The sequence below is a fragment of the Malus domestica genome, chromosome 08, assembly GCF_042453785.1.
Source record: "Malus domestica chromosome 08, GDT2T_hap1".
In the NCBI taxonomy this organism is placed as follows: domain Eukaryota; kingdom Viridiplantae; phylum Streptophyta; class Magnoliopsida; order Rosales; family Rosaceae; genus Malus; species Malus domestica.
Genome location: NC_091668.1, coordinates 20,061,282 through 20,122,229, shown reverse-complemented (window position 1 = coordinate 20,122,229; position 60,948 = coordinate 20,061,282). Strand labels below are relative to the sequence as shown.

The 60,948-nt window shown below is 37.7% G+C and overlaps 5 protein-coding genes across 7 annotated transcripts; 1 reads left to right on the top strand and 4 right to left on the bottom strand.

Moving 5' to 3' along the window:
* The first annotated feature begins 11,173 nt into the window (after nt 1–11,173).
* LOC103441591 (uncharacterized) lies at nt 11,174–13,067 on the top strand. Its single transcript, XM_029107130.2, has 2 exons — nt 11,174–12,110; nt 12,403–13,067. The coding sequence occupies exons 1-2, from the start codon at nt 11,405–11,407 to the stop codon at nt 13,041–13,043; spliced, it is 1,347 nt and encodes a 448-aa protein (XP_028962963.2). The 5' UTR covers nt 11,174–11,404; the 3' UTR covers nt 13,044–13,067.
* A 1,287-nt stretch (nt 13,068–14,354) lies between these two features.
* LOC103441592 (pentatricopeptide repeat-containing protein At4g08210) lies at nt 14,355–20,288 on the bottom strand. 3 transcript variants are annotated; one of them, XM_070827192.1, is made up of 6 exons: nt 17,870–20,288; nt 17,586–17,642; nt 16,543–17,130; nt 16,310–16,435; nt 16,109–16,210; nt 14,355–14,534 (listed from the first exon to the last, which is right to left on the bottom strand). In XM_070827192.1, exon 1 carries the CDS (start codon nt 20,150–20,152, stop codon nt 18,071–18,073), a length of 2,082 nt encoding a protein of 693 aa, XP_070683293.1. In that variant the 5' UTR covers nt 20,153–20,288; the 3' UTR covers nt 14,355–14,534; nt 16,109–16,210; nt 16,310–16,435; nt 16,543–17,130; nt 17,586–17,642; nt 17,870–18,070. The 3 variants fall into 3 exon arrangements, with proteins under 3 accessions (XP_070683293.1, XP_008378496.3, XP_028962962.2); XM_008380274.4 differs by lacking the exon at nt 14,355–14,534 and having other exon boundaries at nt 15,914–16,210; nt 17,033–17,130; XM_029107129.2 differs by lacking the exons at nt 14,355–14,534; nt 16,310–16,435 and having other exon boundaries at nt 15,914–16,252; nt 17,033–17,130.
* A 5,235-nt stretch (nt 20,289–25,523) lies between these two features.
* On the bottom strand, nt 25,524–29,810 carry LOC103428857 (O-fucosyltransferase 10-like). Its single transcript, XM_008366984.4, has 10 exons — nt 29,151–29,810; nt 28,481–28,559; nt 28,273–28,340; nt 27,966–28,054; nt 27,462–27,659; nt 27,151–27,355; nt 26,886–27,053; nt 26,631–26,798; nt 26,334–26,524; nt 25,524–26,204 (listed from the first exon to the last, which is right to left on the bottom strand). The coding sequence occupies exons 1-10, from the start codon at nt 29,529–29,531 to the stop codon at nt 26,024–26,026; spliced, it is 1,728 nt and encodes a 575-aa protein (XP_008365206.3). The 5' UTR covers nt 29,532–29,810; the 3' UTR covers nt 25,524–26,023.
* Nucleotides 29,811–51,455: 21,645 nt separating this feature from the next.
* On the bottom strand, nt 51,456–53,873 carry LOC103441589 (ubiquitin-fold modifier 1). The gene is made up of 4 exons (XM_008380269.4): nt 53,677–53,873; nt 53,474–53,571; nt 52,537–52,569; nt 51,456–51,724 (listed from the first exon to the last, which is right to left on the bottom strand). Exons 1-4 carry the CDS (start codon nt 53,742–53,744, stop codon nt 51,627–51,629), a joined length of 297 nt encoding a protein of 98 aa, XP_008378491.1. The 5' UTR covers nt 53,745–53,873; the 3' UTR covers nt 51,456–51,626.
* Nucleotides 53,874–54,524: 651 nt separating this feature from the next.
* On the bottom strand, nt 54,525–56,247 carry LOC103441588 (pathogenesis-related thaumatin-like protein 3.5). The gene is made up of 3 exons (XM_008380268.4): nt 56,046–56,247; nt 55,149–55,812; nt 54,525–54,858 (listed from the first exon to the last, which is right to left on the bottom strand). Exons 1-3 carry the CDS (start codon nt 56,104–56,106, stop codon nt 54,720–54,722), a joined length of 864 nt encoding a protein of 287 aa, XP_008378490.1. The 5' UTR covers nt 56,107–56,247; the 3' UTR covers nt 54,525–54,719.
* Nucleotides 56,248–60,948: the final 4,701 nt, after the last annotated feature.

Here is a 60,948-nt window from a genome sequence, read left to right as displayed (position 1 = left end):
ATTTGTAAGAAAGACAACTGAGGCAATGAAACAAGATAGCCCACATAGCTCTTTCTAGAAATCGCACCAGTTTGTAATCTGGTCTGCATACGAGTGGAATGTGTGCCTGTGACACCTGAATTATGATCTAGAGAAGATGATAGAGGTGGAAGGATTACCTGTAGTTGTGCAGGATCTAGGACAGGAAGCAAATGAGTAGTGTCTTGGACAGAGGAAAGAGTATGTGATGGCCCAGATCCCTGTACTGCTAGCTCAGTGGATACACTCTCTCCAAATTGTCTCTCAGATGTACTTTGGTGTACTGCACTAGAATCAGACCCAACCAAATTCTCAAGATGTGTTGGAGAAGATACTTCAGTGTCAATCTGAACCCATGAGCTCTGTGAACCTGCATGTGTTGCACCTTGATGACTTCTAGACAGAGGGATAGGGATAATCACAGGAATGGATGTTGAACCTTGATGATCATGTCTCTTTGGAACTACAGGCTGATTATTATTGATCAAATGAGCAGGAAACAAGAATTCATCAAAATGCACATGCCTGGAGACAATGATTTTCTTGGTTGGCATATGATAACAGACATAACCTTTATATCCTTGTGTAAAACCCAAAAAAACACATAACTCTGACCTTTGTTGCAATTTATGCATATTATATGGTCTCAGCCATGGAAAAATAGCTGAACCAAACACCTTACGAGACAGTAAATCAGGTGCTCGCTTATATAAACACAAGTAAGGAGAACTGAAAGATAAGCTTTTGCAAGGCATTCTGTTGATTAAGAACACTGCATGTGCACACGCAAAATACCACAACTCAGAAGGTAAACCAGCATCAGTAAGAAGAGTAATTGCAGTCTCTACAATATGTCTATGTTTCCTTTCAGCAACTCCGTTCTGTTGCGGAGTATAAGGACACGAAATTAACTGCTCAATACCTTTATCTGCAAGAAATGAAGTAAATCTCTTGCTTGTATATTCACCCCCTCCATCTGTTTGTAAAGCCTTGATTGATACACCAAACTGATTAACAACAAAATTGTAGAACTTGACAAATATCAGAAACACATCAGATTTATTACTCATAGGAAATATCCATACAAATCTTGTGTATTCATCAACAAAGGTTACATAGTACCGATATCCTTCTAGAGATCTTATAGGAGACGGCCCCCATATATCAGTGTGTACTTTTTCAAAAGGAAAAGTACATTTATCTGTTCTCATTGGAAATGGAGTCCTAGACATCTTGCCTCTAATACATGAAATACAAGTACTATGTATAGTATCTGTTGGAACGAAAATCTTTGACTGCTTCAACATTATATCTACTATAGTATGAGATAGATGCCCGAGCCTTTTATGCCAAATGCTACTCTTCACTGCTTTCCCCAAATAAGCTTCTGGATTCTTGATAGTAAACTGAGACCCTTTTGAACTTGTAAAGACAGGGATCTGAAATAACTCCTCAGGCCTACTCTTTCCTTGATACACTATCTCATTTGTTTTCTTGTCCTGCACAAAAAAATTCAGATTCATCACGTATAAACCAGCTTTTATTGTTAGCACACAATTGTCTCACAGAAAGTAAACTTCGAGCAATAGCAGGTACATGTAGAACATTATTAAGAGTTAGAGAGTGTGTTGGTGTCTGAAGGATAGTGGAACCAATATGTTTAATCGGTAAACCTGTACCATTCCCAATAGTGATCATCTCGGACCCTTCAAATGGTGTTACTTGAGATAAGACATTGATATCAGAAGTTATATGATGAGATGCCCCTGAATCAACCACCCAAGCATCTTGAGGAACAAAAGTTGAAGTTTGTTGAGCATTCATTGCAGACAATGATGAGGATGGAGGCTGACCTTGATAGGCATAATTGCCCATTTGATAACAATCCAGTGCATAATGACCTCTCTTGCCACAAATCTGACATGCAATTGCAAAACCAGTAGCTGGACCATTTGTATTTCTGTGAAAACAATTAACTGCAGTGTGTCCTCGTTTATTACATATCTGACATTCAACTACTACATTAGCTCTAGTATCAACATTTCCAGACCAAGTATTATTTCCAGCACCAAACTGTCTCGAACCACCTGAGTAAGACTGAGCTGTGTTCCCAGAGTTAAAGTATCCCCTTCCTCTAAAGCCATTATTATTTCTGTAACTGTTACTTCCTCTGTAATTATGCCCACCTCTATACTGATTGCCTTGACCATTGAAAGAATGTGATCTTGATACAGTCTGACCACCAGAATTAGCATTAAAACCATACCCATAAGACTCTGGAAGATGATAACCTGGTTGATGATCTGCATTTGAGAAAGAGGTTGAACCATTTGGCACAGCAGTAATAGTACCAGCAGTTATAGTAGGAATATGATCATGGCTTTGAGGATTGGAACCTGATGCAGACGAACTTGAACTAGAATTCGAACCAGAACTGGATCCTTGAACATATAAGGCAGACATACTCTGAGTAATAATATTCAATTCTCCCTCATTTTCTCTCTCAGCACCAAGCAACAGTGCTCGAAATTCTTTCAACGTGAGTGTGGATTCCCTTGCCAAAATCACAGTGCGAATCACCCCATACTCCTTTGGCAATCCAGCAAGACCAACAATCATAATATCATTATCCGAGACTACTTCACCTGCAGCACTGAGTTGATCCCTAATATGTTTGAGTCTCAACAGATATTTATCAATTGTATCGGACCCTTTTTGAATTGTATGTAATTCAGTTTTGAGATGATTAACCCTGGATTTAGAAACAGAAGCAAAACGATCTACAAGATTAATCCAGGCTTCATATGCTATTTTACATCCAATCACATACTCGATGGCTTCATCAGATAAAGTAGCAAGTAGCAGACTCAATAATGCCATATCAGATAAAGTCGGTTGGGTTGCGGATGTCTCTTGCTGGAGTTAGAGTGCTGGGTTTTTGTGCATTGCTGATGGATTACAGTTGTATCAGGTGATATTGTTCGTGTTCTTTCATCTGGGTTGTTCTATCATTTCTGGAATTATGGTTGGGTATCTGCGATATGCTTGGGTTGAGATTTTGTTTTGTTTCCCTTGATTTGAGAATTATGTGGTGTTTTCTTTTGATTTTATTGTCGAAGATTGATATGGGTGTCCTAAAATAGTGGATTGAAGTGCTGGATTTGTAGGATTCAGAAAGTGTCATTCTTTCTGTGTTTGGTAGTGGGTTGCCAGGAAGTGTCATTCTTTCTGTGATTACGATTTGTTTCCAAGAAAGTGTCAATCTTTCTGTGTTCGAGAAGTGTTTGCCAGGAAGTGTCATTCTTTCTGTGTTCAAGATTTGTTTACAAGAAATTGTCAATCTTTCTGTGTTTAAGAGTTAGTTGCCATAAAGTGTTATTCTTTCTGTGTTCGAGGTTTGTGTGCATAGAGTGTCATTCTCTATAGTTTGAGATTTGTGGCAGTTTTCATCTTTCAATCATGACTGCTCATGTATTCAAAGTTGAAGGTGTTTTGGGTATGATTACCATCAGGCTCAGGGAAGATAATTTTGCTAAATGGGCATTTCAGTTTCAGTATGTCCTACGTGGGTATAAATTGTTTGGTCACTTTGATGGTTCAATTCCATGTCCACCAAAGTTTGTTATAAGTCCTGATACTGGAGTCACTAATGAGATTACAGTGGCATATCTTGACTGGGAAGCAACTGATATTGCATTATTGAGTCTGCTACTTGCTACTTTATCTGATGAAGCCATCGAGTATGTGATTGGATGTAAAACAGCATATGAAGCCTGGATTAATCTTGTAGATCGTTTTGCTTCTGTTTCTAAATCCAGGGTTAATCATCTCAAAACTGAATTACATACAATTCAAAAAGGGTCCGATACAATTGATAAATATCTGTTGAGACTCAAACATATTAGGGATCAACTCAGTGCTGCAGGTGAAGTAGTCTCGGATAATGATATTATGATTGTTGGTCTTGCTGGATTGCCAAAGGAGTATGGGGTGATTCGCACTGTGATTTTGGCAAGGGAATCCACACTCACGTTGAAAGAATTTCGAGCACTGTTGCTTGGTGCTGAGAGAGAAAATGAGGGAGAATTGAATATTATTACTCAGAGTATGTCTGCCTTATATGTTCAAGGATCCAGTTCTGGTTCGAATTCTAGTTCAAGTTCGTCTGCATCAGGTTCCAATCCTCAAAGCCATGATCATATTCCTGCTATAACTGCTGGTACTATTACTGCTGTGCCAAATGGTTCAACCTCTTTCTCAAATGCAGATCATCAACCAGGTTATCATCTTCCAGAGTCTTATGGGTATGGTTTTAATGCTAATTCTGGTGGTCAGACTGTATCAAGATCACATTCTTTCAATGGTCAAGGCAATCAGTATAGAGGTGGGCATAATTACAGAGGAAGTAACAGTTACAGAAATAATAATGGCTTTAGAGGAAGGGGATACTTTAACTCTGGGAACACAGCTCAGTCTTACTCAGGTGGTTCGAGACAGTTTGGTGCTGGAAATAATACTTGGTCTGGAAATGTTGATACTAGAGCTAATGTAGTGGTTGAATGTCAGATATGTAATAAACGAGGACACACTGCAGTTGATTGTTTTCACAGAAATACAAATGGTCCAGCTACTGGTTTTGCAATTGCATGTCAGATTTGTGGCAAGAGAGGTCATTCTGCACTGGATTGTTATCAAAGGGGCAATTATGCCTATCAAGGTCAGCCTCCATCCTCATCATTGTCTGCAATGAATGCTCAACAGACTTCAACTTTTGTTCCTCAAGATGCTTGGGTGGTTGATTCAGGGGCATCTCATCATATAACTTCTGATATCAATGTCTTATCTCAAGTAACACCATTTGAAGGGTCCGAGAGGATCACTATTGGGAATGGTACAGGTTTACCGATTAAACATATTGGTTCCACTATCCTTCAGACACCAACACACTCTCTAACTCTTAATAATGTTCTACATGTACCTGCTATTGCTCGAAGTTTACTTTCTGTGAAACAATTGTGTGCTGACAATAAAAGCTGGTTTATATGTGATGAATCTGAATTTTTTGTGCAGGACAAGAAGACAAAGGAGATAGTGTATCAAGGAAAGAGTAGGCCTGAGGAGTTATTTCAGATCCCTATCTTTACAAGTTCAAAAGGGTCTCAGTTTACTATCAAGAATCCAGAAGCTTATTTGGGGAAAGCAGTGAAGAGTAGCATTTGGCATAAAAGGCTCGGGCATCCATCTCATACTATAGTAGATATAATGTTGAAGCAGTCAAAGATTTTCGTTCCAACAGATACTATACATAGTACTTGTATTTCATGTATTAGAGGCAAGATGTCTAGGACTCCATTTCCAATGAGAACAGATAAATGTACTTTTCCTTTTGAAAAAGTACACACTGATATATGGGGGCCGTCTCCTATAAGATCTCTAGAAGGATATCGGTACTATGTAACCTTTGTTGATGAATACACAAGATTTGTATGGATCTTTCCTATGAGTAATAAATCTGATGTGTTTCTGATATTTGTCAAGTTCTACAATTTTGTTGTTAATCAGTTTGGTGTATCAATCAAGGCTTTACAAACAGATGGAGGGGGTGAATATACAAGCAAGAGATTTACTTCATTTCTTGCAGATAAAGGTATTGAGCAGTTAATTTCGTGTCCATATACGCCGCAACAGAACGGAGTTGCTGAAAGGAAACATAGACATATTGTAGAGACTGCAATTACTCTTCTTACTGATGCTGGTTTACCTTCTGAGTTGTGGTATTTTGCGTGTGCAAATGCAGTGTTCTTAATCAACATAATGCCTTGCAAAAACTTATCTTTCAGTTCTCCTTACTTGTGTTTATATAAGCGAGCACCTGATTTACTGTCTCTTAAGGTGTTTGGTTCAGCTATTTTTCCATGGCTGAGACCATATAATATGCATAAATTGCAACAAAGGTCAGAGTTATCTTTTTTTTTTGGGTTTTACACAAGGATATAAAGGCTATGTCTGTTATCATATGCCAACCAAGAAGATCATTGTCTCCAGGCATGTGCATTTTGATGAATTCTTGTTTCCTGCTCATTTGATCAATAATAATCAGCCTGTAGTTCCAAAGAGACATGATCATCAAGGTTCAACATCCATTCCTGTGATTATCCCTATCCCTCTGTCTAGAAGTCAACAAGGTGAAACACATGCAGGTTCACAGAGCTCATGGGTTCAGATTGACACTGAAGTATCTTCTCCAACATATCCTGAGAATTTGGTTGGGTCTGATTCTAGTGCAGTACACCAAAGTACATCTGAGAGACAATTTGGAGAGAGTGCATCCACTGAGCTAGCAGTACAGGGATCTGGGCCATCACATACTCTTTCCTCTGTCCAAGACACTACTCATTTGCTTCCTGTCCTAGATCCTGCACAATTATAGGTAATCCTTCCACCTCTATCATCTTCTCTAGATCATAATTCAGGTGTCACAGGCACCCATTCCACTCGTATGCAGACCAGATTACAAACTGGTGTGATTTCTAGAAAGAGCTATGTGGGCTATCTTGTTTCATTGCCTCAGTTGTCTTCCTTACAAATTGATGTGCCCTATACTGATGGTCCATCGATGGGACTCAGTGATCAAATTTCTGGGGGTTTTTCCTTCTTGGCTGATATAACAGATAGTGACGAACCTAAAACATTTAAGAGTGCATCCACCAAACTAGAATGACAGTGTGCAATGCAAGAGGAGTTTGATGCGTTGAAAACTCAGGGTACTTGGTTGTTGGTTTCCCCACCATCAAATCGATCTGTGATTGGTAGTAAATGGGTGTATAAGGTGAAGAAGAATCCCGATGGTACTGTCTCAAGATACAAAGCTCGGTTGGTTGCCCAAGGTTACACTCAAGAGCACGGTTTAGATTATTCCGAGACGTTTAGTCCTGTAGTAAGACATACTACAGTAAGGATAATCTTGGCTTTGGCTGCTACTTTTGGTTGGCAATTAAGGCAACTTGACATTAAGAATGCCTTTCTTCATGGAGAGTTGGAAGAAGAAGTATATATGAAACAGCCACAAGGCTTTGTGGATCCTACTTGTCCAAATCATGTGTGCAGATTAGTCAAATCGCTCTACGGCCTCAAACAGGCTCCTAGAGCTTGGAATTCCAAATTCACAAGCTATCTTCCAGCTATTGGTTTCAAATCCTCTCTTTCCGACACTAGTCTATTTGTTAAAGTGGATGGTGGTGATCTTGTGATTCTATTGCTTTACGTTGATGATATAATTCTTACTGGTTCAAATCCAGTAAAAATCCAAGCTGTGATTGATGATCTTGCTGGTGTGTTTGATCTAAAAGACATGGGAAAGTTATCATATTTTTTGGGGTTGCATATACAATATAAAGATGATGGATCTTTGTTTATAACTCAGACCAAGTATGCTAAAGATCTATTGAGGAAAGCAGGTATGGACAATTGTAAACCTACTTCAACACCATCAAAGCCTTATACTCAGATTCTTGCAGGCGAAGGGAGGTTGTTATCTGACCCTAGTCAGTATAGAAGCTTAGTTGGGGCTCTACAATATCTCACTTTTACTCGTCCTGATATTGCTCATTCAGTGAACTTGGTTTGTCAATTCATGACACAACCAACTGATTTGCATATGTTGTTGGTCAAAAGAATTTTGAGGTATATACAAGGGACTGTCGATTATGGTCTTCATTATACGCAAACCAATCATTTTGATATCACTGCCTTTTCAGACTCGGATTGGGCGGCAGATATTACAACCAGACGATCGATTACAGGTTTTGTTGTATATCTTGGTGACAATCCGATCTCATGGCAGTCTAAGAAGCAGTCTACTGTGTCTCGAAGTTCTACAGAAGCCGAGTATAAAGCATTGGCTCATTGTGCAGCTGACATCTTCTGGATTCGATCAGTATTCAAGGATTTGCATCAGTATATTTCCGATCCACCTTCCTTATACTGTGACAACTTATCCACTTTGGCATTAAGTTCAAATCCTGTTTTCCACTCCAAAATCAAACATTTGGATACTGATTATCATTTCGTCCGGGAAAAAGTTCAGAAAGGTGATCTTACAGTTCATTACATTCCTACTGATGACCAAGTAGCCGATGTTTTCACTAAAGGCCTACATAGTCCGATCTTTCTCAAGCATTGTCGACGACTTGGATTAGGAATTTTGACTGCACCAAACTCAGCTTCAGCAGCTCAGCTTCGTTTGAGGGGGAAGTAATAACTGTAATAACCATATGATGACCATGTGGCAGAGTATCATTGGTTAGGAGGTTGGATAAGATTGAGTTAGTTAGCATGAAGATGAAGAGAATAGAACAATGGCAGCACTCTAACTCTAACGTTAATTGATTCACACAAATTTAACATGATTTTCCGAAATGCCCGAACTCTAATCATTATTCCCTTTAGTGTGGCATGATTGTACATTTGCACGTGACCCTCGTCTTACAATATTGCATGGGCTCTTCAATAAGCGTAGATCTAGTTTTTTTACGAATATGCGACGATTAGGCCTCCAAATGTATAGTTGGGCTTGTAATGAAATTTTTGGAACCTCAACTCAATGCGACTCCACATTTAACTATAAGTTCTAACTTTTCGGTGCATTGGAGATGGCCTAATTGAGGCAGGTTTCTCGTAAGTTGGACTTTCATGTTATGGGTTAGACTCACATTTTTAGCGATGTAGTCAATAACTATGACATTAATATTATCATGCTGAATTTCCTTAACAATATACTTTCTCCATTCTAATTTTCATCTTCGATAAACCTCAAACATCTAAATTAGACAATATATCAACAAGTACATAAAGCTAACATCCCGTCTTTAGCTTGATGCATGTGCTCAAATGCATTTCATTTGAATTTCTTTGTGATCATATTCCCACCAATTAAAACTCTTTCATATTTAAACACAGTTGCAGAAAAGGATGTCCAAAAACCATAACCAAATTTAAATTCTTAATCCTTCACTTTTCAGTAGTACTAATTTTCGAATTGTTAAAATCTTTGATTCGCATAGTCCATAGTTTTGTACTTAGCAACGGTTACAAGCAAAAGCTAGGTTTCCTCCATCCTTTGCTGTTTTTGTGTACAGTTTAATTTACTTTTTTAAATGTTGGCGTTAAAGCATAGAATATTAAAAGCAACAATAAAATATTTAATTAACATGAACAACTTGGTGGTGGGATGACTCATTAGATGTATTGGTCAAATAATTAGTTTGTTTCGACAAAATAAAATAGAATAATTAGTTTGTCATAATAATTTGATGTCGTATTTCTTATTTATAGAAGACGAATATAAAATCTCTTATTTACAAATAAAGAAATATCACTAAATTGTGATATTAAGTGTCCAAATTAATTTCTATGGGCTTTTGATGAGCGGGAGAAATTATTGGAATTCCATGAATGAGTCTCCGGAGCCAGGATGCATGCCAATTTCCTACAACCAGGTGGAGTAGCACAAGATTTGCCTCTTGGCTTATGTCAAGATATTGATTCCTCCACACAACAATTTGCTTCTCATGTCGACGAATTAGAAGAGACGTCAACTGACAACCGCATCTGGAAACAGCAGTTAGTGGATATTGGTACTATTAAGGTGAGAATAATTAACTTTTTCAAATTTTTTGTTATTAAAGTAGACAACTTTAATCGAATGGCATATGGGATTTGCATGATTTTGAGAGCAAAAGGAATCAAATTAAAAATGAAGCAGCTTTTCCCCATAAAATTTGAACCATTATTGTCTAATTAGTGTGTTAAAGATTTTACCTTATTGTGCGCTGTGCTTAGCCCAAAAAGTCTTGCCTTGGGCTTCGGATGGTTCCAAGTACCAAGCCTAGTTTCTAGTTTTTGTGCTCACCTCTGCCTTCCCATAAATTCATGTTGGGTTCCTATAAACTAGCCCTGTTGGAGAAATTTTTTATTGTGATCGGAATACGGAAGAAGATATACCATGTGTTTTTATATAAGTGGTGAGAAATTTTATTTTTTAAGTTATTAACTTTTTAACACACATATCCCATCATTTATATAGTGACACGTGATGTACCATCCCATGTACCGGTCATATTGAAAAATTTCTCCCCTTATTGGGTGCTTTGCTTCCAAATATATTATAATTGTACTACTACTGCAGACGTAGTCGTAACTACATTAGTTAGAGTAGATATCATTTTTCCTACGCGCATGAGTTTAAATCTCTTTCCTCATAGGTAGTATCAATACAATATCATTCGTTAAAGAACGTGTACTAATACTTATCCTGATCCATATGAGTATACACGATGATAAGAAATTTATCTATCTTTTTCATCACGTAGAGATTTGTGATAAATACACTTTTGTCATGGATGAGCGAGGACACAATTCATGTAAAACTCATTAGTTTAATAGTTTTACATAATTATGATAATTCTGTAGTTTTACATTGCTCATTTGTTGTTTAACTGCTATTGTTGTAAATAACTTGTAACTCAAACGATTAAAAGTATTATATGCAGTTGAGATCTTGTGTTCGCTTGCATAAAAAAGGGAATTTTAACTAAAAACTCTTGGTACTGTTCATTTTAACGAAAAACCACATTTTTACACTAAAAGGTCAATCATGATACTATTCACTTAACCCTTTATTTTGTCCTTATCATTAAAACTCAAAGTTTTCAAATAATTTTCATTAGTTTTCCTTAAAAAATAAGGGTTAATTTGTTGTGAGGCAATGTTTTGGTATATAGTGTGACATATTTTTGTTGTTTTTTTTTAAATAAACGAGATTATCTACACTAAGGGGAATGAGATTGGCTTAGCCTCACGATGATCTAGTAATAATGTAGTTCAAATTCACCTTTGGCGATAATCAAATTTAAGACATTTCACTTATAAGTAGAGAAAAACATCATTAGAACGTAATACTAAGTGGCTGTATTTTTGTTGTACAATCTGAAGTTTTGAATCTTCAACATGTTTTCTTTTGGGTGACTAATTTACTAGACACATAATATATTAAATAACCCAGAGTCCTGTCTTCTCTTGCCACCCAAGCATCACTGCCACACCATTAACAAATAATAATATCTTACACTTTGCACACATCACCAATCCCTTAACTATTTACAAATCAATATTTTGTAGTTTGTACACACAAGAAAAGCCCCCGCAGAACCCTAATCCAGAAATCACTTTGTACAAAAGCAAAAGCCAAAGGGAGCTCCTCTGCAACCCCACACACCCCCTCTCACTTGCCTCCCCTCATGTCTCTCAGAGCACCCCATCTTCTGCAATTATGAAACCAAATACATAAACCCACCATTTTTTTCTGCTCAAAAACATCAAAATTTCCATGTCTTCCTCAGCCATGGCTAGCTCTCATAAACCCAAAACCCAAAGAAAACCCACCAAGCAAACGCACCAAAAGCTCCAGAAGCACCATGAGAACAAGAACCCGAAGCCCCGAAAGGCAGAGGAGAAGCCGGCGGAGAAGCCGCCTTACTGGTCAGTTGTGAGAGGCTTACTGACCTGCAAACACCTCCAACCAGTTCAGCTACCACAAAAGCAACCTAATGAGCAACAAGCCATGGAGGAAGCTAACAATACTGCAAGGAAATGTAAGAAAATGAGATGTTCCGGCTCGTTGTGCAACAACACAAAAATAATGCAGAAGCCGGAACTGTTAGCATCTCCAGAAGTCCACAAGAAAAGGGCTTCTTCTTCAATGGGTTCTTCAAGCAACAGCAATGAGGCTTCAAGCAGATCCATGAAAGCTCCACTCCACGAAATCAACGGGGTTGTTTCGACATCTTCTTCTTCGTTTTCTGCAGTTTCTTCTTCCTCTAATAATAACTCTTCTGCTGGTGGTGGTGGGTCGTTTAGAGCAATGCCTTTTCGGCGATTTTCAGGCTGCTATGAGTGCAGGATGGTGGTTGATCCTGTTCTTGGTTTTGCCAGAGACCCTTCTCTGAGGGGCAGCATTTGTTCTTGCCCTGAATGTGGTGAGATTTTCATGAAAGCTGAGAACTTGGAGCTTCATCAGGCTGTTAGACATGCAGGTACCCTCGCAATTCTCAACCCTTGGTGCCTGTTTGGGAATGCTTTTTTAGGAAGCACTTCTGTTCAGAAGCGCTTTTGTTAGAAACACTTTTAGATTGTTCTTAAAAATCCAAATGCTTCTTGAAGAAGCACTTAGTCGGTACTTCTCGAAGAAGCACTTCTACGATCCAAAAGCACTTTTATCCCTTCCAGAAGCGTTTTTACTCTTTTTAGAAGCATTCTCAAACACGCACTTAATCATATTCAAAGTTTCAATCTTTTTTTCTAATTTTGTATCACGAAATCCAACAGTTTCAGAACTTGGTCCTGAAGACACAAGCAAGAACATAGTGGAGATCATATTCCAATCAAGCTGGCTGAAAAAACAGACCCCAATCTGCAAAATCGACCGCATCCTTAAAGTCCACAACACCCAAAAAACCATCACCAAATTCGAAGAGTACAGAGACTCCATCAAAGCAAAAGCCACCAAGCTCCCCAAGAAACACCCCCGCTGCATCGCCGACGGCAACGAGCTCCTCCGTTTCCACTGCACCACATTTGCCTGCTCCCTCGGCCTCAACGGCTCCTCCAACCTCTGCAACTCAATCCCACACTGCAATGTCTGCAGCATTATAAAAAACGGCTTCAACAAGTTCTCTGGGGAGCTGACGGAGCAGGGGATCTTGACGACCGCGACAAGCGGCAGAGCTCATGATAAGGCGGTGGTGGCGGCGGAGGAGGGTGACAAGGGGGCAATGCTGGTGTGCCGTGTGATTGCAGGGAGGGTGAAGAAGAACTTGGAGGGTAGTGTTGGAAATGGAAATGTTGGTATGGAAGAGTATGACTCTGTGGCTGGAGCTGTGGGAGTATACTCTAATTTGGATGAGTTGTATGTGTTCAATCCCAAGGCTATTTTGCCTTGTTTTGTTGTCATATATGGAGGTTATTAAAAGTTTCAATCAGTTTTTGGTACACTCATGTTGTATATCTCTAAGGTGATTAGAAATTGTAGTTTTCACTTTCAAATAATTAAAAGCGTTTTTGAGGATATTTGATGGAAAAAGTTAAAAAGCACTTACAAACAAAAGTACTTATAAGCATAAGAGTTTAAGATTTCGATACATGCTTCTTCAAGGGAACTTGAATCTTTGAGAAATAGTTCAGTGTGCTTCTAACAAAAGCACTTATGATACTTTGTCTTTTATTTATTCAACAAGGATTATGCATTATGTTTGAGAAAAGGAAATGATTCTTGGAATGAAAATTCTCAAACCGCCCTTAATCTCTTTGATTCAGTTTGACCAAGAGAAATGATTTTTGCATATATTTTTTTCTTCTTTTACACACTATTGTTTACTTATGTGACATCATTATATTTTGATGTATTTGCGAGAAATATGAATATCATTGTACTCACACTATGAGGTGTTATAATAGCACTAATAGTATGTTACATTGTGTTACAGCTACACTGAAAAATAATTTAATTATTTTCGAAAATTTATTGTTGTTAAGGAGACTCTCTCAAAAGTGGGATTTTTTGGTATCTCATGTTTTTGACACAATGTTTTATAATATTGGCAAAAAAATTAACGTTAAACTATGAGATGACAAATAATTCATAAAAGTCCCACTTTAAGAGTCTCCTTAGCATTTCTCTTTGTAGTAAAATTCTCTCCCCTTTCCTTCCCTCCTCTCACATATTGTTTTTTGTCTTCTTTTAACTATTAAAAAATTAACACAAAACGTTTACATGACTTAATCGTGACCGTTCAAATAGAAGGAGAATGAAGAAGAGAAAAAAAAATAAGAAGAGAGAGAATCTTGCTGCTTTCTCTTTATTGTTTTGTGGGTAGTGAATGACTCACTGGTTTTATGAACTGAGAAGTTAGAAGGATGTGCATGCACATAAACTTGGTGAGTTGTGTCAGATCATTGATGTTGGGTGGACGAGGAACAATAGAATTGTTTGGTGCCAGACGGTCAGATGCTAAATCACAAAGGACTCATGGTTTATATTAATTTTGGTTTTCATAAGAAATTGTGCAATTGTATGTGTATGTATTAATGACTAGACGACATTAAGTGAAAATTTGGGTTTTGGAATTTGTATTATCTTAATCCTACTGACTTTTTCTTTTCTTCTAATCTTCATTTTTATGTGTAAATGCGAGGGAGTAAAATATAGGTTCCTTAAGAAACTATAAGTCAGAAAATACATTACAATAATCCCTAGCCTTTAACATAAGAGAAAAACCTGTGTAAAGATGTTCGATTACGGTGTGTTGTAATTTCTTCCCGTCGAGCCGTTCAATTACAGTACAATACTACGACACCCAAAGTTTCTGTACAACTTATTGTCTTTCACGCTACCCACAGTATAATATTACGATAGTTCGGATAGTTGAAGTTCGATATGAAGTAGATCCCACTTCTGATCCCTATTTAACCAAAAAAAATAAATGAAAATCCCTTCCTTGAAGAGCCTGAACAAACAAAATCAAAGGAACATAACACATGTGGCTCAAGACAAATTCCTCACAATGTTGAACATAACACGTCACTCAAGACAAATTCCTCACAATGTTCATGTGATGTGCCAACACACGAGGTATTACAAGTGCAAACAATTTTGTAGCCCAAAAATAATTCAACAAAACATTGTCTCTAACATGATTTGAATGAGATATTTTGTGCACAAGATTATCACCTACATTTTATGGTAAGGGGGCATGTAAGAAGACTCACTCCTACAAAGGAAAACTCCATTTACATTTTCATCAAACACATTGCCTCTCACATTAAAACACTCAAATATTACAGTCAAATTATATATCTTAACACGCAATTACTGTAAGAAAATATTAGGCAGCTCCTATGCAAACATTTGGGGAAGAGGAATCGAATACAAGCCCTCGGGTGCACATGAATCAATACTTCCAACCGCATGAGAAGTTGAGCTTTTATCTTCTTTTTTTAATAAAACGAAAATTTCTTAGACGTTAGAAGGAAACACGCTATAAGTTAAAGTTAAATATGCAAAAAGTGTTTGTAACTCAAGTAGTTAAAAACATTTAGGATATATTTTGGTGCAATATAACATTACACATCCGCTAGCCCCAGGAATCCAATTCAAAATATCAACTCAATGGCATTATCTCTTGCTAATTGTGTCATATTTCCATCATGTCTTGTGGTCTTGGATTTAAGGATGAAGGATGGGTATGGGGTTCTTGGTATGTGGTCTTTGCCCTTGTTTTACTAATTATTGACTCTTGTTTTGTACTCATTGTCTTATGATTTGGAGTTTTCGTGGTGTTTGATTAGAAGGTTGTAACAAATATTAATATTTATGTATGCAAACGGCATGGCTCAATTTTGTCCTCCTCTCATTTTTTTTTATTTTTGTCAATTTGTATAGTTTTAGTTTATTTATAACATTTAGGTCTTTTTTCATATCGTTTTTGTTATGTTTATCGTGCCAGAGAAAGAAGAAAATAACAACACAACTCTACGTACCCAAAGTTAAAGATGAAGTTAAAACTGAAGGTTAAATCAAGGAAGGTAATGAAGAAATGAGTATGGATCGAGTAGTCCCATCTAGTTGACTTTTATTCCTGATTTTCTGGTATTGGATTACGGATTTTAATGTGAAACCAACAAATTGCTTGATTTTATGTGTTAGTAAACACGAGAAGCCAGAAATTTGAACAATTATAATACCCAATGTTTTAGTAAATGCGGAAAAACAAAAGAATAGATAATTCCAACTCACATTCCATGTAAGTATATGAGTAAGTCAATGAGGAACATGATAGGATTGACATGCCATTTCATGGTGTTACTCTTATTTACCACTTGGAATGAGTCAATTTTGGCGCCAAAAAGTGACGGGCACAAAATGATAGTGTAAATTTTTTACAGGTAATATTCTGTGAAGCTTTCTGCAGTTACTTTATGTTCATTGATAACAGTGAAAACAGAAAAGAAAGAATAAACCAAGGGCATGCCTGACCTGAGGAGGAAGGGAAAGAGAAGCTCGCTCACTCCCACTTTAATACTTTACGGGGCTGCACCTGCACGGTTGACGCCTTACAAAGCAAAGACCTGTCTGTCTCTGCATCCAACACTCACTCATCACTGAAGGTGGAAGGCCTCACTGTAAAAAAAAATATAAAGATGAATAAATAATAAGGGAACGTTACAGTTATCGTACATTCTGTTCTATTTACATCCTAGAACGTCCTTAGTGACCGCGAGTTTTCCGACATTTCAAGCCAAATTTTCAGTCGGCCCAGTCACAAAATTACTCCCCGCAACTTCCTATATGTACCTCTGTATTCTGTTTGGGCATTCATCAACAAATTCCAAATTAGAGACAGGAAGATAAGTGAAAAATAACTTGGGGGTGAACGGAGAAAAGAATTCATACAGGGGTTATTAACTTACTACTAATATATACTAAATAATTAAGTCTGTTGGGTCAGGCTTTGTTGCTGAATTGTGTTGGGTCAGGCTCATATGGGTTGGACCAGCTGACCGGGTTTAATTAGCAGGTTGGACCATCTTATCTTTTAATCTGACGGAGAGACGGAGCTTCCTGGATTTTGGATGAGAGCCATAACTTGTAGTTAAAGGCTGCAATGACTCATGAGGCTGCCTTTCCATGTGCAAATCCTTCTTTACTCACAGAAGGATAACAGCAATTGGCACATGCAAGAATAAAGGCAAAATTGACAACTGATCCGCTCTAATGGCTTCTTTTTTTACCCTTCTGTCATAAAGGGGTAAACGTATCGACATAGATTACTTCAGGCCTCTCGGTTTACATTCTCTCAGTTTAGAAGTGATCAGAAAAATAAATAAAATACCGTGGCAAAAGGCTTGTAGGTAAATGAAAGCACTACTAATATTGCTTGAGGGAAAAAAGATGGCTAACCTTCATACTCAACCGGTGGAGGCACCCTTTCTCTTCAACGTTAACGAACCAACTCCCAAGTGAGTTTTCTCCTCCTCCCATTGAACCTACACAGCGTCCTGACGAAAGGCAACAGAACAATGAAGGTGAGAAATTAGTTCAACCATCAAGTTTGTGCCAGCACACAGACATACAAATAATCTAACATCCACCTAGTTATGAATAATCGAGAAAGACTAGCATACAGATTCCAGACGACGCACGTCATTTACAGCATATTATGACAAAGCAAGGGTTGAGACTTGATGGCTCATTCATGTATCCATCGCCAGTCACTAGATAAGATTTATTTTCTCTTTTAATAATTGGGATGAAGTAAAACACAGCATATTTACAGTACCATAAAGAAGATGCCAGCTTTCTTCGTATTGAAGAAGCTGTTAATCTATCAGAAAGCAGAAAAAGAGACGTGGGAAATTTCTGGGAGGATCTGTCATTTGGTTGAAGAGACGGGATAACAATGACTGGACAAGAAAACTAACTATACATAAGACCAGATAGAAGAATCAGGTACCAAGATCTTTCCGAGAAACAATGCATTTTAGATGATGCACATAGCTCCAACAAAAACCTGCACGCAGACGGGAAAACTACAATGAATAAGAAGACAATATGACAGGTGTTAATTGAAGCAAATTTGAGCTGCATAAGTAAATATTTCTTTGTTTCTTTTTAGACGAAAAATCAAATTGGATGGCTTGACTCGATCCAAATTTCAACCTCAAGGAAGATAAGAAAAAAATTAGATTGAGTTGTGCGCTTAAATTTAAAGGGGAGAAAAACGGTGATTATACACACCATAATATAGTTACATCTTTTTCGACTCGCCACCAAGGGCCATCGCTTTCTAAGATCCTTGCCAGGTCTTCAGTAAAATGATTCATTCATTGAGCTCATGCAAGGACTTAACGTCAGAGGTTCAAAGCTCGGATGGTACTTGCTATGTATTTCATCAGAAACTATTGTTTCTGACCCATGCATTTAGTAATGCAGCAATTTTTAAGTTGAAATCTCAATCCAACTCTTTCCTGCTTCTTTAGCACCCACTTTCTTGATGGCAATTCTAACTTTGCTTAGATCATCCCACATTCCTAGTTCTGCATAAACATTCGAAAGCGTCACATACGTGGAAGGGTCTTCTGGTAAGGTTGTGAGAATCTGATCGGCAATAACATTAACAAGTTCAGTATTTTTATGAGTTCCACAGGCCACGAGCAATGATCTCCATATGATTGGGTCAGGCTCAAATGGCATCTTAGCAATCAACTGCTCTGCCTCTTTAAAACATCCAGCTTGACCTAGAATGTCAACCATGCAATAATAATGCTCTAAACGAGGTTCCAGACCGTGTAAAATTTTCATGGAATTAAATATGGTCCGTGCCCCTTCTACAAGTCCAGCATGCCTACAGGCAGAAAGAACACCTAAATACGTAATTTCGTTTGGCTTCAATCCTGATTCTGTCATCTCATTAAAAAATTTGATTGCTTCCTCTGCCCTTCCATTTTGCCCACACCCCACAATTATCCCCGTCCAACACACGGTGTCTCTTTCTTCCACAGAATCAAACAGAGCTAATGCATTGTTAATTTCACCACATTTTGAGTACATATCGAGCAGGGATGTCACTACAACTTCCTCAGACTCATATCCACTCTTAACAGAGAAAGCATGAACTTGTTTTCCGCTTCGAAGAGATGTTAAACTGGAGCAAACTTTCAGAATAAATGAAAGGACAAATTGATCTACTTCGAGACCGAAATACACCATATCCCGAAACAGAGAAAAGGCTAGCCAGCTTTGTCCCGTTGTTGCACACCCTATGATCAAACCAGTCCAAGCTACGGCATCTTTCTTTGGAAGCCTTTGAAACAATCCCAATGCATTATTAATATTCCCCAGTCTTGCATGCAGGTCTGTAAGAATGCTTCCAACAATATGATCTAACTCATACCCTGCGGTTACAACCAAGCCATGCACTTGATGCCCGAGTCGCAAGTTGCGTAAGTTGACACAAGCTTTTAAAGCGCCACTGAAAGTGTAGGAATCCATGCAAGTACCTGAGCAATGGATTTTCAAAACTAAATCCAAAGCTGCACTATTGCATTCGTTAATGACGTATCCTGAAAGCATAGAATTCCAAAGTGCCAAACTATCAGAAATGGAAGCATAGCACCTTGAACGCTGATCAAACAGTTTTACAGCTTCAGTCAATTCATTGCCATTCGAGTACATATCAACCAAAGCCGACACAGTAAAAATGCCTGATTCAAAACCTGATTTTATAACATAACAGTGGAGTTGTTTCCCAGAAGCTAACAAACCATGTCGACCACAGGTTTTAAGGGCGCACGGGAAAGTAAATCCATCTAACTTGAGGCCTTCTCGGTGCATTATACACACGAATTCAAATGCGCGCGGACTTCCATTATCCGCCAAACCAGCAATAATGCTATTCCAAGATATAACATTCGGCTCTTGCATTTGATGAAACAAACACACTGCCTCATCCACCAAACCAGCCTTAGTAAACCCCGAAACCATAGTGTTCCACGTAGTCGTGTTTTTGCTCGACATGTCATCGAAAACTCTCCTAGCATCACGAAAACTCCCACATTTGAAGTACATGTCCAAAAGGGTATTCATCAAAACAGTGTCAAACTCCAACCTCTCACTACATATCCTCTCATGAATCAATTTACCCGTTCTCAGGTCACCCACCAAACCACAAGCTTTTAGCACCGCAGAGTACATGAACCCGTTCGGCGTCTCCGATTCAGACTCCAACATCCGCTTGTACAATCCCACTGCCTTATCAGGTTTTCCGCAATTAGTATATCCACAAACCATTGTCGTCCATGTCACAACGTTCCTGTCAGGCATTCCATCAAACACCTTCCGCGCGTCACTCAAACAAGGAAACGCGACGTACAAAGATATCAGATTGTTAGCGAGAAAAACGTCATTCAAAGCGCCGAGCTTGATTAGTTGGGAGTGAAATGCTCTGCCGTGATTGACCTGAGATCGGCCGCCACAGTGGCGGAGAGCGGTAGCTATTCGGTTCAGATACGCGAATTCCATGGGTGAATTGAATGCGAGCTCGTGGGTTTTGCCGCGTTAATACAAACACGGGTGAGACCTACCGCGAAACTGGGCCCCGCTTGTTTGTTCTTATGGGCCCGGTGCATTGGCATTACATGGGACTCTAACACGTGGTCGTATTTAAGTACACACCACACCACCGCCGACGGGCTTTCAAAGGCTTGCACGGAACTCTGACACAACTGTTCATTTTTACTTTTAAGATATAATAATTTTTGTTTTTTTATTTTTAAGGACTTGGATTGTCTGTCCTCCCATCTCATACCCTTCACATGCTCTTATATTTTTGTGGTCACGATTAAACCACGTTAATATTTTACATTCTCATTACTTTTTGTCTTATTATTTATATAAAACAATATAAAATATTGACGTGGCTTAACCGTGACCACAGAATATAGGAGGGCATGAGAAGGATATGGAGTGGGAAGGGCAGACAATCCAAGTCCTATTTTTAATCACAAAGTAAATAATAAATTGAAGTTGAAAATTCATATTCACCCTTAGGTCATCTTCGACTCTTGGGTTAAAACTTAAAATTTTTAATTCAATCCTTATAGGTTAAAATTTATAGTCCGAAATTATTAAAGAATGAATTTAGGCTAATTTCTTTTTCCAAAGTAACTTAAAAAAATATGTATACTATCCTAATTTAATTTTATGAACATTTTAATCTAAAAATATTTGGATTCCGATAAATATTTTAAAAATTCACTAATTTTATAGAGTTTTTATGTGAATTTTGATTTAAATAAATTTTTTAATCGTTTTAGCCGTTGAACTTAATTTTTGGATACTAGATCTTTTTTTTTAATTGTTAGATTTAATCATATTAGATCTCAGTCGTTGTGTGAAAACTCGTCCCAAATTTTACTCTTTTTTTTTATAAATTTTAAAAGAGTGATTTGACGAAAATGCCCTAGAGATGAGATTGTTAACCTTTGTTGACCGTCTTTTCATGATGGGTACGAGCTATTATTTTACCATAACCTCAAAGTACTTGACCATATGCACGAGTAGGGGCAAGCGGAATCGAATTTGGAGTTACGATAAAGATTTTACGGAACTACGAAACTTGAGGATTTTATGAAATTTGAATTTTGGGTATTTTATTAATTTAATATTTTATGAGTGGATATTTTAGATATTTTATAATTTTTCTGGTCCGTGGGGCCTACACTCACGCAAGCTCTCCACTCTTTTCTCACCGCATGTCCCTTCTCCCTCTCCTCACACTTTCAAACTCTCTCAGTCTTCTCTCGCGTCTCTCTCTAACACTCTCATCCCTCTGCAGAGAAACCACCAGCCATCCATCACCACTCGAAACAACTCCCCTTCAAACCACCACCATGTTTTACTCTTCATCCCTCTTATATTTTTCACGCTCCCACTGTTAATGCACGCACATAAACACACCCAACTGCACAGGAAACACCGAGGTAGCAACACCACCACCTAACCTCTTGAACTCTGGCGAGTTCTTGCCGTTCCCAAAGAAGGTGAGCCTCGAAAACCCCCAAAAACTTCTTAAATCTTGTTTTGGTGTACGATTAGGTACATTTTGAGACGTTTTAGCGACATTATGATGCAAAAATGGCATAGGGGACTTTTGCCAGTTTTTACAACGAGATTATGAGGTTTTGCAGGCCATTCCTGCCCAACTCTAGCCACGACTTCGTTTCCCATTGGTACATTTCGAACCCTTACTTCATGAGCTTCATTTTGATTTTTATTTCGTGAAAAATGGTTGAGTTTTGAGCTCGGGAGTTTGCTACCCAGTTTTCGGCGATTGGACCAGCGATAGGGACCGGGTCGACCCAACCGGAGAAAAAAAAGAAAAAAAAGAAAAAAAGAGAGGGCCTTAAGCCCAAACCTGGCTCAAAACTTAATCTAAGTCTTTGGCCCAAGCCTGGCCTAAACCTTTGGGCCATTATTCCAGCCAGCCCAGTTCTGAAATAGGCTCAGAATATCGCAGAGTCTCGGTTGACTTTTTAGGGTTAATCTAGACCCGACACGGTGACACGATACGAAAATAACGGGTTTTGAGTCAACACGATAACTTATCGGGTGACCCGTTAAGAACCCGTTAACGGATATACACGCGGGTAACCCGTTTCGACCCGTTAAGAAAAAAATTATTTTGATAATTTTAAAGTTTAATTACTAAAAAATTTATTTTTAAATACAATAACCATATTAATATATACAATATATTCTATATTAAATATATAGTTTTGTATTATTATTCTATATAAGTTTTAAAAAAATGTTTTAGTCATTATTTATTTTTATTATGAGAGTACCTTATTATCATTACTAGGATAAATTTTACTTAACATGTTGTTGTCCAAAATTAAAATAAACTAATATAGTATTTGTATAGGCAAGAACTAAGAAGACATACAATTTATATTTAACCGTCGATTGCCATTTACGCTTTATTCTTCTTACTGAATTTCATTTTTAAAATTTTCTTTTTTTGAAAACATGATCATCTGGCAGATGTAAGAAGATGAACGGCTCAGATCTTTGGTATCACGTTTCGATATTTACGGTTAACTGAAATGAGTCGATGTCATATAGTTTGTAGAAACTTTATAAACATCAAGCAATATTTTCACTAACCGTAAAACTCTGAATATAATATTAACGATCCAAACCGTTCATCTTCCTGCATCCTTTAATAGATCAAGTTTTCAAAAAAGAAAATCTGAAAAAACAAAATTTGATGAGAACAATGAAGCGTAAATGTAAACAACAATCAACTGTTAAATTTTGATCTATGATTTATATGATTATAGTGGCGAATTTCAAAGTTAAGCTCTTCATGAAAGTTGTAAAGCTTGTCATTACGAGCGTTTATATATTTTTTCTATATTTTTTTACACTTCTACATTAAAAGAAAATTGCGTTTTTATGTTTTGGATGTGACAATATGGTATGTATATACTTATTTAGTATTATGTTTTTCATTTGATTATTTATTGGTTTAAAATATATTTTCCTTAATGGGTAACAGGTCGGGTCATATTACCTGTTAATATTATCGGGTCGATTTCGGGTTGTGTCATTTTAACTGTTTATTTTAACTGGTGTTACACGACACTACCCGTTAAGATATCGGGTATGACACGAAAACGACACGTATACAGAAAAACACAACACGAATGCTAGGTCTAGGTTGATCGTTGATTTTTCGTTGACTTTTTACAAAATTTACCCGGGAGCCCTCTTAGCATAATTCGATGCTCTAATTCCAAATCCGCACTCCATTTTCCCAAATCTAGTCATTTTAGTTGAGTTTTACTAACGGGCCCCAATATTATGCTTAGGTGTAATTACTATCATAGACTCCGGCTTCCTAGTTCGATTGGCTGTGACCTCGCAAATATCTGTGAGTAGGTCTTTGCTTTTATATATTATATATTTATTTAGAGTAATGTTATAAGAATTAACGAAATAATGGAAATTACGAAATTATCATAAATCATACGGGATGCACATGTATGCGTATTTTTATGGGATTTTAATTACGACTATGATTACTATTTTATTTATTACTATTATGTCGATGTGAATTATTGAATCACTGTGGCATGACTATATTTATGTTATCTGCTCATCGTTTGCTGCACCGGTGTTAGTACTCGCCCCAAGCCAATGCTAGTCTTTCACGCGTATGTGCACATCGCACCGTACACTCACTTTGGATCCATTGTAGGTGCCAGTCTTGTCCTAGATTGCTATAGGTAATTAGGACTTGTATGTGCTGCGCATAGCACCAGTCTTCACATGATTGTAGTACTAGAGCGTATATCATTGTTACATCCAGTCTTGTTCATGTCAAAATATCTTTGCATGAACTCGTATGTCAACATGTGTCGATGAGCACTCGATATGATATGTTTACTTATGCGAGATTAGATTATTACAGACGTCATGTATTTATTTATGAATTTTGTGACGTATTGAGTTCTTGAGATTTTGCAGGCTACGGTAAGTATATTCTTACTATACGTAGTATGTATATTTTGGAAACTATACTTGTTTTACAGCGAAGGGTTATTATGCTTTTGAAAAGGTTTTTACAAAGCTTTATTTTTAGACACACTCACCCTTATTTTTTGCCCCTCCAGGTTTTATTGCTGAGCTTTTGTGTCGACAAAGATTATTGGCAAATCATGGTATAGATGGTTACCTTCAATGGTATGATTCTCATCCTACTTTATTGTACTTTGCTTATGCTCTGACATCATGTGTGAAATGTGTTCATTCCCGCTCACAAGCGCACTCTTATATTTAGACACTTTTAGGTTTAAATTTATCCACATTTTCCACATCACTACACTATATAGCTTCGTCACCCTTCTGATGTTGGCCGACGCAACTCGATTCGGAGTCCAAGTGAACATCCCAAGTTAGGGTGTGTCAAGTTAGATTTATTGTATTTTAAAATTAGATTTTTATAAAAATAATTTGAATCTAGACTGATGGATCAACCAACGGTCCAGTGAAACCAACCGTAGGATTAGAAATAGAGTTGTTAGGCTCGTGACGGTGGGCGACAGTTGCCTTGACAATGGGCCCCCTTGTCGGGCACTGAATGCGGCGTCCACGCACATATGTGAACAATCAAACTACGGCCCCGTTTGGGATTGAGGTGATTTTAAAAAAAGCCACTGTGAAAAAAAGCTGAGGGTCATTTTTGTGTTTGGTAAACTGAAAAAAATGGCTTATTTTGGAAGCTGCTGTGAGAATAAGCTGAAAATCAAAGGAAAAGCTGAAGCTGCTATTTGCTGCTTTGAAAAAAAGCCAGTTTTTTCAAAGCACACGGAGCTACAATGCTCCTTTAATGAAAAGACACACTATCATCCTGCTTTTTTTTCCAAAAGCACTTTCACAAAAAAGTTTACCAAACACTCTACTGGCTTTATTTCACAGCCGCTTATTCTCACAGCACATCCGCTTATTCTCACAGCAGCTTTTTTTCAAAGCACAGCAATACCAAACCAGCCCTACATGCGGCGTGTTGCGTGCGTTGGTGGGCTGCGAGTTAGCATCTTTTTGGCGCATCCACGCACATAAGTGGGCCAGATGCTTTACCTTGGCTGATTTCTTAGGTTAAATTTGCCTCAAAAATCAGTTTTAAGTCCAAGGGTTGGAGTAAGTCATCATAATAAAGTAAAATTGAAATTGATAAAGTAAAAGACTGAATGTTACTATCGTAAATGTAGCCTCGTTATCGAATTCAAATTCGTTCATCCAAACAGAGCTAAGTTTGTTCACATATGTACCGCACCAGGTAAACAATGCAGAATTTTGCTACCAATATATAAAACAACGGTTAAACTTGTAAGAACAAAGTATTACCATTATATACTCAGAAATATGCCTAAGTAGGCTAACAAGTAACAATCAAACTGCAAAACCAATGCATAAATCCCTAGGCCTCCAACTCCATCTGACCAAATCTACAACTTCAAATCCAGCTCAAAATTTATATGCTATATATCACTACGTACCACAAGTGCATGCGCCAACATTGCCGGAGGGCGGCTTGCACTTCAGTTACGTCCACATAAGAGATCTAACACCTCCACACGAAAAGGGAAGGAAGAATAACATGAAATAAGGAAATCCTTCTGCGACCAAAATTGGAAAACCTGCTGCTGTAAATACTATCTACATTTTCCCAACAGGCTTCTGAGCAACGAGCCTCTTTTCAAAATCCACGGAAGAAAGGAGCTAAAGCCCCCAATTTAAAGCTTCTGACTGATGACAGCACAGGTGGAATAAACGACTCAAGCACGAGGTTTGTTTTTCCATTTCTCATAGCTTTGTAACAAAGAATCAAGAATGTGTAGACTGGACAATCTGTGTGTTATTGTGCTTTTGGAGACAACTACACTCTGGCAAAGGGTATGTGTACACAGAAGATTTTCGGGTGAATTTTTTCACTCTCGGTACTATCTTTCCCTTGCGATCACTTTCAGTGAGAATTGCTTCCATCTCAAGTTTGAAATCATTCCAACTGCAAGACCAATATACACGGAGTTTAAATGTAAGCCAAACGTAAGCGTTTATGAACTTTGAAATCTCAAAATTGGGGTATTACAAGCAGAAACTGTTTCATTTTACAGAAACTACACCTACAGAATACCTCATACTCATGTCCTGCAGTAGAACAACAAGCTTGCGCTTATCAGGCATAATAGTCTTGGCATGCCCATTGTAGAGGAATCTCCGGTGACCCATTAGGAAATGCGGGAAGTTCCCACCCTGTGTTGTTACAAATGTCTCACTAAACAAGCATACTGTATAATCCAAAGCTGCCAATCTCGATGAATATCCCTAGCAAAAGTAAATAAAATTTTAGGGTGGTTGATTTAAAAGTATTCGTTTCACTAGTCACAAAATACTTTTGTGGGCAGACATTGCATGAAAACTCGTAAGATACCTCAAAAGGAGCAAGCTCATCTGGGGTGGCAAGAGACTTCTTCGTATGCAGATAGGGAAACATCTTTAGCAGAGGGGCTAAATGTTTCTCTGCCCAGTAGATTTTCCCTGAGGCTAAATAAATTAAAGTACTGTTGTCAAACCCCATACCCCGTAGCATCATTCCAACCTACACGGACAAGACCAAAAAGGATTATTTCTCCATGGTAGGCAGCTATGAGTAAGTAGAAGATGCACGTGGAATGGAGTAGAGTACCTCCAAGGGGGTTAGTGGGCACTTTCCATCAATCCTATTGAGACCAGGTAGAGTTACACGGCCTTTTCTTTTGAACTTATCTCCCCATCCTTTTTGTCTAATTGAATTCATTGCAACATTTTCAGCCTCTCCTCCATCATACAAACAGCATGAGAATGCCACCATGTCCTGCAAGATGAAGAAAAACAGTTGATAACATGATTAGTTTTCCCAGACCGTTAAACATAAGAGACGAAACAGTTTATGGAAAGGCGAGCTGTATTACCTCCTCAAAGCGGAGGTGGACTGCAATATACTTTCCACCGGTCCTTGAACTCATCTCAGTCATTCGTTCAACTAGTTTATTTGCCAAATTTGATATGGGAGAAGAGAATTTCAATGCTTCATAATTAGCAAGGCATCTCAAATGTTGAATAGGAGGTGGGACATTCATTGCTAGTCTATTAGCAAATGGAGCTATGCGGATAACCCTGCATAAACCAAAATGAGGAAGAAAAAAACAACCTACAGGCTTGAAGGGTTATGGCCCGTTTGATATAAATAGAACAGATAAAAAATAAACAGTTCAGTACCTACCCCTTCTTTTGCAGGACAGGATAAACTTCTCCTGTGTAATAACGGACAGGAGCCCAAGCTTGGACATGAAGGGTTGGTATGGTAGTGATGTTGTGATCATATTTCTCCATCAGCATCTCTGGTAGTTCTTTAACCACTTTAACATGGCCTTCAAGGGTGGCTATGAAATGATCTTCATCGTATATATCAGTAAAAGTGCTGCCAAACAAAAGATACTGCTTTTTTATTTCAATTGAAAACACAAAAAGAGTATCTTATAAGATCATTTAAAGAAATGTAATAAAGACGGCATTCTCATAATGCTTTCTATAGACTGAGTTTTCCTCTCAAAGTAAATTTCTCGCAGGCTTTTCAATACACGTTATTGATCATTTTAGATCAGGACGTTACATGAACCTGGCAACCTAACGTTGGTCCCGAACACGGTGAAGTTGGTTAGACACTGTTATACACACTTATCATTTGAGTTTTAAAGGGTCAGGACTTCAACAATAATTACTTTACCTCGGATCCCTCCAAACATTATGGAATTCAAAGCGAGGAATAAGTAGAACTGCATTTAAAAGTCCAGCAAGTGCCACAGCATTGCAAATCTGTGAAGAAAAAAAACACAAGATGCTAATCACACGAACAAAATGCATACGCCGGCACATAGGTGATTCGTAAAGTTGCTGAAAATCACATTAAAGATATCTGATAGCCTTGTTACTCTAATTTTCAAAGCAAAGAAATAAAAAATTGAAAAGTAGAAAAAGATTAACAGGACAACTAGTAAAAAATTCAGCCTACAAATAATAAAGTATTGACATACCGCAGAGCGTTGTTGGTTAAGACCACCATTAACCTCCACAATCAAGTAACCACTAGGGCCAGGGGAATCTGAAATTCAGCGGAGAAAATTAGTATAACGTGACGAGAAGAAAACTTTACATCCTTTGATTCCAAAACTACCAAACCTTGAATTGCCAATGAATTATGTGGCAGCCATCTTAACACAAAATTGTGCTACCTTGTCATACCTAATTGTAGTCCAGCAGTTGATGACGGGCAAGGCTTCTGCTCTTTCAGCTTTCTTCTGTATCTCCATACAGAGGACAACTACATCAACAAACAACAAATTGTCTCCGTTAATAACTTGAATTCCACACAATTATGCATAACTGACAAACTTGAGTATAATTTGATCCACAGTAATTTGATCTTACAATTCAATCCCTTGTAAACTTACTGACCTACACAGAACCCCGATTTCGGAATCTATCAACTCTTTTTACTCTCAAGACAAAGATCTCTGAAATTTAACATCCACATCCAGAAACCAACAAGTTTACAGTTGACTTAATTTAGACTCTAATGTGCTACTGGACAACGTTTGCTTTTAAAAGCAAAACTGGGAAAGAAAAGAGAAAAAAGGCAAAATTAAGCAACTGTCCTACATTCTTACGTTTACTTGATCTGAAAGGACATGGGAAAAAATTGAAATCGAAGGTTTACACTGCAACGGTCTTATTTCAGTAAAGTTTCTGTCTTTTAGCTCCAAAACTAAAATCCCAAGTCCAAAAATTGTATTTCGTTTTCTTTTCATGCTTTTCTTGCTTGGAAAAGCTGAAGGAGAAGAACCCTTTTCCTGCATTTTCCCAGAAACCAAACAGAAAATGATAAATGAGGAAAAAACCCAAGAATCCAAACCTCAATTGGAGTCGAATTATCGGCCAGAATGTGAGGCCAGAGCAGCTGAAACATCTCGTGACTGCGGTAAACGGAACCGGGAAGAGGGGTATGGCCCACTAGACCGGAGAACGGGCCCACGCACATGAGCAGGCCGGAGACGTAGAGCAGGGGAAGCACCACCAGTAAGCGGAGGAATCGGCGGAGGAGAAGAAAACCAGAGACGACGGAGATGGTTTTTGTGCGGAGCTTCCGGCGGCAGTGAGGGACTGTGAAGTGACGGCGAGGCGACGGAGGTGGGCTAGGTGAGGTGCTGTTGCTGCTCTCACTGCCGTTGCCTCCACCACCACCTGCACCATTAGCATTGTACTGGTGGTGGTGCGCCTTTGCTTTCGTTCCCATCAAGTGAAGTGCGAGTGTGTCTGTTTAGAGAGAGAAAGTGCAGAGACAATTCTAGAGAGAGAGAGTGGAAAAAAGGAAATATGGGTTTTGGTTTTGGTTTTTGACACAGTGAGTTCCAACTTCCAGCAAGAATTTTAGGAGAAATAGTAAGAGAGAGAGAGGAGCTTGAAGGCTTGATCGGTAAGCCAATGAAGGGGACAGTTGGGAATCTTGGGATGGCGGGCCAGCTTATTTTTTCAGGTTTTTTATTTTTTTTTCCACTTAAAAAAGACAATTGGTGGTAATACACGAGTAGTAACAATTTTCGGGCCGAAGAGGCTCTAAATAATTGGATGTGTACAAGGTGACAAAATATAGTAGAGTGCGTTTTGGGTTTTTATGGGTTAGTTTTAATTAATAAATAATCTCTATTATTGTATTTTTTTGTGTCAAAGATAATAAAATTCATTAATCAAGATGGCTATTACAATTTAAGGAAAGCCAAAAAGAAAGGAATAAGTAAAAGCACAACCCAACTGAAAGAGAAAATACAATGAAAATGGCCAATCAAGAGATAGTCCACAACAAATTCTAAACTAAAAGCTCTAGACCTGAAACAAGAAAAATGCCGCTCCTCTAAGCCTGCCACAACACCCGCACAAAGCCAACACCATCAAGAAGAAAATCTAATAAACCCAAAGAATGAACGGAAAATGGGGGTGGGCAAGCCTGAACGGAAAATGGAGGTGGGCAAGCCACCCACATAATGAGTGCTCCTATAATCCTACCACATGGTGCAAATTGAACCTTAAAGGTCATGGAACACCAAAGCAGAATAAAGTTCATTAGTAAAGATGGCTATTATTGTCTTTCTTAGTCAATTCAATTCTATTAATTTCCAAAGTTTTCTTTCCCAAGTAACACTTTGAAAGCTCTGTATCGTCCCAACGTGTTTGGTTCTTTTTCAAGTTTCTAAATATGCTACAAATCTGGGGAGATATGATAAGGGTTTCATTTTCACAATGTTTCAACCATTTTGTATTTTGTGAGGTTTAAAGATGGTGCACATTTGACTTGGCAATCAGAAAGAGCTGCAATGCATCTTTATTTCAGATTTGATTCTCACATCTGCATTATCTTCTTCTAGTTTTGTCGATTGATCAATATAAATCTTATATCGTATCATCGAGGTTATCGTTTTTTTACTATGGAAATATAAACCGAAAGAATTGGGGTGTGCGTGTCTTGATTAAGCCTAATTTACATCCTAAACCAAAAGAACGATATCAAATAATATAACTAGTTTGGTTCCACTTCGGCTCGAAAGTAGAATGATGCGTCATGAGCTTCAAAAGTGATTTAGTTGATAGAATAAAACCAACAATACCAATAAGATTCTTCATGAGCTTCAATTCAAGTAACATGAGATGATTGAAGTAATTGAACAAAACAAAAAAGAAATCATTGAAGTAAGAAAAGGACCTAAACTTCAAATCTGTACCAACTCAAAACTTAATTAAATTTTGAATTGTTTTATTTTGATTTTCTTATTTATCATGTAAAATGAGATCTACATTTTGGCCTTGCTCTAAAATGAGATCATAATAATCAGAGAAATAGAAAAGGAGTAGTATTTTCACCTCTCCTAATCTATCTTTCCTTTTCTCCCCTCTTATTTGAATGATTATGATTAAACTACGTCAACATTTTATGTTAATTTTTTTATACAAACAAAAAGTAAAGTTTGAGAGAAAGAGAGGAAGGGAAGGAGAATATGAAAGAGAATCCGACTCTATTAAATGCATGTTCTTAAAATCCCACCATATATAAAACAATATCATATAATTAATTAAGGATAATCTCATTTTCTTAATCACTTGATAACTAATTATTCATGGTTGTTTAGCATTGAATTTGTTATCAAGCATTAAAATTAAGACACTAAATGTACATTCATTTGTTTTTTACTTGTGACATCAAAATAAAAAGTGAATAAACACGTATTTTTTCAATCACGGGTAACCAAAAAGTAACTCATATATATATATATATATAATTTTTTTTTTTAATATAAGAGGCATCCTAATAAAAATTGATGACACACTAGTGCCCTCTTCATATAAGTTGCTCTTGTGACAACATGTCCCTAATTCTACAATTTTATAAATTTTAAAAGTGTGAATTGATGAAAATGCCCCTAGAGGCAAGGATTTTGACTTTCGTTGACTATTATTTAGAGAGACATATGACTCATTCTTTTAGCGTATTTGTGTAGTGCTCATCGCTACGAATGTGTGTGCGTAAGCGGAATCGAATTTGGTGTTACGACAACAATTTTACGAAATTTCGAACGTGAAGGACGTTTTAGTAATTTCGTATTTACGGGAGATAATATTTATTCTTGTTGGTGCCCACGACCCATTCCTTCCATCTCTCCCATGTCCTCTTCTCTGTCTCTCTCTTTTCCCTCACTATTTCTTCTTATCTCAAACACACTCTCTTTCTTAACTCTCAATCTCAAACTTTCTTTTTTTGGGAACCACAGAGAAGCCAAGAACTTCACACTCCCACTTCAGCGAGCTTCACAACCTAGACCTCTGTAAGGAACTATCGAACTCGGAAGTAGGAAAAAACCACCCAAGCTTCTGTGATCATTTTCTCTGCTTCATTTATTTGAGGACCACATAACACACTCGCCATCTCTCCGGCGAACCAAACAACCAACCCAACCGGTGAGTTTCAACTCCACCACCGTTCCTTGATCTTCTATCTCTTCCTAAAACCTAGGAACGTAGACCAAGAAATCAAACCAAAGCATGAAGTCGTACCCTGCACAATGTTGTTGCACTGTTCAATATGTTTCCTAGCAAGTTTCTATCTTTCATGACCTAGGTGAGCTTTGAGGTTCCTCATTTCTCTTCCTTTTTGATATTCAGTTCAATTTCTAAGTCGGCGTGCTCGTTTTGGTGAGTTTGGGAAGCAGAAACAAGAAGAACATATTTTTCCCCAGATTCAGGCGGAAATCCGGCAGCTCTTTTCCAGCCAACTCCGGCCACAGTTGAGGGAACCCAATGTATATGTCGATTCCTCGTCCTTTAAGCTTCAATTTGGTATATTAGGTTGCTAGTGTTGGTTGAGTTGTATAATCGATCGGAGTTGGTGAATTTCCAACTTTTATGATCCGTAAAAATCTTACATTTTTCACCATAAAGATAATGTTTCCAAATCTTCAAGGCAAAGATAATAGCTGCTAATTTAAGATCATGAGTAGGATAATTCATCTCATGAGGCTTCAACTGTCGCGAAGCATAAGCAATCACCCTACCATGCTACATCAACACACAACCTAGGCCATTTAAGTAAGCATCACTGTAGATCTCAAAATTACCACTATTATCTGGAAGTGCCAAAATAGGTGCATGAGTGAGACAATACTTCAACTGCTGAAAACTCTGCTCATAATTATCATCCCACTCAAACTTAACATCTTTTCTAGTCAATCTCATTAGTGGTCCTGCAATAACTGAAAAATATTTAACAAACCGTCTATAATAATTAGCTAGGCCAAGAAAACTCCGTACCTCAGTGACGGTTTGTGGTTGCTCCCAATTCTCAAGGGCTGCTACCTTTTGTGGATCCACCAGAATACCTTGAGCTGATATAACATGTCCCAAAAATGCCACTTGATCTAGCCAAAATTGGTATTTTCTAAACTTAGCATACAACTGGTGTTCCCTCAATTTCTTTAACACCAAAGTGAAATGTCGAATATACTCTGATTTAGACTTAGAGTACACCAGAATATCATCAATGAAAACAATGACAAACCTGTCTAGATATTGATGGAATACTCGATTCATCAAATCCATAAAAGCTGCAGGTGCATTAGTCAACCTGAATGGCATCACAAGAAACTCATAATGACCATATCGAGTCCTAAAAGCCGTCTTAGGAACATCCTCACTTTTAATCTTCAATTTATAATAACCAGACCTCAAATCAATCTTAGAAAACACACAGGCGCCTCGAAGTTGATCAAATAAATCATTTATATGCAGCAAAGGATAACAGTTTTTTAATTGTTACCTGATTTAATTGCCGATAATCAATACATAGCCTCAAAGTCCCATCTTTCTTTCGCACAAATAAAAATGGAGCTCCTCAGGGTGAAGTACTAGGTTGAATAAAACCTTTATCAACTAATTCTTGTAACTGGATTTTTAATTCACTCAATTTAGCAGGAGCCATTCGATAAGGAGTTAATGATATAGGATCTGTACCTGGAAGCCAATCAATAGTGAACTCCACGTCTCGGTCTGGCGACAATATAGGTAAATCATCATGGAATACATCAGGAAAATGCCTGACTACTCGAACATCATTCACACTACTAGGAACATTATCATTCAACACCACATGAGTCAAACATCCCTGACAACCTTTCGTTAACAACCTTTTTGCTCTCATAGTAGAAATAACACCATATCTCACTCCACTATGTTCGCCAACAAAAGTAACCTCAGGTAATCCAGGACGATGGAATGTGACTGACTTTCACAACCTGCTGCCACGATCCATCCAGAGTTTTGATGAGCTTTCTTTGGTTTTCACTAAAGAGTATTCATCATATCACTCAATTAGGAAGAAGTCCAATCACTTGTTCAATGTCAAGAAGAACCTAAAGAATTCGCTCCGTGACTATGTGAAGAGGTTCAAAGCAGAAAAGACAAAGATAGTCGGATGCAACGACTCGATAGCTAGTGTAGCCTTCCAAAAAAGATTCATAACAGACCACCCACTATTCGGAGAATTGATCATGAAAGAAGATTTAACTTTGGCAGACTCATTTGCTCTAGCAGAGAAGCATGCACTTTGGGATGAGGCTCGGCGAGCAGACAAGGCACCCGAACAGCCTAAAAAAGAATTGGTAGTAGCTCAAAAGAAGGAGGACATGAAGCAGTACAACAATAAAAGTAGGTAAAAGGCCAAGTGCAGGGATCGATCCTTGACTAAAGAAGGCTTGACTCCCAAGAACTATCCTAAGTTCTCGATTCCGATCCACCAAATCTTCTGCAACATTAAAAACGAACCATGGTTCAAGCTGCCAAAGTAATCAAAATGAAACACCTTTAAGTTAGATCACACCAAAAACTGCGTGTTCTACCGAGGTCCCGGTCACACGACCGACAACTGCTATACCTGGAAGGATTACCTAGAGAACCTAGTGAGGGAGGATAAATACGGCAGATATTTGGACAAACCAGCTGCGCAGCCTAAGAAGAACGCAAATGCAAACTAATAGCCGTTTTTTGAATCAACGACATCTTCGTAGAATCCAAGCATCTGGGGGTCAACAAATCCAACTAGAGGAACATCCAGCATGCCATATCTATCTCACAGGCCCAAGCAGCTGACGTCAACCATAGACCTATTGTTGGCTTCATCGAGCAAGATTCTGTAGGTGTAGACTTCCCACACAAGGATGCTCTAGTCATATCTGTCTAACTGACCTATGGCATAGTCAACATAACGATGGTGGATAACGGCAGCACAGTCAACCTACTTCAATTCTCAGTCACTCAGCAGATGGGCCTGGAAAACATGATCATACGCCAAGCAGAGGAATGCATCGGATTCAACGGTTACACCTCGACTGCCATCGGTAAAATAACACTCAACGTGAGAACACCCCTAATGGTTTCAAAGCAGATGTTCACAATAGCTAATGACTTGTCTCCTTATAACGGGATTCTAGGTTGGCATTAGCTAGTGAGACTAAGTGCGGTAACCTCTATTGAGTATCAGAAAATCTGATTCCGTATCCTTGGAGGAGGAATCAGAGTGATCAAGTCAAACTAGGCCACATCTCGACGATACTGTGCAAGTACTGAATGAGTCAAATAAGATGTCATTTATCCCCGTAAAGGCTATTAAAGTGTAGAAAGACAACTATACCTTAACCGAAGACGGGTCAAGAGACGTTGAACATATATTTCTTAACCCAAAGCAGCGGTTAAACCATATCAACAACTTAGCGGAGGCAACGAAGCCCAACCCCGTTGAATGCATATTCAAGACAAATCTGAGCGATCTTGAATATGAAGTCCCCCACTACTCTAAAGAAGATTCAAGGTCTGACCAGACAAATAGGACGACGATGCAAGAAATCTTTTAAGGACTTAAAGAAGTACCTGACATCACCCCTATTCTATCCAAGCCGGAAGTAGTAAATGACTTATTTACATGTTTGGCGATATTTGAAGCAACAATAAGCTATACCGTCATACGAAAAGAGTTGAGGCGACTACTTGTTTTCCACAGTTTAAACGCTTTCCTTGATGCAGAAACCAGCTACCAAAAATTCAAAAGCTAACTTTGGTGACAGTTGTTGCAACCCCGAAGCTCAAGTTATACCTTCAAATGCATATAGTCGTCCTTATGACGCACTATTCTGCCCAATCTAGACGCGTGATGATAAAGGTGCAGACACTGGCAGACATAAAGTTTTTCGATGAACGCAACAACTGAACCTAAAAGGTGCGCCAAGGACAGACGAACACTAGAAGGATACACTCGAAAGCAAGTTTTGTCCTCGTTTCCCTAGAACATTCTACATATGAGAAACCTGTACCAGCAGTTGAACATCATCTCTTACTACATGTCACACGGCCCTAGCCGACTCTTGCTCCCTAACTCAACTCTAAAGTGGCCCAATACCGGTAGTTGAGCATCGCCTTCTGCTGCGTGTAACATGACCCCAACTCCACAGCTTTCTGCTGCGCCTATCTTGCATCACGGCTTTTAACCTTGAGAGTCATACTCCGTGGCTCTTCGCCACGCTGACTAAAGCTCCGCAGCTTCTTGCCATGCCAATTATGTCTGCGACTCTTTAGACTTCAAAGTATTCAATGGTGAAGCATAATAAGAGGCTTTACCAACATGCCTCCAAATGGTAAAAGACTTGGCGGTGAAAAAGCTTGCAATTTATTTCGATTCCCAGCTAATCACCAGCCACACTACCGGGGAGTACACGGTAAATCACCCAAATGTGGTACAATAGCTAGAGAAGGTACGAAAGCTGCTTGAGGCGTTTTAAACTTACACCCTTACTCAAGTTTCGTTGGCAGACAACGTCCACGCAGACGCGCTAGCCGGCCTAGGCTTCACCTTTGACCATCAACTTAAATGCTTTACTTCGGTAGAGTATCTGGACAAACCAAGCATAGAGGTGGAGCCAGCAGCTGAGGTGTCACATATTAGTACAACTCTAAACTAACAAGATTCCATTATAGACTACTTGATCAATGACACACTCTCCACGGAAAGATTGGAGTCTAGAAAACTCCAAATGAAGGTAGCACGCTACTATATGTGGAACGACATTATCATATGAAGATTCTAAATCGAACTATATCTCCGCTGCTTAGCGCCTGTCGACAACCTAAAGGTTTTAAGTTCAATCCATGAAGGAGTTTATGGAAATCATTCCGGAGGCCGATCCTTAGCATATAAGGCTCTTAACGTAGGCTACCATTGGCTTATTATGCATCAAGACGCTATGGAGTTAGTACAAAAGTGTGACCACTGCCAACGTTACAAGTCGGTACCAACACCACCTGCCAACGAACTACACTCGCAGATGAGTCCTTGGCCGTTCATGTAATAGGTAATAGACTTGGTAAGGCTAATCCGTTGCTAGGGGCAGATGCATGATGATCGTGGCAACTAACTATTCACCAAGTGGATAGAAGCAGAACCCATGACAACCATAACTCGAATAGACATAGAACACTTCATATGGAGAAACATCATCTGTTAATTTGGCATCCCTCAGTCCATCGTCACAAACAATGACCTGCAATTGGTAGGCAAAGATTTGGCGAAGTTCTTCAAAAAATATAACATCAAGCAGCACATGTCCATGCCAAGGTATCCTCAAGGCAATGGGCAGGCCGAAGCATCCAACAAGACGATTCTCGACTGCCTCAAGAAATCCCTCTTTGACAAGAAGGGAAAATGGCCAGATGAACTTTTCGGATGTCTATGGGTGTATCACATAACCAAAAGACGAGTAACCGGTGAGACTTATTTCACCTTGGCATTTGGTTTAGAAGCCATTATTCATCCCACTGTCATTGTGCCAAGTATCAGCACTCTACTGCCAATCATCGAGTAGAACAAAAATGAGATAGCCATAAACTTAGATCTGGTAGAGGAAGAACACGAGTAGGTCGTCACCCGCATCGCAGCCTACCAGCAGTAGCTCCAGCTACAATAAAAATGCCAATATCTGGCATTTCCAACTCGAAGATTTAGTCTTAAGAAAAATCTTCATCATTGCCCGCAGAGAAGACTCCAAAAAGATGGATCCTATCTAGAAAGGTCTGTACAAGATCAGCAGAGTAAACGGCAAGGGTAGCTACACCATCTCTACCATGAACGACAAACAAATTGAAAAGTAGTGGAATGCTCGACGGGCACCACTTCGCAAGCCAATGACTATTTAGTTGTTATGCAATTTCTACTTTTTGCAAAGTTGATACATTTCTTTGAAGATTGATAGGAGCATATTTATGCGACCGAGTTAGCTTGTTCTCATGCATTTATGTTGTTATTCCTTAGTAGTTTTAGTGTTTAAAGTCATTTTTGTGCAATTTCAGGTTCTAAGGACAAAGTATGCAAAAATGTGCATTTTGGAGCAATTTTGGGCTTGGAATAAATATCACATGCTTGGAACTAAAGGAATGGATGAAATTGAAGACCTAAAGATGAGGATTCCTACTTGAAGTAGGAAAGTTAAGCCAAGGTTTCCTATTTTGGTTTGATCTTTCCTAAATCCTAAATGTCCCTAAGTTCCAGCAACATTGAAGGGTTCCTATGCATTTTAGGACACAAATTAAGGGTTCCTTGTACCATAACAAACCTTTGTTGTGCACTCCATCCATGTTTAATTCTTGCATCAATCATCACTTCACTTTCACATTTGAATCATTTCAACACCACTCCATTTTACCCATGCTTTGCATCATTACTTCACTTTCACCTTTGAATCATTTCAACACCACTCCATTTTACCCATGCTTTGCCTTGCACTTCCTCTATAAAAGGAAGTGTGTGTAACATAAATTGAGTTCATACTTTGTTAGATCATTCACTCCCATTTTCAACACAACCTTCATCCAAACACATCCATTCATCTTCACATCCATTCCTCCATACAAACAAACCTTCAAACACTCACCAACATCTTGTGCCGTAGAAAAGGAAGGGAAGGAAAGTGCTTGGACGTGCTTGCTGTCCAACTTGGATCATTGGAGCGTTTATGTGTTTTCTTTCTTTTGTTTCTAATGTTTAAATTCATTTCCTTTCTTTTTGTTGTAAATATGAGTGGCTAAACCCCTCTTGGCTAGGGGTGATTTCAAAGCCATGATTATGTGTGCAATATAATTTGATAAATTCCAGTTATGAACTCTTGAATCGTGAATGCAATTGGCTTAACTATTTGATTGATAACTTATTTGTATTTGTTAATTAAGGGTCAACACTTAATTGGCATGCATAAATCCGTTGCTAGAATATAAAGAAGTTTCACATAATCGTTACAAACTTATATTCACATGTAGTGAAGGTCGCTTATAAACGATCGCGTTAAGTTCAATTCCTAGCATGAGTGACATGATGTCATAGTTGCAAGTGCTTTGTCAATGCTTATGATTTTCAGTAAACGTAATTATCTTTGATTGTATCTCTATTATGATGTCATGTAGGGAACTTTAGAAGAATGTTTTGGGTTGTTGAATGATGTCATCCAATCCAATAAAACAAGGAAAATCTGAGAGTTAACTAGTGATGTTACGGTTAATTTGGAGCATTGTCGTTCATAATTCAATGAAGTAGTAACTGGAAATCGAGTTATTTGCATACATGTCATGTGTGGAGAAAAAGCCTCTAGCTATCCCATCCATCATCTTATTTCTCAAATTTATTTTACAATCTGTCTAGTTTTTCATACTTGTTTGTTTGTTTCAACTTCGTCCAAAACTCAATCCCCCTTTACTTTAGTGTGTCTAATTAGTTAGAATCTGTTTTAATTTGTGCTTTTAAATGTTTTGATTCAAGTAAAAGTCAATTTTCGTCCAAAGTCATTCATAGTGTCTAGTTTAAGTTTATTTAGTTGTTTTAAGCTGTTTTGAGTATTTTAAGTTTGCTTTGAGTCTTGTGAGTCTTGTTAAGTATTTTTAAGTTTAGTTTTATGTTTTTGAGTCAGTTTAGAGGTTATTAGCAAGCCCTCCTAGTCCCCGGTCCAGAACGATCCCTACTTATACTTATACTACAGTTGTCAAAAGAGGGTTAAATTTGTGTGTTAAGTTAATTTTCACATCAAAGATCAAACAAGTCATTCACAAACCTAACTCGACTGTATGCCTACAACAACTGAGCACTTCTGCTTCTCATTGAAGATCAGGCCATTTTCTGGGACTTATTGTAGGAATTGCACCCCCTGACACCCACATGGGTCTACTCTCTGATGCGAATGGATAAACTATACACTCTGAATATCCAAACATGGATGAGTCGGGTTGCCCTGGTGTAACTAGGTGCACAATGGCTTACACCGGGATTCCTAGAAGTAACCACAATGGTCTTTTTCTAAGCTTAGCTAACCGAAGCATTGTTGGTCTTTGGCCTAATCCGCGGGGAACCGAGCCTTAGAGACGGGTGAGGCACATTACATAGTATGCCTTATGGATAGCTGCACTGGAACCCTAAAGTTGCTACCCAAGTGTAATAAGGTAGCCTATAGTTTCCAAAAGACTGCCTACAACTTGCCTTTCGAGCAGTAAGCTACGCTAAACTTATACAACCACACATTTTTGTGAAAGTTTAAATAGTTAGCATGCATATATGAAGCTTTATCCATTGCCGACATGCTACGCAGTCGATATGCTTCATCTCTGCCAAATGCGGAATGATCGTTCAGATCTACGCTAATTCCTAAAGCGTTGTGATACTTGCTACGCAACCTACAAAATTAGTTACATTTTTGCAAAGAGTTCTCTCGGATTTCATGTCTCAGAAATATTTAGTATGTTGTAATGCAGGCCATACAACTCAAATGATTAAAGAAATCCAAAGTTAATAGCCAAGTGGTCACGCGAACTGGTCTGCTTCTGTAAGCCAGACCGTCTAATTGCCGACCTTATGGCTAACAACTTTGTAAATGTTCTACATCAAAACCTATGGCTATAAGGCTACGTGGGCCTGTCTGCTTATAAAAAAGAAGTACGTCTACCGCTGGTCTAAAAGTAAAAAATTGGGTGTAAACAAAAGAAACGAAGATGAAGAAAAGCGAAGAAAGCAAGTTTATCAAATTTTCTAGCAAAATTGAAAAACAAATAGTAAAGGCCGATGGAGTTCAAGCAAAGTGAAAAGCAACAAGGAAAATAAAGAAAATCCTAAAGGCTACCTAGAAGACTACTCTTCAGTAGCTTAGACATCCCATGACTACTCGGTCGCCACACCTTTAGAAGCCGCCACACTCTCAGTAGTGGCATCATCCAGCGCTTCACCCCCCGGCTATCATAACCTGGGCACCAACTTCTTTGACTACTTCACCAATGGAAGCCTCAAAAGTAAAAGCAAGCAAACAAATCTTTCGGAGAAATAGAGAAGGTCTCGAAGTTTTTCCGAGCAAACTCAAAGTCAGACAGCCTACCAAAGAAGTGATCTACATAGCCCAACTTGTAGAAATCGATCAGACACTAGACAAGCGATGCCTCCAGCCTAACCTTTTCACCTTTCAATTGCTCATACTCTTTGAGTAGGCTAACATGGAAGCGCTGCAGCTCATCCACTTCCTTCTTTAAATCTTCATTAGTTTTCAACGCACCTTGGAGTTCCAACACTTGAGGTTCAAGCTTATTGATGATCTTCTAGAAGTGGCTCACTTGATTATAAGCAATAATCAATTCTTCATCCTTCAAGTAAGCAGTAGAACGAAGCTAAAAAATGGCGCGCTCAAGATCTTGAATATAAGGTATGTAACGACCAATCTCATTCTTTGCACTTTCATACTTAACTTTGATCGTATCAAGCCTAGTCTTCAAGTCAACGATCTCCTGGCGAGCAATCTTAAGCTGTAGAAAAGTGGGGGCAGAGATATTTGATCCCTTCAAAGCGATGAGCTCAAACTCTAACCTCTTGATCTTCTAAGCAGAAGAATAAGACTTAACTGCCATAATTGTTACCATCTCCTTGGCAGCCTTGGTATCCTCTTGGTCAATGAACATAGACTCAACTGCTAGAATCGCCGTTTTCTGCATCATGGCAAATAAATGAGTCTTACTATATTGGGTCGTATGCTTTGCAAAGGAACTTGGGCAAACAACCCTTCTAATGCCATCAACAAGCTTGGCACATGCGTCCATATCTTCAAGCAGATCTGGATTCAAAAGTGCACAGATCTCAGTAGACTTTCTAGAAACAGACTTAGTGGATTTCTCACAATTGACCAATCGAGCAGTCTCCTCTTTCTCAGTAAACGAATAAATCTCAGCAGTAAGAGGAGTAGGCTTTGGGGCCACTTTAGTAGCAGGGTCCACCTTATCGCTCTTTATAATAGCAAACCTCTCTAAATGTGAACCAGACTTAGCTCCCAATGGATATCTTGGTACAAACTTTGACAATGTGCACATTCTTCATATTTAGAGAAGCCAAATTCTGAATCTACATATACAGAAGAGGACAATCAACAAAGTAGAGAGCAGCTCAGCAAGCATAGAGCAACTCAGCAAGCATAGAGCAGCCTAAAGATCAACCTTCACTGCCTATGAACCAGGCCCTACGATTTATCTTTCTAGGCTTAATTAGACAACAGGGGATATCAGCCTATGTTGGCTTTTCCCTCATTCTTCTCTCTCGCATCAGCAGGCAAAAGGCTTGCATGCCCAGCATTCTAGCAACCTAGGAAGCCCATGACCTCATCATTTCTTTTAATTGCCGCCTTGACCCCCGTTAGTTTTAGGAGCCCATAGGGCTTGAGCCATGCGGCTCGCCCAGCACTGCGCCCCAACTCCTAAAGTCGCGTCCCCAGCCACACAGTTGCCCTTGTCTTTAGCCAAGCCGAGTAGCCCAAGCCATGGTCTCTACCATACCACCTCATCGGCCTATGCCGAGCTGACTTTTGGCCCCTACCAGCCGACATGCCGCACCACCCTGATGGTTGCCCTGCAACAGCACAATCTAAGAAGAAAAGGAAAATTAATTTTGTCTTACTTCGGTGCGGCGTAAAGAAGATAAATATATCAATTGAAGACGGTTCTTTGCAAGGGCAAGCGAAGAAGAATGCTAGGGAAAGGAGAACAAATATCCTCTAGCTTTCTCTCTTTCTTGTAGGGATAAATAATTGCCCTCCAAGGTTAATTTAATCCCCTACTTAAGGTAGGCTTATATAGGCTTTGATGGCGATTTACTTCCCTTTCCTAGAAGAATCTAATTCCAAGTCAAAGTGGGAATCTACATCAAAATAGGAAACAATCTTATGTTTCCTAAAGTAAGGAAAGATCTCTACACATGCTGCCCTTTCTTGCGAGTAGCCCAACAGCTGTAGGAGCATTTGTGGAGCAAAAAATAATCAAGAAAATTATGGAGGAGGTGACACGTGGACTTTTTGGTTAAAAAGACAAAATTACCCTCGAGGCACAACAGGATTCCCATGTGCATGCAACGAACAATAACGGTTCTATCAAGGAAGAGTTAAAGGTGATCAAAATGGTATTTATTCAAATCACTCTCATCACTCCTCATCAAATCCTTATTCAAAAGGTAACTCCCATATTTCCTATTTAAATTAGGATTAATTGCCAAATTAATTGTAAGATATTATTTCACATAATATCTTGCAATTATTCACCCAATTACACCATATATGGCCGGTCACTATTCTCCAAATAGGGCCGGCCACTCCCTTATAAATAGCCCTATTATCCCACTAAAAAGTTAAGTAATTTGCTACCAATAAACTCTTAAACACATTCTTTTTAGAATTCTAACTTTGGCATCATAGATTCTTTGGCCAAAGCCCTCTCATTCATCGTGGGCGCGTGAGGCTTTTGGCCTTAATCTTAGGTGTCATTATTTTGCATGTGCATTGTCGCCAAAATAAAAGATGGCGGAAATTTGCATCCACAATACACATTTTGAAATCTATAGGGATACCATTTGGTAATTACATGGATTTAGTTTCAATGCTACGTCTTACACAGTATTACGAGTTTTATGCAAGAGTTAACTGTTGTAAAGATTCATTAAGTTGTACACATTGTTACGAGTTTTATGTAAAACTTAACTGTTGTAAAGATTCATTATATCCTTATATGCATGATATAATTGTTGATTTTTTGAACCACTCAATTGTACGTATAATGGAGGAACAATTGCATTAGAGATAATAAGTCATTCATTTTTACATAATGACATAAGATTATTTCTCATAATTGTTTATTCTCTTTACCGAATATTAGAGACCATCTCTACAAAAATTATTTAATTGCAAGACCGTTTAGTCATTCATATGTATTTAACAAATCGACAGTTATGCTAACAAGTAATTTTTTTTCTTTTACTTCTATATAAGGATGGGTAATGGTTATGCGGGCGGGTAACCGCGGTTAATTTACCCATAACCGTTTATGCTCATACCCGCATAACCGTTTACCCGTTGGGTAATTGCCTAAACGGTTATATCCATACCCATAACCGTTTATAAACGGTTAACCATACCCATAACTGCATACCCATTTAACCGTAACCGTTTAATACCCGTTTACCCATTTATCATTTTTAACCCGTTTATCTTTCTTTTTTTTACCATTACCCTTTTTTCACCCGTCTACATGTTTTTTAACAACTTGAAAATTAAAAAAAAATTGTCATAATTTTTTTTTTTGACAATTAAACACCGTTATAGGTATATTCATCATACATTTCCATATTTTAATTTTTTAAGTCCTTATACCATTCAAATAATTGAAATAATAGTTTACGGACGATATTTTTAACTGTTACCAATGAAGGTAAATATAATATTTGCTAAGTATTATTGGGTTACAAAAATTGTTTAGAAGATATTTTTGTCAAAACATTTCTATCAATTTCACGGTTACCCACAAAGAATTTAAATTAATTTGGCCAATTTCTTGATGATGAGAATCATCATTCCTATAGTAGTGTTATTGAGTGAATGACCGATGAATTCCTTGCTAATTTATTGGGTGCTAAATATTACTGGATTGAGAACATGGTTTGTGTTAATTTTACATATATAAAATAAATGGATAAACGGTTACCCATTTATAACCGTGGTTAATACCCATAACCGCCCATTTAAATTTCGCGGGTAAACGGTTATACCCATAACCGTTTATTTATCTAAACGGTTACCCATAACCGTAACCGTTTAATTTAAATGGGCGGGTAACCGCGGTTACCCATAACCAATGGGTATTTGCCCATCCCTACTTCTATACAATGAAATGATAACATATCATCATGTAAGGATGCATAAGTTAACTCATTACATAACAATGTTCATTTTTTAGGAAGATGTTATCCGCATCCTCACATGCCCGCTTATACTAGAAGAAGTTTATCCCAAAACCAATTGGCAACAAGGTGATTGTCTGAACTCCTTATATGTTGTAGAATTTATGGCTCGTTTACTAATCCTTAATTAGATTAAGAGGGATTAAATTGAGGAGGAATTGGAATGATGTGGAGTCAGAATCAGATTCCCATGTGTTAGAATAGAATTTGTTACCAAAGCTCTCTATTAGCATCGTCATGGTGTTCTTTGCTCCAAGCTTGTCTGATCAGGCTCGTCCAGTTTGCGCCGGAGGGTTGAGGGGGGGGGAAGGTTAGAATAGAATTGGTTAATCAAATCTTCTCTGTAATTATATTAATGTAATTTTCTATTCTAATTATATAACAATTCTTCCCACATATTCTTGGCAGCTCTTGATCCATTACCATTCAACCCTTCATGAAAATCTTCGAAGATACGTGATTTTCACACACTTGTTTTTTATTTTGCATTCTCATGTTTCTTTTTGACATATGATTGAACAAGTGAAATGAGAATTAATTGACAAGAATAAATAAGACATGCATGTGCAGAAATCACTTTCATCCTAAAATTAGGTGTGTACAAAACTTTTTGTGGGAGTCATGGGTGGACTTGAGCTAAGCAGACACTTCTTCAAGAGAAATACTTACTTGCAACAGTTGTACACAATGTTTATCTTTTACAATAACTAATACCCTTGCTAGTCTAGTGGAAGATGTAGACAGAGAAAGAAAGTGTATCTCCCGGTACTTGTAAGTTTTTCTCTTCCATAACCAACTTCCAATGCTTTTGCCACATGGCTTGTCACATCAACTCACCATCGACAAAAATTAAAGTCCAAATCGATGTGGCCTAGTGGAACGTACCACAATTGACACTCGCGCTTAGTGGTGGGATTTATTTAACTATTAATATGCCTTTGTATACCGTCCCTTTCATTTGCATGCCATTTCTATTGGGCAAAGATCGGGCACCACAAAATTCTCAGTGACTCCATCACTATCCAAGATTGTTAAATGGGGAATTCTAAGTTAAGATTTTAATACAAAAATATCACAAACTGTTATTACTTGGAAAGAAATGTAACTAATTACAAACATATAAACCACTCGGGTTAATTTCTAATTTGTAGTCGTGCATAGATTAATACGACTCATAAGCAGGAATTGATGTACGGTTATAAAATTAGTTAACAACTCTCTGTAAGTACATGTAAAATTTGATAAACTCTCAATATGAGACATATTTTTCACATTCTCGCAGTTTAATTGGTTTTCGAAAGGTAGTTAGGTTCACCAAGTATGCGTATAGTGGTTAGTGGTGGGTAAGCAATTTGGCTTGACCCCAAAAATTGGATCAACACAAACAAAACCTAGAGGACCACTAACTGATGATGCCTAATTCAAGATGAAAAACATATTTGAAATTATTTGGGACCATTTGGGATATTTCATCACAAAGGGTTTGTATGTCAGAGTGGAGGAGTTGACTCATTTAGTTCCTTTTGTATGTTCGTTATTTACTTGATGAGTTGATAACTGTGTGTGTATATTAGTAATCAAAATAAACAGAAATTACGATAAACTGATTAACAAATTGAAACACATAGATTAAGAAGGCAGATAACCCCTTTAATTTGATAAAGTGTTTACAAATGCAGAAGATAAAGTATGGGGAGGATTTAGTTATCCAAACAAGTTGGAACCTGGAATGTGCAATCTCCACTGTTTTATTGAATTTTTTAAGATTTTTTTTTGTCACAAATTGAATTTTTAAGATTGTTTATTTTTTATAAACAAGAGTAAACTACAAAATTAATCCTCGAACTTTCACTATAGTTCAAATTTCGTCCGTGAATTAAAAACTTTCATCCTTGAATTTGAAAAAATTTAGAGAATTGTTTTTCCATTCTAACTCTGTTCCGTTTTTTGGTATTGAGCCACTAAGATTTAAAATAAAAAAGGGTAAATTACATGGTAACCCCTCAGGTTTGAGGTCTATTACATTCTTATACAACATTTTTAAAACATTTCACTTTCATACCTCAAGTATTATTTTATTTCAATATAATACATCCTTTAGATTTTCCATCCATTAATCCATTAAATGCCGACGTGGTTGCCAAATGTGTGCCACGTGGCCAAAAAAATAATTTTTTAATTTTTTTTTAAACTAAATCTTCAACCCAAAAAAAAAAAAAAACCAAACCCAGATCCCATCACTCCCCCCCAAATGATTATCCCTTCCCCAGATCCCCCATCCCACCCCCATCGATTATCCCTCCCCTTAACCCCGCGACCCACCTCACTCAAGCCCCCCTTCCACACTACCTGCAACCCAGAAAAAAAAAAAATCCATCTCCCTTTCCCTGCAACCCAAATCCCATCTTTCCCAATGGGTATGGATTTAAGGAGTGGGGTGTGTAGAGGGGGGAAGAGGGTGGCTGCGAGGGTGGGTGCGGGGGGTGGGTGCGAGGGTGGGTGCGGATGAGGATGTGGAGGATGGGTGCGGTGGGTTTGGGAAAGACGGGAGGGGGAAGAAAGGGGTGGGTTGCAAGGAATGGGGGTCGGGGAAGATGAAGATGGGTTTTTTTTTTTTTTTCTTTCTCTCTTCTTCTTCTTCTTCTGGGTTGCAGGTTACAGGTTGGGTTTTTTTGGGGGGAGGGGGAAGGAGGTAGGGAAGACGAAGTGGGGTTTGGTTTTTGGTTTTTTTTTTTTTTTTTTTAAAATTTATTTAGAAGATTTAGGTTTTTTTTTTAAAAATAAAAAATGAAAAAATTAATTTTTTGGCCACGTAGCACAAATGTGGTAGCCACGTCAGTATTTAACGGATTAATTGATGGAAAAAGCTAACGGATGTATTATATTGAAATAAAATAGTACTTGAGGTATGAAAGTGAAATGTTTTAAAGATGTTGTATAGGGTTGTAATAGACCTCAAACTTGAGGGGTTACTATGTAATTTACCCAATAAAAAATCATACCTAGACCTCTCTCCCCTCCGCCTCATTCCTCCCCACCAAATGCCTCCGTGTCTGTAACCACAGATGGACTAATTTTCTACGTTAAATAAAATTTAGAAACAAAAATTAACAAATTTTTAATTGATAAATGAAATTTTTTTAGTTTGAACAAAGGATCTTTTTTATGCTGAGAGTGTGAGAGTAAACTATGCTTTACAATAGGCTTGTAATAATATAGTTTAAATTAATTTTTGGTGAGAATCGAGTATAAGACATTTCACTTATAAATGAAGAGGAGTACTACTAGACTATAGTATTAAGTGGCAATTGATGAATGGAATTTAAACCGTAGTAAAAATTTAGGGACCAATTCTTGCTTCATGTTATGGAGAGAAAATTTTCAAATCAAATTGTAAATCAAATGATGAGTCACTAATAAGAAACAAACATGTTGATCGACACTTAGTTAATAATTCGATCATCGACAACCACATCTTTTGATTTTCAAATTTGATGTAGAAAATTTGATATCCTTAACATTACCCACTCTAAAAACAATATTAGGGATCGGACACCTAATAAACCCGATTGGATTAGCACAGAGATTAATTTGTGTAAGTTTACCAAATGCCATCGACATTTGGACGACCGACTTATTGGGTACATGGTAGTCCGGTAAAAGTGCCCGAACCGGAGACTTCTCGAAACACTTTTCACCTTTTAAGCTTTCAACGAATTCCCACGTGATGGGATGCCACCACAACCTTGATCCGTAGGACCCTCTTTTTTCTTGTGACTATTCTGCCCCTGGGCCCTATTATTTCATAGATTAAACTTTTTCACGAAAAAAGAGTGAAACAACGCTTTTAACGTTGCAAATTGCAGCACTTCCTGTTTTTATTCAATTTATGATGAATATGTGTATAAATAATTAAAATTGTAAATAAAGAATGGACATGGGTCTATGTGTAGTTGGGTAGAAGCAAGGGTTGCCACTCAAGTTTAAAATTACCGTGTCCAATCACATATGGAATAATTAAAATTACATGATCATTTGTGATTGCAAAACTATACAAGTTCAAAGCACATGGGTCAAAGTAAAACTCTAAAAGCATTTCATCCTTAAGAAAACAAACAATCCAAGCATAACATGGATCCTCGAGGTACTATTTGATACGTGGGATACGACGGAACGCAGTAGGACGGAACACACTTGTCACACGTTTGGTGCGCCAATTTACTTGGGACGCGCTGTCCCGTGTAACGGATTTTAATCAATTTTTTGTGCCACCCTCTCCTTGGAACGACTTGTTTCAGCCCATTGAAGACTCATTGCATGAATCGAGAGTCTTGCATTGGGTGTGTTATGTGAGTAACGACATGCGACTATGAGTGTGAGACACCCGCAACAATCAAGAAAGTTTTTCTCGTCCCTAATTGTTGAAGTATGTATAACTAGTTCTTAATTTTAAGATCTAAATGTTGGTTGTATTACAAATGTTTATTATATATACATGAATGAAGAGCTTGCCCCACGCTATGAGTAAATACTTTGTAGTTCATCAATGGACTGGTTGCTGTAGCTACCCACTTGTCTAGAGTAAATCGAATGTCGAGATCTACAAACACAAAGCTAGTTTATGATTGAGTTTTTATCATCACATATATAAACTATGACATACTAGTAAAAAGCGCCTAAAACTCACTTGCTTAAAAGCATTCATTCTCTTGATCTAAGGTTCCAAGTTTGATTCTGCTTGTTCAATATTGTTTGGATAAAGAAAAAAGAATATTAATATGCTAGTTGATGTATAAAGTCGAAACAAAGTGAGTTTCGTATATGGCAGAAGTAAAGATTTTGCAAAGTTCACAAATATTGATATTTCTTTTTTTATTCAACACCTATCGTTTATAAGATTCAAACTTAACATCTATTGAATTTGGAATTTAATAATCAATGTAAATGTTCGTCCAACAAAACAAACATAAAGTGGGTTTGCGTATATCTCTCCAAATTGTAAAAGGAAGTTTAAAGTGACTAATAAGTTCAACCCCGCTTAAAGTACCATTCACAGACGAAGATCTACCAAAAATCAAACTGGTAAATCCAAACATGTTAACTTAGGAGGAGTTGGGAGGTTGTAGGCAGACCAAATGCACCGAAGGAAAGGTCCATAAATGTCTTAATCTTTACTATCCCAGGCAGTTTCCTGCACGTTGCATCAATATCCTCCTCAATAGGCGATGCCAAAATGGTATCTGTGGAGGTGGTGGGGCTGCCATTGCTATTAGCCATGGATGCCATTGATGTGCATAAACTTACAAGGCTGGTTAAGGGAGACAAGTAAATCTAAGAGCTCTCTTGTTAGATGCATATCTAAATGCATTTGTCCTTGTCTCTTGAGAGATGTCCTACCTTCCATTTTAGAAACTCGTGGCCTTTGGACTAGCACTCAAGAGTCGAGATATTTGTGTCGACGAGTTTTAAAAGTTGAGGGACATTGATCGTTTGGTTCAGTGACACCCATAATCTTGATTCTTTTTCTAAAGATTCCGAGTTCAAATCCCGGCTTTCATTTGAGTCCAAAAAATCTCAACTTGACTCATCATCAAAACAATATAGGGGTTTTTGGTGTTCAATTTGGTTGGCTAGAATTAGATAATACATACTAATTTTTAGGCAAGCCTGTTCAAATTTCAATAAGCACTTAAAAGAAAAAAGGGGTGAAGTTTGTCGATGAGTTCCATCAAAGCTCCCAGATTTGTAATCTTCGCCGGATCCTTTTCAGATAATATTTTTTTAATCTAATCCTATCTAATCTACACTACATGAAATGATTCAATTTTTGGTCTAGAAAGCAAACACACTGCTTTAGGACTTGTTTTGAAGTACTTTTAAAATGACTGAAAATGTTTTTGATGAAATTGATTTTCGGTTTCAAAAACACTTAAAAGTGCTTTCCAAGATTCATCTAGATTTTTACCAAGGGATTAGTTTCAAAAATATTTTTACCAAAAACGCTTTCAGTCATTTTAAAATAACTTATAAACGAGCCCCTAGTCAACTTAGGGTCTCTAAAACACATTGAACCCGTGCCCAGCTGGTTTGGCCCTACAAGCAATGATCTGCCCAGACCACAAACACTGCAGCCCAAGCCCAGCCAAACTGAGCATGTATAAGGTGGCTTCGGAAAGTGTAGTGGTATCTCTATGGTAAAAGGGGTACCGGATAGTTCCCGAGCAATCCCCGGGATCACCAAAGATTTCGGGGGTATAAGACGCTATGTATGTTCTAAAGCATGCAGGAGGGATTCAACTCCAACACAAACCACAGATGAATCTACAACAAAAACACCAGAACTGTAAAATTATCCTTGTAATATTATTTAAGAGCATCTATTTCACTCACCTGTTATCTCGTTCAATTGGATGGTTTTACATCGTCAACTAAAGTTTGAAAATCCTCCCAACTTAATAAGGTACAAGATCATAAAAAGGGAATAGAACCGCAATCAGAAGTAGACCAATCCCTTCAGTTTGATTGTAATGCAGCGTCCATTGTTCCAAAAGCCCCAACCCTATCTCGAGGAATCAGGCGTAGTTCAGAACCATGCTTGAGGAACACATTCCCTGAGAAAGCCAGTCAAAGTTTGTGTGAAACCAAGGGTCTAATCCATGCTAACAATAATGATGAATTCAATACCACAATTATTCTAGTTGACAGTTTAATATCTATCTGTTTGGGGAGTGCACATAGCAACATTTGTTTTTTTTTTGTGTACACGAATATACATCATAGCATTGAAACTAAGCACCACTAAATAGTTTTCATAAGGAGAATCCTTGGAACTCCTATTTATACCCCCTACTAGTTTTGAAGTCGACTGCTGATAATCATCCCACGATGGCAGGTTTTAAGTTTTATATATTTTGTTCCAATGGGTCCTATTTGATATGCAAAGAATGATACAGATGCAGAACTTACACGTAACGGTTCCCTACCCCAGCTAGGAGATGCATAGGGGGCAAGGAATCATACACACTTTCATGTCAAACTAACGTCATATCAAACACTAATTCTGAGATGAAATTGGTAGGGTATGAAATTGGTAGGGTATATTGTGAAGATGTGTCCCACATTGAAAAGTTAAGAAACCTTGCAAGGGCTAGTTGGGCCACTTCCCAAATTACAAATTAGTTTTGGGGTGGAATCTCAATTTCCCCCAAAAATCTAAAGAATGGATCTAAAATGCTCACCAGGGTACAAAATTATACAATAGCACAAAAATGAATAAAAAAGGTCGTACCCAGTGCACAAGGCTCCCGCTTTACGTAGGGTCTGGGAGAGGTGAATGTCGGCTAACCTTACCCCCATTTACCCAGAGCACAAAAATGAATAGAGAACTTAAAATTACACCAACAAAGGTAAAGCACTGGCATACCTGCGCTTTGCTGAGGATTGATTCCGACACCATCTGCACAAATAATAACAAACAAGTGAGATATAAGAAACAACATCTCAACACCCAAGGCAATGATAACCTGGAAATTGAGAGGTCATGCAAAGTACGCTGCACAAATCTATACCGTCCCTTGTGATTCTATCATACATTTACTTCTATGAGTCTATCAAATAAAAGCTAAAGCTATTATTGTTCACAGAAATCTTACTGTTTGTCAAAATTTCAATTGTCCAAAGATTGGATGGTATCAATTCTAATTTCAGATTGGATCTTGGGATAGGAAAAATCAGACAATAATTTAAACTAAAAAGACAAAACTCATTGTCCCTTGAAGGGACGAGGACTAAGATATCGGCATGTGTTGGGTGCATTTCAAACTGCCACATTGATCCTTCCAAATTCATACAAAATGTAGGACATTTCATTTACGTTTCAGTTGAAGCGGAACAAATTATGCGCTCTTAATATTCTTGAGGAATTCTAGAAAACTCAATCCCATAAGACCAAATGACGAAACATTTTTTAATATCAAATTTGAGAATGTCATCTGAATTCAAATTCCCCATTTTCTTACCTCAGCTCTATACATTCCCTAATTTCAAAATTCGGTCTTTTTGTCGAGGTTTATACCGCTATAGATCTACATGAATTATAAGTCCGAGCTGTCAGTTAAAAAGACCACAAGATCTAACCTTCATAAGCGTATTGCAATCTCATACTTTGGATCTTGAAAAAAGGGATGCTCAATTTCCAGAAACCGAAAACCCTAATCGATTCCGATCAATGCACACTAAACTCCACAAGCAAATCAATTGAAATTTCCAACAAAACCCAAATCATAAATCAGAAAGTCACAAACTTTACGAGACAAAAACGAAATCAACAGCGACATGCAAAAGCCCAGAAATCAGATTACCGTTGGTGATGATAGCGCTGGTTTGGGGAGGCACTTTGAATTCCTCGGCCGCGAATTTCAGCACGGCGGTGAAAGGGGCTGCTTCCGGCACGCTAAACCTGAAAAAAAAAATTCACAAAAAATTGATTGAATTATAAAAAAAAAATTATGAAAAATCGAAAAAGGAGTTGGAATAGAAATTGAGGGGGTTATGCGATACGAACACTTTGAAGGGAAGCTTCGGATCGGAGGTTAGAGTAACTTTGAAGGAGACCTTTCCACCACCCGCCATTTTATTTTACTTTTCTTGGTGCGTTTTGTTTTGGAGAGAGAGGTCCTTTATACGTGGTTGGTATTTCTAACGCTGACAGACAATGCTTTGTGATTTTGGCTCATTCCATTTTGAGTTGGTGTTTCTATTTACCCGCTAATTACAGTTTTACATGCGTACATATATTCGTTTGATTTTGTTATTATGAATTTTTCTATATACTTTGAAGCATGGACTAGATTGAGTGCCAAGTTGAGCATCGAGGTATATCACATTATATTTGTGAGTTATAATGGGTTAAACGTGTAATGACAAAATTGAGACTTCAGAATAAAACTTCTTACGATTGTATTGTGATAATAAATTTAATAAAAAAAAAAGAAGTATTGTGATAATAAAGTGTCGATTCATATTGTTCACGATCTAATTCAATATGATTGAACCAAACACATTGAAGTTGTTTGGAAATTTGGGTTCGAGTTTATTAGACCGAGACTGACCAAAGATTCAAACTCATGAACCACCTTTTTGTTTAACAATTACAATGAATTCATGGGATTCGAACTGGGTTCAAAGGGTAGAGCACACTGCTTTGGCCAATATGGTTAAACTCATATCTTCTATGATCCATCCCTTTTAGTTAATCAACAACTATCATCCATGAGATTTCAACTTAGGACCTCCCTCGATGAAGTATTCGTTGGCAAAATTAAGTTGATTTAATTATTTGAAGAAGTTAATAACTCAACCTTTCGATCATGTAAATCAGAAGTTGAAGATGGAGAGTGGAGAGAAGAAAAGTTTGAGTATATCAACTGCATTCAAATATATTTTCTCTTCGAAAAGAAAAGAATAAAATGAACATCATCATGTACAACCAACCAGCATGGACAATTCTCTGAAAAAAAAGACATTCTTCTTAAGTGCTGCTTCCAAGTTCAAAAGGGATGCAAAAAACACACCTCTAAACTTAGGTTAAAAAATAAAACTCTGTTTTCAAAAATTAATCCATAAATTAATCATCATTAACACTCCAAGCATCACAGCCCACCATCTCAATGACGTTAAACCTACTGATCCAGATCCATTACCACACACAAGCTTGTGGTTATGATATGTGCACACTGGTTGCTTCCTGCATGCATATAAACAACAATAAAAGTGAATAACTTGCACCACAAGGAAATAATCAGATGCAAAGTGCTAAAATAGTGATCAATATTTAGTTGCAAAGCGTGCACGATCAAGAGTGCGCATATATTTGGCAAAAGAACGTTACCGAAGCTACAAATATACAAGCAAGAATCAAATTTCAATGTTCAAAATCTTTTCTTATTTCGAACCTCGATTATCTAATCCCTGCATCCAAATCCCAAAGAGAGATTCAAAACAGTTTTCAGTGCATGTAATTAACTGATGACAAACCTAGTTGAGCAGAAAGCGACGACATAATCTGTGCCCGAGCAAGTAAAAATACTGGTCGGATCATCGTAAGCATAGCTGTAGGCAGTAGGGCATGCTTCTTTGAACTTCTTGGAATAATATGTGGGTTTACACACAGCAGCATTACCATAAAGCCCTCTGCAGCAGTACTCATCAGTGTCGAACACGTCACATGCGCTTCTGCATCCAACGGTCTTCCCATTTGCTTTGACAGCTAGCTCATTAGGGCAATTTGGTCTCAGGTCCATGTCACAACCGGATACGCTGCAATTTCCCTTACCATTTAGAGGTGTCACAACCAACGGCAAGTTGAACCCGTCAACAAGGCTCACATCATAAAAGTCTAGCGCGGTCAATGTGAACTCGGCAAGTGTTGCTGGGGGCTTTCCTGAGGCTCCACACTGGAGGGCGCTGCCACAGGACCCGGTCTGGCATGAGCCATTGCCATTTTTGTCAAAGTTGCAGCCCGTTCGACCCCATATCCTGCCAGACCAGCTTACTGGGGCAGTGAATACGATTGACTGGCCCGGTTTTAGCACAAAACCACCACCATTGAAGTTCTCCCCAGGAGTCACTGCTGGCCAGACTGTCTCTTTGCAATTGTTTATAATGGTGAAAATTCTAGCAGACTCGGATAACTTTGGTCCTGCAAACATCCAAGAAACCAATTGCTCCAAAATTTAACTTGAAATGTTGGTGCCCAAATTAACAAAACGGGTTGTTAAAACTCCAAGGATGTGACAGATTAAATTTTGAATTTCAATATCATACATTGTAGGATTACAAAAGAACCGAACTACATTCTAATCAATGTCATTATCCATACAAATTGTGAAAGAAACATAAACTAGAAAAATTGATATGATCAAGATATAATACCTGAAAGAACCATAAAAACCGATAAAAGCGGCAACATTAATCGATTGAAACATTTTGCCATTTTTCTTACTTCCTCTTTCAATCTTTTGATTCGTTCTTTCTAACTTTAAGGGTGATGGGGTAGATGAAATTACATGAATTAATTGCGCTAAGAAAGTTCGACAATATGCACATATAAAGGACGAAGGTGGTGAAGAATAAGTATGGAGAAAGTAATAGTAAACCAAAGCAGTAGCAATCCATGGGATGCTTTTTGGCAATGCTAGCTAATCTGATTCCTTCCCTAATCATTTCCTGCAAGCTTATTAAGGTTCCCAACCACGGTTTCTACTTTTTTTCCACCTAAGCTTAATCCATATGAAAAATCTCTGTTCAAAGAAACTATTCGCTCCTTTTTTCTTTTTAATCGTTTGATCTTCAACACTTCATCTAATTTAAAATATGCAGAAAGAAGATTCGGACTTGAATGTCTAAAATGAGTAGCATATTATTCTAGCGAACTTGATTACGGCCACGTCTCCAAAACTATAAACTTCTTTACTTCCAAACGAGAGGCAACGCTTTTCAAAAGATTTAACTTCCAAGTTCAGTAAACTATTAAATATAGCTATTAGATTCGAAGTGTACATAGTGGACAAAAGCTTCCCTGGTTAATATGCGACTATGCTACCGACTCGTGTTTGAGACGAAAACTGAGGGGCGGATCTTGTTCTTGGCCTTGGTCAACCTATAGGACCGAACACTGGATACGAATTGAGTGCAAGAATCATGGGCCTAGTTGGAACAATTACAGAAGTGAGAGAATCATGGGCCTAGTTGGAACAATCTCTTGGTCTAGTGTGTTGAATAATGTTCAATCTCATGATCTTTCTTTTTGTGCTTACCATAGATTTTAGGAGGTTTGAACAAAAAAAAAAAAAAAAAAAAAAGACTTTAGGTCTCACTCGGTGAAGAGTGACCTATATGATATGTGTACACTTTCATTGTTGATGTCTATGCTAATGATACAACATTGCATGAATAAAAACTGACAAATATCTTTGCATCATTGACATATGACGTCATGATGGCACTGTAGCCATACCAAGATTGAGATTAAGTACTAGTTTGGTACTGAAGTGCTTTTATAAAAAGTGGATATAAAAAAAAAATGAGCTCAAAAATGTGTTTGGTAAACACTTCAATACAACTTATTTTCACAGTTTTTGGTGAAAAAAAAGTTGAAAACGTGAAGTAGGAAAAATGAGCTTATTCTCACAGCACAGCAAAATTAGTTTTTTTTTTTCAAAGCACATCATTACCAAACCAGCTCAATCTAACTATATTCCATAATGTCCCATTCTTAAGGAGAAGATTTGGTTTCTCTAATATGATCAATTTTTTGATTTAGTGAGTTAAATTATTCAAAACAATCCCCAGTAATGGGGCAAATTTTTTGATGGGATTTTTACAACCTGCAAAAATAGGGATAAAACCACTTAAAATACGCAAGAGTACAACATAATCTTAGTATAGCAGCTCAAGCAAAGTTGTTCTCCACAAGAATTGAATAAATAATTTATGTTAAAACCAAATTTTAATTAATTATTTGAAAACAAAGTTTGAAAAAGGTGATTTTGTGACCTAAACTATTAAAAACGAATTTAATAAAAATAATTAAAGAAATTAGCGAAGTAAAGAAAACAAAAGAAAATAGTTTTGAAAATCAATTTAAGCATTAGAGTTCCACCGTTACCTTAACAATCATATGTAACATTACCAATTACTTATGAATTACACATGCAACTTTGAATGTTAGGTTTTCCTAATGCATATTCTCCTCGTGATATTCAAGCAAGAACGTATATCTAACATGCAACTTGTCTGTGATATTCAGATCAAATATGAACATGCAAGACTCATAATCAAATATGAACATGCAACTTGTCTGTGATAAAAAATCCTTCCTAGAAAAGGTGTTCTAAAAAGTAAGAAACATAATTGAATAAGATAACTAGGAAATACATTCCTATTATAGCTTCGGGAAATTAACCCAGCCACAAAACAGCCACGTTTCTGGATCTTTAGAGCAGCTCCAGCGGGAGCAATTGCTCTATGGACCGGCTTTAGCACATGGCCTGATTGCCCGAGGGACGAAGTCCAGTGTTGGCTGGCGAGGGAGCCCAAGCAGGCCCGAGCGCTAGGCCCGTGGATTCATGCCGGCCCGAGCGCCTAAGGTGAGTCTGACGTTAGCTGACGTCACCTCTCTCTCTCTCTCGAATCCAAGTTGAAGAACCAGAAGAAGATGGGTAGGAGGATCTTCGCCCTCTACAACCACCACCAGGATGACCTTTATCTTCACCGTGCTCCTCCTCATCTCCTCGTCCCACTACTTCTACCTCCCGGGCGTTGCTCTTCGCGATTTCCACACCGTAAGCTCTCTTCAAATCTCATTTTTCTCTACTTTCCCTTCGATTCGCCGACCCTTTGATTGTTTATCGCTTTAATTGCTTTATATTTCTTCATTGGTCACTGCATTGCCGTTGAATCGTTGTGGGTATGTCTTCGTTTATTGCCAATATGGGTATAAATACAATAAAAGTTTAAAAAATATTTTATATTATTTTCTAAATAAATAAAAATAGTAATATTTTATTACCAATAACCAGGACTATTCAAGTGTAACGGTGGAGATGCAAAAAGCGATTACTGTTCATTAAGGGCAGTTACTGTTCACTGGGTGGATAGCATAGTGTATAGCCCTTGGGGGCCTCCACCACGGTGGAATTGCTCTTAGGGCTCCAAAACAGACCCAAAACAACTTGAATTAAAGCTTGAAATGTCCCAAACATAATTGCAGAGGGCCTTGAACCCAAAAGGCATCATCTTGGATGCCAAAAAGCCCAAATAAGTCCAAAATGTCACTTTGAAAGCACTGTATGCTGCTCGTTTATTTCATCACTATAATTTAATCACTTGGTAGAAATATCTGAAACTTTGAAATGAACAAGCTGAGAGACTAATGAACATCCTCCAATTGAAATCATTCCAAAATTCATCCGTTAGAATACTTTTTGCTCAAGAGGAATTCAAACGTCCTACATTGGAATATATAACAAAGTATCAAAATTCTCACATAATAATCAATAAATTAATACTAAAATTAAGATAAAATATATAGTACAATATCGACTATCATTCATCAAACATGAGACATGACCAATTTAATTGGATTTATCCATATTCTGACCCACCCAACAAAGGAGGCCCTAAGGAACATACAATTTCTTGAGGTCCAAACAAAGCCAAAACTATTGCAAATGCTCCTTTAGGAAGATGAGATAACTATATATGTCTAAGCATATGAAGTATGAACCTAAGTAAAAAAGTGGGTTATTTAGATGCTTTTTTTTATCCTTTTGGAAGTTCCTTGGTCCCAACTTTTGGATAAGACCAGTTTTCGTTAGGTACTGTTTGTGTTTCATTTTAAATAAAAAAATTTATAAAGATTTTTGTGCCGCACGATGTACGATAAACGGATAGAATGTGAGGATCCTTACTATCCTTACAAAGAGCATCCAAATAGGATCCAAATCCCACCTCTATAAGTCTGTTATTGTTAAAGTTGCATATGCAATGGTTGAAGACTTGAAGTGGAGTTAGACTTTAGGCCTAGACCTTGTCGGCTATTCTCTTTAAACATGTACCAATCGGGATGTTTTGATACCCAAAACCTAGCTACATATGGTGGAAAATGACCATCCAACTATACCAACCAACCAAAAAAAACCAACATGACTTTGTGTATTAGATCATGTGATTTAATTAATAGTAATGTTATTTAGACAAAACTGACCGCATCGTTGACGTACTTTTAATACTTATGAGTGATACCATTATATATATATATATATATATATAGCGTCATTCTTTAAATTTAATAATTACTTATGAATTATTGCATCTTGCAAGTGATCTTAAAAGTAACAAAAGCAATCTTTTTAGAATCTCTATTATCTTTGAACAGGCAAACGATATTGAAACAATTGAGTCCAAGAGTAGGTAGAAGTTCACAAGAACCGAATTAGATGAAAGCTTATCCAAGATAATATTGGCCAAATGGGAAAATATATTGGTGACGTCGTAATCTGCCTTCTTGCCACGCTAGTAGTCAATCGCTCAAATTTCAATTGACTTAAAATTTGTCGTTATTCCATTATAAGTGGGTTTTTATCACGGTTGGTCTTTGGAATTGAACTTTTTAATTAAAATGGTTTTTACTTTTTGTTTTTTGAACAAACGATATTTTTTACATTAAGGGGGAGGAAGTGGGTTTAGTCTCACAATAGACTAACAATAATGTAGTTTAAATTCACCTTTGGCGAGAATCGAACGTAAAACCTCTCACTTACAAATAAAGAGGAATACCACTAAACCAAATTAAAATGGTTTTTAAAATAGAAACTTCATCAATTTGGTCTTTGAATATAGATCTTACAAATCAAATTGGTTTCTTCGTTAGCTTTCCATTAAAAATTAATAGTTGTTGTGCTGATGCGGCACATGATCGAGTAACCTATCTAATTACATGATGCCAAGTGGATTAACAATAAAAGCTATTTTAAAAAAAAACTTTATATTTTTCTTTTCACAAACCAATACGCTAGCTCCTAACTTTCTCATGTTCATTATCCACTCTACCTTTCTCTCTCTCTCTCCATTGAAGAAAGCTCGAAAGCTTCAAAATTGTTGCAAATCCAATAACATGTATGTGGAGCAAAAAATAATTAAGAAAAATATGAAGGCGACACGTGGATTTTTGGATGAAAAAGACAAAATTACTCTCAAAGCACACCAGACTTCCCACGCGCAAGCAGTGGATAATAATGGCTCAATCAAGATCAAAGGTGAACAAAATAGGTAT

Bases quoted from the DNA above. Each gene is read 5' to 3' on its own strand.
- LOC103441591 (XM_029107130.2), top strand. From the start codon at position 11,405: ATGTCTTCCTCAGCCATGGCTAGCTCTCATAAACCCAAAACCCAAAGA. The intron at 12,111-12,402 runs GTACCCTCGCAA...GAAATCCAACAG, and splicing joins TCAGGCTGTTAGACATGCAG to TTTCAGAACTTGGTCCTGAA.
- LOC103441592 (XM_070827192.1), bottom strand. From the start codon at position 20,152: ATGGAATTCGCGTATCTGAACCGAATAGCTACCGCTCTCCGCCACTGT.
- LOC103428857 (XM_008366984.4), bottom strand. From the start codon at position 29,531: ATGGGAACGAAAGCAAAGGCGCACCACCACCAGTACAATGCTAATGGT. The intron at 28,055-28,272 runs GTATGTCAATAC...TTTTCTTCACAG, and splicing joins TTAACCAACAACGCTCTGCG to ATTTGCAATGCTGTGGCACT. The intron at 27,660-27,965 runs GTAAAGTAATTA...TTTGTTTGGCAG, and splicing joins AATGTTTGGAGGGATCCGAG to CACTTTTACTGATATATACG.
- LOC103441589 (XM_008380269.4), bottom strand. From the start codon at position 53,744: ATGGCGGGTGGTGGAAAGGTCTCCTTCAAAGTTACTCTAACCTCCGAT. The intron at 53,572-53,676 runs GTTCGTATCGCA...TTTTTTTTTCAG, and splicing joins CCGAAGCTTCCCTTCAAAGT to GTTTAGCGTGCCGGAAGCAG. The intron at 51,725-52,536 runs GTATGCCAGTGC...TGGCTTTCTCAG, and splicing joins CAATCCTCAGCAAAGCGCAG to GGAATGTGTTCCTCAAGCAT.
- LOC103441588 (XM_008380268.4), bottom strand. From the start codon at position 56,106: ATGGCAAAATGTTTCAATCGATTAATGTTGCCGCTTTTATCGGTTTTT. The intron at 55,813-56,045 runs GTATTATATCTT...GGATGTTTGCAG, and splicing joins GGTTTTTATGGTTCTTTCAG to GACCAAAGTTATCCGAGTCT. The intron at 54,859-55,148 runs GTTTGTCATCAG...ATATGCATGCAG, and splicing joins GTCGCTTTCTGCTCAACTAG to GAAGCAACCAGTGTGCACAT.